Source organism: Mustelus asterias, chromosome 22 (assembly GCF_964213995.1).
Source record: "Mustelus asterias chromosome 22, sMusAst1.hap1.1, whole genome shotgun sequence".
In the NCBI taxonomy this organism is placed as follows: domain Eukaryota; kingdom Metazoa; phylum Chordata; class Chondrichthyes; order Carcharhiniformes; family Triakidae; genus Mustelus; species Mustelus asterias.
Genome location: NC_135822.1, coordinates 55,083,364 through 55,155,452, shown reverse-complemented (window position 1 = coordinate 55,155,452; position 72,089 = coordinate 55,083,364). Strand labels below are relative to the sequence as shown.

The 72,089-nt window shown below is 47.3% G+C and overlaps 2 protein-coding genes across 2 annotated transcripts; both read right to left on the bottom strand.

Annotated features, from left to right (window-relative positions):
• Positions 1–8,329: 8,329 nt before the first annotated feature.
• On the bottom strand, positions 8,330–19,299 carry rnf181 (ring finger protein 181). The gene is made up of 5 exons (XM_078239307.1): positions 19,113–19,299; positions 17,355–17,488; positions 14,940–15,055; positions 12,257–12,331; positions 8,330–9,354 (listed from the first exon to the last, which is right to left on the bottom strand). The coding sequence occupies exons 1-5, from the start codon at positions 19,196–19,198 to the stop codon at positions 9,295–9,297; spliced, it is 471 nt and encodes a 156-aa protein (XP_078095433.1). The 5' UTR covers positions 19,199–19,299; the 3' UTR covers positions 8,330–9,294.
• Positions 19,300–39,679: 20,380 nt separating this feature from the next.
• LOC144510074 (vesicle-associated membrane protein 5-like) lies at positions 39,680–69,911 on the bottom strand. The gene is made up of 3 exons (XM_078239311.1): positions 69,699–69,911; positions 47,950–48,096; positions 39,680–44,944 (listed from the first exon to the last, which is right to left on the bottom strand). The coding sequence occupies exons 1-3, from the start codon at positions 69,699–69,701 to the stop codon at positions 44,726–44,728; spliced, it is 369 nt and encodes a 122-aa protein (XP_078095437.1). The 5' UTR covers positions 69,702–69,911; the 3' UTR covers positions 39,680–44,725.
• Positions 69,912–72,089: the final 2,178 nt, after the last annotated feature.

Genomic DNA, 72,089 nt, shown 5'->3' with positions numbered 1-72,089 from the left:
GCAAGGTTTAAAGGAGATGTACAAGGCAAGTTTTTTACACAGAGGGTGATGGGTGACTGGAGCTCGTTGCCGGGGGAGGTAGTGGAAGCAGATACGGCAGTGACTTTTAAGGGGCGTCTGGACAAATACATGAATAGGATGGGAATAGAGGGATACGGTCCCCGGAAGGGTAGGGGGTTTTAGTTCAGTCGGGCAGCATGGTCGGTGCAGGCCTGGAGGGCTGAAGGGCCTGTTCCTGTGCTGTAATTTTCTTTGTTCTTTGTTCTGTAAGACTTTCCTCAGTTATCTGTATAGTGTGAGTTCAGATTCAATCACAGCCATCCAGACGAGGGAATATTCACGTTACAAATGTGGCTACACTTCACTCAAGAGCTTCATGTTTTTAGGTGTCCAGATCACCAACAACCTGTCCTGGTCCCCCCCATTCCAACACTATAGTAAGAAAGCCCACCAATGCCTCTACTTCCTCAGGAGGCTAAGGAAATTTGGTATGTCCGCTACGAATCTCACCAACTTTTACAGATGCGCCATAGAAAGCATCTTTTCCGAATGTATCACAGCTTGGTTTGACTTCTGCTCCAACCAAGACGGCAAGAAACTATAAAGGGTTGTGAACATAGCCCAGTCCACCATGCAAACCAGCCTCCCATCCATTGAGTCCGTCTACACTTCCCGCTGCTTCGGGAAAAGCAGCCAGCATAATCAAGGACCCCACTCACCCCGGACATTCTCTCTTCCACCCTCTTCCGTCAGGAAAAAGATACAAAAGTCTGAGGACACGTACCAACTGACTCAAGAACAGCTTCTTCCCTGCTGCTATCAGACTTTTGAATGGACCTACCTCGCACTAAGCTGATCTTTCTCTACACCCTGGCTATGACTGTAACACTACATTCTGCACCCTCCTTTCCGTCTCCCCTCTGTACTCTATGAACGGTATGCTTTGTCTGTATAGCAAGTAAGAAACAATACTTTTCACTGTATCCGAATACATGTGACAATAATAAATCAAACAATACTTTTCACTGTATCCCAATACATGTGACAATAATAAATCAAATCAAAATATATAATTCCATAAGCATTATTTACTCAAGCAGACCCTAAGTCCCATAGGGAGCCGATGGCCTAGTGGTATTATCACTAGACTGTTAATCCAGAAACTCAGCTAATGTTCTGGGGACCCGGGTTCGAATCTCGCCACAACACTTGATGGAATTTGAATTCAATAAAAAATGTCTGGAATTAAGAATCTACTGGTGACCATGAAACCATTGTCGATTGTCAGAAAAACCCATCTGGTTCACTAATGTCATTTAGGGAAGGAAATCTGCTGTCCTTACAAAGAAAATTACAGCACAGGAACAGGCTCTTCGGCCCTCCAAGCCTGCACCGACCATGCTGCCTGACTTAACTAAAACCTTCCGGGAACCATATCCCTCTATTCCCATCCTATTCATGTATTTGTCAAGACACCCCTTAAAAGTCACGACTGTATCCGCTTCCACTACCTCCCCCGGCAATGAGTTCCAAGCACCCACCTCCCTCTGTGTAAAATATCTGCCTCGTACATCTCCTTTAAACCTGTGCCCCCTAGTAATTGACTCTTCCACTCTGGGAAAAAGCTTCTGACTATCCACTCTGTCCAAGTGCAGCCTAACTAAGGTTCTATAAAGCAGCAACATTACTTGCCAATTTTTAAACTCAATACCCCGGCCGATGAAGGCAAGCATGCCGTATGCCTTCTTGACTACCTTCTCCACCTGCATTGCCACTTTCAGTGACCTTTGTACCTGTACACCCAGATCCCTTTGCCTATCAATAGTCTTAAGGGTTCTGCCATTTACTGTATATTTCCTATCTCTATTAGACCTTCCAAAATGCATTACCTCACATTTGTCCAGATTAAACTCCATCTGCCATCTCTCTCTGCCCAAGTCTGCAACTGACCTATATCCTGCTGTATCCTCTGATGGTCCTCATCGCTATCCACAAATCCACCAATCTTTATGTCGTCTGCAATCTTACTAATCAATCCAGTTACATTTTCGTCCAAATCATTTATATATATTACAAACAGCAAAGGTCCCAGCACTGACCCCTGAGGAACACCACTTGTCACAGCCCTCCATTCAGAAACGCACCCTTCCACTGCTACCCTCTGTCTTCTTTGACCGAGCCAGTTTTGTATCCACCTTGCTAGCTCACCTCTGATCCCATGCGACTTCACCTTCTGCATCAGTCTGCCATGAGGGACCTTGTCAAAGGCCTTACTGAAGTCCATGTCGACAACATCCACTGCCCTACCCTCATCAGTCATCTTCGTCACTTCCTCGAAAACCTCGATCAAGTTCGTGAGACACGACCTCCCCTTCACAAAACCAAAGTCGTGAGTCACAACAATGTGGTTGACTCTCAACTGCCCTCCAAGGGCAAATAGGGATGGGTAATAAATGCGGCCAGCCAGTGATGCCGGTTTTCCACGGTGAATAAAAACTGTCACTCAATTGATGTACCAGTTTACCAAGCTGTACCAAGCCTCACATCCCTCAAGAAACACTTATTCAACAGGATCCCAGTTCATAGAATCCTGACAGTGCAGAAGGAGGCCATTCAGCCCATCAAGCCTGCACCGACCACAATCCCACCCAGGCCCTATCCCCGTAACCCCACGTATTTACCCTGTGAATCCCCCTGAAACTAGGGTCAATTTAGCATGGCCAATCAACCTAACCTACACATCTTTGGTGTGGGAGGAAACCGGAGGAACCCCATGCAGACACAGGGAGAATGTGCAAACTCCACAGAGATAGTGACGCAGGGCCGGAATTGAACCCGGGTCCTTGGCGCCGTGTGGCAGCAGTACCGCTGTTCTGAGGGAAAGGCTATTTTTGATCTGAAACGTCAGCTCCATTTCCCTCAGTGTCCCTTCAGTGTCCCTTACCTTGAACCAGTTACAACAGCCGACCCGGAACAGAACGAAGAACAGTACAGCACAGGAACAGGCCCTTGGGCCCTCCAAGCCTGCACCGATCATGTTGTCCTATCTACACTAACCGCCTGTGTCCCTCTATTCCCCGCCTGTTCATGTGTCTATCCAGATAAGTCTTAAATGTCACTAACGTGTCTGCCTCAACCCCCTCACTTGGCAGTGCATTCCAGGCCCCACCACCCTCTGTGTAAAAAACTTCCTCCGCACATCTCCACTAAACCTTTCCCCCCTTATCCTGAACTTGTGGCCCCTTGTAGTTGTCATTTCTGCCCTGGGAAAAAGCTTCCAACTGTTCACCCTATCCACACCCCTCATAATTTTATAAACTTCTATCAGTTCGCCCCCTCAGCCTCCGTCTTTCCAGGGAGAACAATCCCAGTTTATTCAATCTCTCCTCATAGCTAATACCCTCCATACCAGGCAACATCCTGGTAAACCTTTTCTGTACTCCCTCCAAAGCCTCCACGTCCTTCTGGTAGTGCGGTGACCAGAATTGGACACAGTATTCCAAATGTGGCCTAAGCAACACTTTATAAAACTGTAACATAATTTGCCAACTGTTATACTCGATGCCCCATCCGATGAAGGCGAGCACGCCACATGCTTTCTTCACCACCTTTACCACCTGTGCTGCCACCTTTAAGGATCTGTGGGCCTGTATTCCCAGATCTCTCTGTGAGTCTCTGCTCCTGATGGTTCTGCCATTTATTTTATAGCTCCCACCTGAATTGGATCTACCAAAATGCATCACCTCACAATTATCCAGATTAAATTCCATCTGCCATTTCTCCACCCAATTTTCCAGCCGATCTCCTGCTGTCACTGACAATCTTCATCACTGTCCGCACTGTCCGATACGAAGCAAACTTAGTATCATCCGCAAATAGATCTGTAGTGCTGGTCCAGTTCCGGCAGCACAGTGGTTAGCACTGCTGCCTCACAGCGCCAGGGTTCGATTCCCGGCTCGGGTCACTGTCTGTGCGGAGTCTGCACGTTCTCCACGTGTCTGTGTGGGTTTCCTCCGGGTGCTCCAGTTTCCTCCCACAGTCTAAAAGACGTGCTGGTTAGGTGCTAGATTCTCCCTCAGTGTAACCTGAACAGGCGCCGGAGTGTGGCGACTAGGGGATTTTCACAGTAACTTCATTGCAGTGTTAATGTAAGCCTACTTGTGACACTAACTTTCCTCAACTCTTACAGAATCACTGAATCGTCTTTATTCATTGACAGCCAGTAGAAGTTACGCACAGATGTGATTTGATTTATTATTGTCACATGTATCAGTATGCAGTGAAAAGTATCGTTTCTTGTGCGCTATACAGAGAAAACATACCGTTCATAGAGAAGGAAACAACAGAGTGCAGAATGTAGTGTTACAGTCATAGCTAGAGTGTAGAGGAAGATCAACTTAATGCAAGGTAGGTCCATTCAAAAGTCTGACAGCAGCAGGGAAGAAGCTGTTCTTGAGTCGGTTGGTACGTGACCTCAGACATTTGTATCCTTTTCCCAATGGAAGAAGGTGGAAGAGAGAATGTCCGGGGTGAGTGGGGTCCTTGATTATGCTGGCTGCTTTTCCCGAGGCAGCGGGAAGTGTAGATAGAGTCAATGGATGGGAGGCTGGTTTGCGTGATGGACTGGGCTACGTTCACGACCCTTTATAGTTTCTTGTGGTCTTGGGCAGAGCAGGAGCCAAACCAAGCTGTGATACAACCAGAAAGGATGCCATGATCTTATTTAATGGCGGAGCAGGCTTGAGGGGCTAGATGGCCTACTCCTATTTCTTATGTTCTTATGTTTCTATGGTACATCTGTAAAAGTTGGTGAGAGTCATAGCGAACATGTCAAATTTCCTTAGTCTTCTGAGAAAGTAGAGGCATTAGTGGGCTTTCTTAACTATAGAGTTAGCGGGGGGGGGGGGGGGGGGGGGGGACCAGGACAGGTTGTTGGTGATCTGGACACCTAAAAACCTGAAGCTCTCAACCCTTTCTACTTCATCCCCGTTGATGTAGACAGGGACATGTCTTCAACTGCACTTCCTGAAGTCGATGACAATCTCCTTCGTTTTGTTGACATTGAGGGAGAGATTATTATCCCCCCAGTGTGAACAGCTGCTGCAGGGAGGAATACTATCTTCTAGAATTGGAAGCACATCTTTTAAAAAAATCAATGGAACTCCACCATCCAGGTTAATGTTTCTATTTGCAGTGAAGCTATTCAGCATCATACAACACTATCTCATCGGGTAAAGTAAAATTTCAGTGGAAACATAGTTTCTGCATCTCCTCACACATTTACCCGCTGCAGTGCTGGGTCCTTGTAGAATACAGGTCTCGCTGCCAGTGGGCATCTTCCAGTGCCTTGCCCGAGGTGGATGGGTCATCTTTCCTAACTGAACACCTTCATCTGTCACAGCTTACTCTCTGATTTTAGCTTCTCTGCTGTCTGGCCATTCACACCTTCTATTCTCTCTATGGGCTGCCATTAGCAGCCTCTTCCCTTGGTTTCTGTGGCTATGACTCATCTTTCATTCCCTCCCCCTGCAGAATAAATATCTCCCACTTTCTGTGCCTTTTAGCTTTGACAAAGAGTCATCTGGACTTGAAACATCAGCTCTTTTCTCTCCTTACAGATGCTGCCAGAACGGCTGAGATTTTCCAGCGTTTTTTCTTTTGGTTTCAGATTCCAGCATCCGCGGTAATTTGCTTTTTTCCTAACTGAACCTTGGCAAAGTGTGTATCGGCAGGACGAGAGACACAGACATTATAACCAAAGCCTGTCCCATTCTTTTAAAGTTTATTTATTAGTGCCACAAGTACAATAACACTGCAATGAAGTTACTGTGAAAATCCCCTAGTCGCCACACTCCGGCGCCTGTTCGGGTTACACTGAGGGAGAATTTAGCCCCTAACCAACACGTCTTTCGGACTGTGGGAGGAAACCGGAGCACCCAGAGGAAACTCACGCAGACACAGGGATAACGTGCAAACTCCACACAGTGACTCGAGCTGGGTGAGAGGAAACCGGAGCACCCGGAGGAAACCCACGCAGACACAGGGAGAATGTGCAGACTCCGCACAGACAGTGACCCGAGCCGGGAATCGAACCCGGATCCCTGGTGCTGTGAGGCAGCAGTGTTAACCACTGTGCCACCTGAAACCAGTGCCTGTACACTGTGGATGCAAAGATCTTTAGCCTGGACTTCCAAGGTTAGAAGACAACAGAGCAACTGCTGCCCTGCGCTGAAGAAAATCAGGTCAGTAAAACGGAGTGTGTAAGAGGTGACCCTAGTCACACAGAATAAATGACGCTTGGATGAAGTAGTGAGAGTTGAAGGTTGAGTAATCAAATTGGAGAAATGGAAGAAGTTGGGCCCCTTATAGTCAAATATCAAATGAGCTTCAGATTTGTTGAGCCCAATATTACCAGGCCCTTCCTGGTCTATGTTCTTGTACACTATGGTGACTACTTAATAGTCAAAGTTGGCATTTAATGTCTCCTTTCCCTTTTCCCACCCTCCCTTATTTGACTTGTTAAGAGCCTGTTACTTTGCTAACTTTTCCCCCATTCTAAGATGCCAAAACGTCGTTTCCGTTTCGTTCTCCGCAGATGCTGTCAGACCGGCTGAGTATTTCCAGCACTGTCTGCTTCTCCATCAGATGCCCAGTTTTGGCAGTTAAACTTTATTTATTAGTCACGCGTAGGCTTACATTCACGCTGCAATGAAGTTACTGTGAAAACCCCCTAGTCGCCACACTCCGGCGCCTGTTTGGGTTACACTGAGGGAGAATTTAGCACCGAAGCAGCACGTCTTTCGGACTGTGGGAGAAAACCGGAGCACCCGTAGGAAATCCATGCAGACACGGAGGGAGAGCGTGCAGACTCCGCACAGACAGTGACCCAGGCTGGGAATCGAACCCGAGTCCCTGGCGCTGTGAGGCAGCAGTGCTAACCACTGTGCCACTCCATGTAGGAGAGTCTAACTGTGAGACTCTATGTCCGTGTGTGTGAGGAACTGTGTGCATGTCAGTCTCTGTATGTGTGTGTCTGCACGCATGCATGTATATCAGTGTCATGGGAACATCTCTGACCAATACTACCCTGTTACTCCTTCATTCCTGGAGTTAATGTCCTTTCTTACAAGTCAGACATCCTTTCTAACTTACTTTACAGATGGAACTGGGGGTAGAGTGCTGAATAGTTCAGTTTAACTTTATTTATTAGATTCACGCTGCAATGAAGTTACTGTGAAAATCCCCCAGTCGCCACACTCCGGCGCCTGTTCAGGTTACACTGAGGGAGAATTTAGCCACGTCTTTCCGACCGTGGGAGGAAACCGGAGCATCCGGAGGAAACCCATGCAGACACGGGGAGAACAATGCAGACTCCACATAGACAGTGACCCGAACCGGGAATCGAACCCAGGTCCCTGGTGCCGTGAGGCAGCTGTGCTAAACACTGTGCCACCGGGGCTTTGATATGTCAGAGGAATGTTACCTCAGTCACAGAATCATAGCGTCATGGTGTGTAAACAGGTCCTTCGGCCCAACTTGTCCATGCCGCCCCTTTTTATAAACCACTAAACTAATCCCAATTGCCCGCATTTGGCCCATATCCCTCTATACCCATCTTACCCATGTAACTGTCTAAATGCTTTTTAAACGACAAAATTGTACCCACCTCTACTGCTACCTCTGGCAGCTCATTCCAGACACTCACCACCCTCTGTGTGTGAAAAAAATGCTCCTCTGGATCCTTTTGTATCTCTCCCCTCTCACCTTAAACCTCTAGTTTTAGACTCCCCTACCTTTGGGGAAAGATATTGACTATCTAGCTGATCTATGCCCCTCATTATTTTGTAGACCTCGATAAGATCACCCCTCAGCCTCTTACACTCCAGGGAATAAAGTCCCAGTCCATCCAGCCTCTCCTTATAACACAAACCATCTATCATAGAATCCCTAAAGTGCAGAAGGAGGCCATTCGGCCCATCAAGCCTGCATCGACACCGTTCCAAGTTACTGAAATGGTGTTCAGGGAATAATCTAACAGGGAATAATCTATCAGGGAATAATCTATCAGGGAATAATCTATCAGGGAATAATCTATCAGGGAATAATCTATCAGGGAATAATCTATCAGGGAATAATCTATCAGGGAATAATCTATCAGGGAATAATCTATCAGGGAATAATCTATCAGGGAATAATCTATCAGGGAATACAGCCAGCACTTTTCTCTGTATCCAATCCCAGCCCACACTACGACAGACCAACTTCCAGGAACAAATTTTTTTTTAAAAGTTAATTTCTTTCCCTACAAGATCCAAAGTCCAACACGCAGTTAAACAGAAAGTGTTTTATAACAGAGTGAAATTTCAGTGCAAGGTATTTCTGGTTCAGGTCCTGTTGTGAGTCACATTAAAACAGCACAAAGATTTCAAACTAACGCTTTTTGTTTGCATAGAGAAAATTATTTAAATTATTCTTGTAAAGGCGAGGATACCTTGAATGTGCTTTTAAGGATGCAATTCCTTTGGCGCTTTTCCAGCCACAATATTATAGAATAGAATCTCGACAATGCAGAAGGAGGCCATTCGGCCCATCGAGCCTGCACTGACCATAATCCCACCCAGGCCCTATTCCTGCAACCCCATATATTTACCCTAGTTAATCCCCCTGACACTAAGGGGCAATTTAGCATGGCCAATCCACCTAACCCGCACATCTTTGGACACTAAGGGGCAATTTAGCATAGCCAATCCACCTAACCTGCACATCTTTGGACTGTGGGAGGAAACCGGAGCACCCGGAGGAAATCCACACAGACACGGGGAGAAGGTGCAAACTCTACACAGACAGACAGTCACCCGAGGCCAGAATTGAACCCGCACCGTGAGGCAGCAGTGCTAACCACTGTGCCGTGCATTTCAATGGGCTGCTCTGGTACCTAATATAAATGTTTGCATTTAGCCCCTACAGATCATTGTCTATTGATAACCTTTCAAGTTAAAATGGAATGGAGTTGATAAAGAATGGGCGGTGGAAAATGAGGTGTCGTTTCAGACCAGCCAAACGACAGAATTAGTGTCAAGGGCAGCAGGTGGTGTGTTTTTTGCACAAAGGGGAACATGTGTCTGTGGGGGGTTTGTGAAGCGAACTGCACTGCAGTTACTTCTTTCAGATTCCTTCTGCTTTTGTTAACACAACGGAGAGGGGATACAGATAGAGTACAGTCAGCGAGGATCTCAGGGAGCCGAATTGGAAGATAGGAGTGTGCACAGCAATGCTCGGGACAGACACCGGTGGTCACGTGTACATGGCCTCGTGCAGATATTCCAGTCGCTGCTCCTTCTGCTTTCTTCTCTCCTGTGGCAACAATAAAATAAAGGTTACAGTTCCGAGCTGCACCAACCTACTTAGCAAAAGGTATCTCTGCACGTAGGTGTGGCTGGCTAGCCGTGGACACCCGAGTAGATTCCTCGACCATTCATTTACGGGCCAGCATTCATATCCTTAATTGCCCCTTGAGAAGGTGGTGGGTGAGCCGCCATCTTGAACCCGCTGTAGTCCATGTGGCGTAGGTACACCCACAGTGCTGTTAGGGAGGGAATTCTAGGATTGTTATTGGACAGTCAGTCAGTCCGTGTGGTGTAGGTACACCCACAGTGCTGTTAGGGATGGAGTTCCAGGATTGTTATTGGACGTCAGTCCGTGTGGTGTAGGTACACCCACAGTGCTGTTAGGGAGGGAGTTCCAGGATTGTTATTGGACAGTCAGTCAGTCCGTGTGGTGTAGGTACACCCACAGTGCTGTTAGGGAGGGAGTTCCAGGATTTTAACCCAGCGACAGTGAAGGAACGGCCGGTATATTCTGGTATTAAGAATCTACCATGAAACCACTGTTGGAAAAACCCATCTGGGTCACCAATGTTCTTTAGGGAAGGAAATCTGCCATCCTTACCCGGTCTGGCCTACATGTGACTCCAGAGCCACAGCAATGTGGTTGACTCTAAACTGCCCTCCAAGGGCAAAGTTGAAAGTTTATTTATTAGTGTCGTAAGTAGGCTTACATTAACACTGCAACGAAGTCACTGTGAAACTAGGGATGAACGATAAACACTGGGCAAGCCAGTGACACCCACTCCCCATCTGAGAATAGAATCCATAGAATTCCGACAATGCAGAAGGAGGCCATTTGGCCCATCGAATCTGCACCGACCACAGTCCCACCAGTGACCCGAGGCCGGAATCGAACCCGAGTCCCTGGCGCTGTGAGGCAGCTGTGCTAACCACCGCGCCACACACATAAATAAAAACAATTATTTCAAGTCAGGATGGTGGGTGACTTGGAAGTGAACCAATCAGACAGGGCTGCTTTGTCCTGGATGGTGTCGAGCTTCTGGAGTGTTGTTGGAGCCGCACCCATCCAGGCAAGTGGGGAGTATTCCATCACACTCCTGACTTGTGCCTTGTAGATGGTGGACAGGCTTTGGGGGAGTCAGGAGGACTCTCGGCAGGATTTCTTGATTGTTTGTGGATGGGGTGCCAATCATTCACTCCCTCCAGCACCGACGCTCAGTAGCAGCAGTGTGTACCATCTACAAGATGCACTGCAGCAACTCACCAAGGCCCATAGAATCACAGAATCCCTACAGTGCAGAAGGAGGCTACTTAGAACCATAGAAAATTACAGCTCAGAAACAGGCCTTTTGGCCCTTCTTGTCTGTGCCGAACCATTTTATGCCTTGGTTCCTTAAACAGCACCTTCCAAACCCACACCCTCTACCATCTAGAAGGACAAGGGCAGCAGACACATGGGGAACACCACCACCTGCAAGTTCCCCTCCGAGCCACTCACCATCCCGACTTGGAAATATATCGGCTGTTCCTTCACTGTGGCTGGGTCAAAATCCTGGAACTCCCTCCCTAACAGCACTGTGGGTGTACCTACACCACTGGGACAGCAGCGGGTTCAAGTTGGCGGCTCACCCACCACCTTCTCAAGGGGCAGTTAGGGATGGGCAATAAATGCTGGGATCTCCCACTCATCTGACGAAGGAGCAGTGCTCTGAAAGCTATTGGCGTTTGCTACCAAATAACCCTGTTGGACTTTAACCTGGTGTTGTTAGACTCCTTGCTGTGTTTACCCCAGTCCAACGCCGGCATCTCCACATCATGTCAGCCAGCAAGGCCCACACCCCACGGAGGAATATTGAAAAAACAGCTTGCTCTGGGGTTGGTCATCTACTTTCTTCCTCTTGGGCTACCTCGTAACATCGTAATTAACAGAGAGAGTCATAAAGTCCCATGCACCCAGTCTGTGGGATCCTTAACTAGAGAAGGATTGTTGCAACAAGGCATTGGTGAGGCTGCACCTGGAGTATTGTGCACAGTTTTGGTCCCCTTATTTGAGGAAAGGTGTCGTGGCATCGGAGGCAGTTCAGAGGAGGTTCACTAGATTGATTCCAGCGATGAGGGGTTTGTCGTGTGAAGAGAGATTGAACAGTTTAGGCCGATACTCTCTGGTATTTAGAAGAATGAGGGGAGATCAAATTGAGGTTTACAAGATGATAAAAGGTGTGGATAAAGTAGACGTGGAGCGGATGCTTCCTCTTGTGGGGCATTCTGGGACGGGAGGTCATAGTCTTAGGATAAGAGGCAGCAAATTTAAAACAGAGTTGAGGAGAAACTACTTCTCCCAAAGGGTTGTGAATCTGTGGAATTCGCTGCCCCAAAGTGCGGTGGGTGCTGGGACAGTGAGTACATTTGAGGAGTTAGACAGATTTTTAATGGGTTGAAGGGTTACGGGGAGAAGGCAGGAAAATGGGGATGAGGAGCATATCAGCCAAGGTCGAATGGCGGAGCGGACTCGATGGGCCGAATGGCCTAATTCTGCTCCTACATCTTATGAGCTTATGAAGGAGTCACGTCCCCGACTTCGCAGCCTGGAAATCTCAATGGTACAGCTCACGTGATATTTATCCATTGAATCTACACAGGGCTGCAATGCTTTCTAAGGCAGTTCAAAATCCTTCCACACGTCTCTCTGTTAATTACAGTGTTTCCGAGGTGGTCTAAAGGGGATACGCAGCCACCTTGTTTGTCTGAATGGATTTACAGTCACAGTGACTGGCTTCACACCACGCGAATGATCAGAAAAACCATCTTACCAGAACCGGGCACAAGGACATTTCAGGATACCCCAACAGCGGAATAAAGTACATCCTGAATTTAAGAGGAAAAGTTCTGGCATTGCTCCGTCATCTTACCTTGTCTTGTTTGTACTCCTCGTACTCCGCATTGTCAGTGGGTAGCTCGAGTCTGCACAGTGGGCAGGAATTTGTCTAGGGAAATAGAACAACACTGAATTGAGACTTTCTCTCCACTGAGCGATGCAGACCGCGAGCTGGTGTCACCGAGGGTGGCACGGTGGTTAGCACTGCTGCCTCACCGCACCAGGGACCCGGGTTCGATTCCCGACTCGGGTCACTGGCTGTGTGGAGTCTCCTCGTGTCTGCGTGGGTTTCCTCCAGCTGCTCTGGCTTCCTCCCACAGTGCTGGGGAGGTGGATTGGCTCTGCTAAATTGACCCTAGTGTCAGGGGATTAGCAGGGTAAACATGTGGGGTTATGGGAATAGGGCCTGGGTGAGATTGTGGTCAGTGCAGACTCGATGGGCCGAATGGCCTCCTTCTGCACTGTAGGGATTCTACATGGCAGGTCCATTCAAAAGTCTGATAGCAGCAGGGAAGGAGCTGTTCTCGAGTCGGTCGGTACGTGGCCTCAGACTTTTGTCTTTGTCCCGACGGAAGAAGGTGGAAGAGAGAATGTCCGGGGTGCGTGGGGTCCTTGATTATGCTGGCTGCTTTTCCCAAGGCAGCGGGAAGTGTAGATGGAGTCAATGGATGGGAGGCTGGTTTGTGTGATGGATTGGGCTACATTCATGATCCTTTGTAGTTCCTTGCGGTCTTGGGCAGAGCAGGAGCCATACCAAGCTGTGATACAACCAGAAAGAATGCTTTCTATGGTGCATCTGTAAAAGTTGGAGAGAGTCGTAGCGGACATGCCAAATTCCCTTCATCCCCTGAGAAAGTAGAGGGAGATGGAGGGTTTAACTAGAAGCCAAGAAAGGTGATGGTTTCTGAGCTAGGAGAACAAGTGGCCACTAAAATCAGTGGGGGTGGGGGAGGTGGGGATGGGGAGAGAGTTCAAGGTGATTAGTACTCTCAATGTCTGCAGAGAAAGGGCAAATTAGCAACTGGTAAATTAGCAACTGGTAAATTAGCAACTGGTAAATTAGCAACTGGTAAATTAGCAACTGGTAAGGCAAAGATGAGACCCTCATCATACTCTGGGGGCCACCACAAAGGGACAAGAGAGATTACTGCTAGCGTGACCACACTGCCTTTAAAAAATGTATTTTAATTAAATCTCTCTGCAGGATCTTTGTCGGCACCGTGTTGTCTGCAGCCGGTGTCCTGCATTGTTACTGAAGGCAGTATAATTGATATCATGATGATTTTAATCTGAACTAATGCAGTGTTCTGTGGATGTAATGTCCCCTGGGACTGGGGAGTACAGGAGAGCTTGATTTGGGGACAATTGACAGGTCAGGTCATATGACTGGGGACAGCTATTTTTCGACAGAACATTCCAGATTTTAGTTTTCAGAAGCAGCTCGAAGCTGAGAGGAGCAACTTAGGTGGTTTTTTTCCCCTCTCTGGAGTTGGAGTTTTTGGTTTTAACTATAGCTGTGTTAGAAACTGCCCGATATTAAGTTCATCTGTCTGACATTTGGCTGTTTCGAGGATGTATCCTCTGCAAACAGCCGACCTGGACCTCCGTCCATAGGTGTTAGAAACCTGAAACCCCGGAATCATGTGAGCATACTTGATTTGTGCCAAGTCGGAAGACGGGTGTATGTCTGTGGGATGGTGTTTAACTTGGAACAACAGAGATAGCTAGCTGTGAGAGTTATACTATGTCATGTTTAAGTCTTGTAATTGGTTAAAATTATGCTAATTCTTTTTGTTATATTTTAACTGTGTTCTTACATAAACTTTATTTGATAAAAGCTCCCGTGGGTCACTTGAGTTGTACCTGGAGTGAAACACTTTACGCTCACCAATGCCAAAATCCAATGTATAAGTTAGGATCTAGGCTAGCTTCATAAAATACCTTGAGGTTTCTGGCTCTGATACTAAAATAATGGTTAGAACATTATCATACTCTGGGGCCACCTCAAAGGGACAAGAGAGATTACTGCTAGAGGTCTGCTACTAAGAGTCGATGCCCTTGGAAAGGAAAGTTTCAGGGATCGAAAACTAATAAAGCTCTAAATGAATGGAGAAGTCTCAGGTTGCAAGACTGGCACACTGGGCAGCACAGTGGCTAGCATGCTGCTTCACAGCACCAGGGACCCGGGTTCGATTCCCGGCTTGGGTCACTCTGCATGTTCTCCCCAGTGTCTACGTGGGTTTCCTCTGGGTGCTCCGATTTCCTCCCACAGTCTAAAGATTTGCAGGTTAGGTGGATTGGCCATGCTAAATTGCCCCTTAGTGTCAGGGGGACTAGCTAGGGTAAATGCATGGGGTTATGGAGATAGGGCCTGGATAGAATTGTGGTCGATTGCAGACTCGATTAGCAACGGGTAAGGCATCTTTGCCTTACCAGTTGCTAATTTGCCCTTTCTCTGCAGACATTGAGAGTTCTAATCACCTTGAACTCTCTCCCCATCCCCACCTCCCCCACTGATTTAGTGGCCTCTTCCTTGTTCTCCTAGCTCACCTAAGTTGCTCCTCTCAGCTTTGAGCTGCTTCTGAAAACTGAAACTAAAATCTGGAATGTTCGGTCGAAAAATAGCTGTCCCCAGTCGTATGACCTGACCTGTCAATTGTCCCCAAATCAAGCTCTACTGTAGGGATTCTATGATTCTATGACTTGTGCCCACGTACCTTGCCCAACCAGGGCACGATGCACCCAGAGTGGAAGAAATGTTCGCATGGCATCTTCTTCACTTTCTCTTCTTCCTCAAATTCTAACAAGCACACCGGACACTTCAGGCCTCTGTCTGAAAGGGAAGCAAAACAGCTCTCGCTGTAACAAGGCGCAGAATGATTCTGTGACACCTCGACCGCGTGATTCACCCAGAACAGAAAACACTGGAAATACTCAGCAGGTCAGGGCAGCATCTGCGGGGAGAGAACCAGATTTGAGCTCAATGACCTTTTATCAGAATGGGCTATTTTTAAAATTTCATTCATGGTGATGTGGGCGTCGCTGACTAGAACAGCATTTGTTGCCCATGAAAGGGTAGCGAGTGATAATCCACCTTCCTGAGCCGCTGCAGTCCATGTGGCGCAGGTACGCCTACAGTATTTGGGAGGGGGTTCCGGGATTTTGACCCAGCGACAGTGAAGGAACGGAGATTTCGGTCCGAGTCAGGATGGTGTTGCAGGGGGACTTGGAGTGGAATGTGCAGGTGGTGGTGTTTCCATGTGCCTACTGCCCCTGTCCTTCCAGGTGGCAACGGTTTGGCAAGTGCTGTCAAAGGAGCCTTGGTGAGTTGCTGCAGTGTATCCTGAACACATGGGCAACAGAATGACATACCGACAAACAAAAGTAATTCCTTCTTTCTCTGCCGTTTTTTTATTCATTCATGGGACACGGGCGTCGCTGGCTGGGCCAGCATTTATTGCCCATCCCTAGTTGCCCGAGGGCTGTTTGAGAGTCAACCACATTGCTGTGGCTCTGGAGTCACATGTAGGCCAGACCGGGTAAGGACGGCAGATTTCCTTCCCTAAAGGGCATTAGTGAACCAATGGGTTTTTCCGACAATCAGCAATGGTTTCACGGTCATCAGTAGATTCGCAATTCCAGATTTTATTTTTAATTGAATTCAAATTCCACCATCTGCTGAGTTTCTGGATTAATAGTCTAGTGATAATACCACTCATCGAGGTCGCACCGACGACAATCCCACCCAGACCCTATCCCTGTAACCCCACATTTACCCTGCTAATCCCCTGACACTTGGGTCAATTTAGCCTGGCCAATCCATCTAACCCGCACATCTTTGGACTGTGGGAGGAAACTGGAGCACCCAGAGGAAACCCACGCAGACACGGGGAGAACGTGCAGACTTCACACAGACATATCCCGAGGCTGGAATTGAACCTAGGTCTCTGGAGCTGTGAGGCAGCAGTGCTAACCACTGCGCCAACGTGCGGTTTTTTGTGCTATAACCTTCTCTTGTTCATGCCTATCGATCTTTGAAGGTGACAGGACGTATCGAGAGAGTAGTTAGCAAAGCAAATTAAATCTTGGGCTTCACAAACAGAGGCAGGGAAGTTAAGCTGAACATTTATAAAGCTCTGATTAGGCCGCAACTAAAGTATAGTGTCCAGTTCTGGTTGCCACACTTTAGAAAGGATGTGGGGGTCCTCAAGAGAGTGCAGAGGGAGATTTACCAGAACTGTTCTAGGGTTGAGGGGGTTTTAGCTCCAAGGTGAGGTTGACGAGGCTGGAGTTGCTCTCCTTGAAGCGGCGAATACTGAGGGGAAGATTTGATCGAAGTGTAAGAGATTATGACAGATAAGGTGGAAAGAGAAAGGCTGACGGTACACAGATTGGAGATGCTTTGGATAAGGATGGAGGTGAGAGGAGGGATTATGAGTGGGAATGAGCTGGAATTCGCTGCCTACGAGAGTGGTGGAAGCAGAGAGGATGAGTGATCTCATGGGGTGGCGCAGTGGCGGGGCAACATGGTGGCACAGTGGTTAGCACTGCTGCCTCACAGCGTCAGGGACCCGGGTTCAATTCCCGGCCTCGGGTCACTGTCTTTGTGTGGAGTTTGCACATTCTCCCCGTGTCTTCGTGGGTTTCCTTTGGTTGCTCCGGTTTCCTCCCACACTCCAAAGATGTGCTGGTTAGGTGGATTGGCTAAATTGCCCCTTAGTGTCAGGGGGATTAGCTAGGGTAAATGCATGGCATTATGGGAATGGGGCCTGGGTGGGATTGTGGTCGGTGTGGACTTGGTGGGTCGACTGGCCTCCTTCTGCACTGTAGGATTCTATGATTCTATCTCAAAAGGAAATTGGACTGGATAAAGCTCTATGGAGATAGAGCAGGGGAATGGAACTGACTGGATTGACCTAAAGCGAGCTAGCATGGATTTGATGGGTTGAATGGCCTGCGTCTGTGATGTAATGACATTATGACTCTGAGGACTAAACCTGAAACCTTGGGATTAGCATTGCACATGGCGTTCAGGTAACCAATTTTACAATCCCGTACCCTGGTCCCGACAACACTCAATTGTCAGGCAAAGCTAATTACATCCCCATCGGTCCTGGACCTGAACCTCCTACCTGCCTGGGCTGGCGTCACAGCAAACGTCGGGAGATTCTGTACAATCTCCTTCTTGGCAGCGGGTGGCAATCGGTGATCCCAGTCAGAGAAATCCACCTGCCCAAGGTCCAGGTCCATTCCCGCCAACAAAGACCTGCAAAACCCACAGCACAAAACCGGAAGAAGCGTTATTGCTCAGGCATTTCACATCTTATCCTCGCTAATACGAAACATCACCCCATCTCCCATCCATTGACTCCGTCTACACTTCCCACTGCCTCGGCAAAGCAGCCAGCATAATTAAGGACTCCTCACACCCCGGACATTCTCTCTTCCAGCTTCTTCCATCAGGAAAAAGAAACAAAAAGTCTGGGGTCACATACCAACCGACTCAAGAACAGCTTCTTGCCATCAGACTTTTGAATGGACCTACCTCGCACTAAATTGATCTTTCTCTACACCCTAGCTATAACTGTAATCCTACATTCTGCACTCTTCTCTATGAACGGTATGCTTTGTCTGTATAGTGTGCAAGAAACAATACTTTTCACTGTATGTTAGAGATACAAGAAGAAGGTGAGAGGAGGGATTATGAGTGGGAATGAGCTGGAATTCGCTGCCTACGAGGGCGGTGGAAGCAGAGAGGATGAGTGATCTTGTGGGGCGGTGCAGTGGTGGGGCAGCACGGTGGGACAGTGGTTAGCACTGCTGCCTCACGACGCCAGGTACCCGGGTTCAATTCCCGGCTCGGGTCACTGTCTGTGTGGAGTCTGCACGTTCTCCCCCCCTCTGTGTCTGCGTGGGTTTCCTCCCCACAGTCCGAAAGACGTGTGGGTTAGGTGGATTGGCCATGCAAGAGAAGTCAAATTTCTGCTACCACTTCATGAATACTTTATCTTTTTTTAAATGGATATCTTACCCACTCGATTGAAGTCCCTTTCTAATGTAAGAACATGGCCTCTTCCGCACTGCAACATTCTACGATCCTTCCTCAGATAAGGAGACCAAAACTGCACACAATATTCTAGGTGTGGCCTCGCCAAGGCTGTGTCTAATTGCAACAACAACAATAATTTCCCTGCTCCTGTACTCGCAATGAAGGCCAACATACCATTTGCCTTCTGTAACCTGCATGCTTACCTTCAGCGACTGATGCATAAGGACACCCGGGTCCCTCTGCACATTCCCCTCTCCCAATTTACAGCCATTCAGGTAGTGATCCGCCGCCTTGTTTTTGCTTCCAAAGTGAATAACCTCACATTTATCCAAATTATACTGTATCTCCCATTGATTTGCCCACTCACCCAACCTTGATTAGCCCACTCACCCAACCTTGATTAGCCCACTCACCCAACCTTGATTAGCCCACTCACCCAACCTTGATTAGCCCACTCACTCAACCTTGATTAACCCACTCACCCAACCTTGATTTGCCCACTCACCCAACCTTGATTAGCCCACTCACCCAACCTTGATTAGCCCACTCACCCAACCTTGAATCGCCCACTCACCCAACCTTGATTTGCCCACTCACCCAACCTTGATTTGCCCACTCACCCAACCTTGATTAGCCCACTCACCCAACCTTGATTAGCCCACTCACCCAACCTTGATTTGCCCACTCACCCAACCTTGATTTGCCCACTCACCCAACCTTGATTTGCCCACTCACCCAACCTTGTCCAGGGCTCCTTCCCACTGAACGCCCCCCCTCCCAGATATCTACCCTCTCTCCCCCCCTGTCCTCTCCATGAGGGTGTCAGGGTGAAGCTCTGTACCTGGCCAGCTCCAGCAAGGCGTTCTGCCGGTACTGCTCCTCGGGGTTAGTCGGCTCACAGTCATGTTCATCGAAATAGGAGGCCATTTTGATGCTTCAGCCGCTCCCGCACCACCGCCCCGCCCCCTTCCTGTGGGGGGGGGGGAGTGCTGATTGACATCCGCATGGGCCAATCACCGTTCGAAGGGACGGCCGCCGACGGACCATAAGCCAATCGGCGGAGCGGGAAGGCGGGACCTCTCCCGCGTCTCCCCCGTGTACTGATTGACATCCAGTTTGACCAATCACCGTTGGAATACCCAGCCGTTGACGGGCGGTTAACCAATCGGTGGCGAGGGAAGGCGGGATCTCCCCCCGTATGTTGATTGACAGACAAATTAACCAATCGCCGTTCGATGCCTGGGTTGTGGACCAATCAGTGGAGAAGGGAGGCGGGACCACTCTCTCTCCCCGCCCCCTCTGTTGTGCTGATTGACATCTCGGTAAATTAATCACTTTTGGAATTGCCGCCCTTTGATAGGGGGATGAACCAATTGGTGGCGGGGAGAGGCGGGGTTTCCTGTCCGTGAGCAGATTGATTGACAGCCAGATTAGCCAACCACCATTCGCAGAACCGGCCCCGTTGACAGGCGAGGAGCCAATCGGCTGAAAGAAGAGGCGGGACTTATCCCCCCACCCCGCTGCAGGCGGGCGGGGGGCGGGCGCGTGCGGCTCGTCAGAGCGGCTTGGGCCGGTAACCAGGGTAACGGTTACCTTAGCAACTGAGCTCACCTGGCCTGCAGGTGTTGAAAGATGCTCTGTCCATTCCCCAGGTAGATGCTGAGGGAGCTTGACCAGGTAACCAGCTCCAGGTTACTAGCTCCAGGTAACCAGCTCCAGGTAACCAGCTCCAGGTTACTCGCCCTTCTTAAAAGTTTTAATTAACTAATATGAGTTATTCATTATTACCAATAATCAACCTTTCTGGTTTCTGCCATAAACAAAAATATATATTTTGCAATTTATGTTTTCTGTAACAATTTTTAGCAAAATATTTATATAGCAAATTATATTTTCTGTAATAAGTATAATAAAACATTTATATTTATTTAGCAATTTATATTTTAGTCATTTTTTTGTAAAACATTTATATTTGTTTAGGAATTTAACCAGGGTCGTGAATGAAGCCCAGTCCATCACGGAAACTAGACTCCCACTCTGTCTACACTTCCCGCTACCTCGGAAAAGAAGCCAGCATAATTAAGAATCTCATGCACCCCGGACATACAAAACTCTGAGGGCACATACCAACCGACTCAAGAACAGCTTCTTCCCTGCTGCCGTCAGACTTTTGAATGGACCTACCTCATATTAAGCTGGTCTTTCTCTAGCTGTGACTGTAACACTACATTCTGCACCCTCTCCTTTCCTTCTCCCCTAAGTACTCTATAGACAATATGCTTTGTCTGTATAGCGTGCAAGAAATAATATTTTTCACTCTACACTGATACATGTGTAGTATGGAAGCTGCAGTGCAGAAGGAGACTATTTGGCCTATCGAACCTGCACCGACAACAATCCCACCCAGGTCCCATTCCCGTAACCCCACATATTTAACTTCCTAATCCCCCTGACACTAAGGGGCAATTTATCATGGCCAATCACCCTAACACTCACATCTTTGGAATGTGAGAGCAAACCGGAGCACCCGGAGGAAACCCACGCAGACACGGGGAGAATGCAAACTGCACACAGTCACCTGAGGCTGGAATTGAACCTAGGTCCCTGGTGCTGCGAGGCAGCAGTGCTAATCACTGTGCCACCCCTTTGACGCTTTGACCATGCTAAATTCTCCCTCAGAGGTACCCGAACAGTTGCTGGAGTGTGATGACTAGGGGATTTTCCCAGTAACTTCACTGCAGTGTTAATGTAAGCATATTTGTGACACTAATCAATAAACTTTAAACTTTAAATAAATATTGCTTCTCGATTCATAGAATCCCTACAATGCAGAAGGAGGCCGTTTGGCCCATCGAGCCTGCACCGACCACAATCCCTATCACCGTATTTAACTTGCTCATCCCCTGACACTAAGAGACAATTTAGCATGGCTAATCAATCTAATCTGCACATCTTTTAAAAGGTTTTTACAGTTTATTTAGTATTGTCACAAGTAGGCTTACATTAACACTGCAATGAAGTTAATGTGAAAATCCCCTAGTCGCCACACTCCGGCGCCTGTTCGGGTGACACTGAGGGAGAATTTAGCACCCTAACCAGCACGTCTTTCAGACTGCGGGAGGAAACCGGAGCACCCGGAGGAAACCCACGCAGACACCGGGAGAATGTGCAAATTCCACACAGACAGTGACCCAAGCCGGGAATCGAAAATTCCCTAGTCGAACCAGGGTCCCTGGCGCTCTGAGGCAGCAGTGATAATCGTGCCATCATGCGGACCGTGGGAGCAAACCGGAGCACCCGGAGGAAACCCACGCAGACACCGGGAGAATGTGCAAATTCCACACAGACAGTGACCCAAACCGGGAATCGAACCAGGGTCCCTGGCGCTCTGAGGCAGCAGTGATAATCGTGCCATCATGCGGACTGTGGGAGCAAACTGGAGCACCCGGAGGAAACCCACGCAGACACAGGGAGAACGTTCAGACTCTGCACAGACAGTCACCGAAGCCGGGAGTTGAACACGGATCCCTGGCCCTGTGAGGCAGCAATGCTAACCCACACTGTGCCGTCCAATTTAAGGTAAGGTTGACGGCCTATCTGAAATTGATTGTCAGTGTAGCTATTAGTGCACTCAGAAGTGTTTATCAATCTCTGTTTCGCTATCAAACTTCTCTCTGCCTCTGCTCGGGAACAGTTTGGTATCATAACATTGCATAACTGCCAAATGCAGTTCAACATGCGGAAGGGTAAGGTCACACACTCTGAATGTAAGAGAAAGAAAAACAGAATAATGAAGGAGAAAGGAATTTTGGATCCATGTCCATAAAAGACTAAAAGCTCGGTACAAAATCAAGAAGGCTAAGGGGGACTCTTCGGGAGTTATCTCTGGAGTGAGGGTGTATAAAAATAGCAATGAGTTATAATTAACTTGTGCACAGCCTTAGTCACACAGATCATACAGAGTATTGTATTCAATCTGTGCAGGAAGGACGTGGATATAGAAAACCTGTTTCTCCTGGTGGGGCAGCCAGAACAAGAGGGAATGGATCAGATGAGACCATTGTGAGTGAAACCAGAAAGCCCTTCTTAATACAAAAGGTAGAACATGCTCCCCATAAAAGTTTAAAGTTTAGTATTAGTGTCACAAGTAGGCTTACATTATAGGATAGATTCCCTACAGTACAGAAGGAGGCCGTTTGACCCATCGTGCCTGCACTGACAACAGTTCCCCCCCCCCCCCCCATCCCTGTAACCCCACATATTTACCCTGCTAATCCCCATTAAACTAGGGTCAATTTAGCACGGCCTAACCTGCGCATCTTTGGACTGTGGGAGGATACCAGAGCACCTGGAGGAAACCCACGCAGACACGGGGAGAACGTGCAAACTCCACACAGCCAGTGACCCAAGCTGGGAATTGAACTGGGTCCCCGGCGCTGTGAGGCAGCAGTGCTAACCACTGCGCCACCCCTAAAATCACTACAATGAAGTTACTGTGAAAATTCCCTAGTCGCTACACTCTCCAGCGTCCATTCGGGTACAAAGAACAAAGAAAATTACAGCACAGGAACAGGCCCTTCAGCCCTCCAAGCCTGCACCGACCATGCTGCCCATCTGAGCTAAAGCCCCCTACCCTTCCGGGGACCATATCCCTCTATTCCCATCCTATTCTTGTATTTATCGAAACGTTCCTTAAAAGTCACTTTCGTAACTGCTTCCACGACCGCCCCGGTACACTGAGGGAGAACTTTGCATGGCCAATGCATGTCTTTCGGACTGTGGGAGGAAACCGGAGCACCCGGAGGAAACCCACGCAGACACGAGGAGAACGTGCAGGCTCTACACAGACAGTGACCCAAGCCGGGAATTGAATCCGGGTCCCTGACGCTGCGAAGCAGCAGTGCTAACCACTGTGCCACCGTGCGTTTGGGGTATTGGCTGGATTATGGGGCCAGGGTGAGTCGGGTCCATGGTCTAACTGAATGGCAGAAGGGGCTCAAGGGGCCACCTTCTGTTTTTTTCTCCCGATTCACAATAACAAGCTCACTGCTTCTGGTTTGTACTGAATTTGCTCTGAGTAGGTTTGCCACTAGGTGGAGTTTAAGAACCATTTCTCGGTTAAATGCACATTTCTGTTGCTTCATTTCAGCTTCTAGCCTCCAGGATCCTGAGCGGAAGTGGATTTGACGTCAGCAGCCGAACAATCATTAACCGAGAGCATTTCATTCACTGTGTCCCTTCCAACCACAGCTGTTGACATATCTCACTTCTGGGATCAGTAAACTCATTCTGACTGATTTACTGGACTGTATCATAAAACCGTCACTATAAACATCACCACAAAACTTATAAAAAACTAAATTAACCAGAATTAACATTCAATAGTTCAAAAAAGCCATTGTAAAAACTCGGGAAGCCCAACTGGAAAGTTTAACATTTATTTATTAGTGTCGCAAGTACATTAACACCGCAATGAAGTTACTGTGAAAATCCCCTAGTCGCCACACTCCGGCGCCTGTTCGGGTTACACTGAGGGAGAATTTAGCACCCTAACCAGCACGTCTTTCGGACTGTGGGAGGAAACAGGAGCACCCGGAGGAAACCCACGCAGACACGGTGGTAGTGGGGAGGGGGGGGGGAAATTGCAGACTCCACACAGACAGTGATCCGAGGCCGGGAATTGAACCCTGGTCCCGAGCACTGTGAGGCAGCAGTGCTAACCACTGTGCCACATGGTGGAAGCGGATACAGACTCCGTAAGTGCATACGGTTTTAGTTTAGTTAGGGCATCATGATCGGCGCAGGCTTGGAGGGCCGAAGGGCCTGTTCCTGTGCTGTACTGTTCTTTGAAACCGGAGCACCCGGAGGAAACCCACGCAGACACGGTGGTGGTGGGGAGGTGGGGGGAAATTGCAGACTCCACACAGACAGTGATCCGAGGCTGGGAATTGAACCCGGGTCCCCGGCACTGTGAGGCAGCAGTGCTAACCACTGTGCCACCGTGCCGCCAGTTGAGGAGCAGAATGAGGGAGGGAACAAAGTCCTGAGTTTGAACTATAAAAGGCATGGTTCGACGAAAAAATACTCGATAATCATCACCCGATTTGAGGTCAGTCATTCTGAGGGAGTGATCAGTGACAATATATCTCGGTTTAGCTCAAACACTCCTCCTTCGTGCAGTGCACAAGCCGAGCTTCATCATTAATAATATCTGAACTGTGTGAGGTTTGCTACTGTACATGTTCACACCACAGTAGCCACTGTCACCTTCCCCTTTCCTCGAATCGCTTGGTTCCTGATGGTTTTGAGACACTTTTGAATCTTTTTGTGGATTCGTAGAATCTTACTACACAGAAGCAGGCCATTGAGGCCTTCATGCATGTGCCGGCCCTTTGGTCAGGCTTTTCAATCAGTCCCACTTCTCAACCTTGACCCTCGCCTGGGGTGTGGTGATCCTCAGGTTAGATCACCACCAGTCAGCTCTCCCCCTCAAAGGGGAGAGCTGCCTCTGGTTATCTGGGCGACTATGGCAACTTTATCTTACCTTACTCTTGTCCCAAAGTCTTGTAATTATTTTTTTCCCTTTGAGTAATTATCCATAGAATCATAGAATCCCTACAGTGCAGAAGGAGGCCAGTCGGCCCATCGAGCTCGCATCAACAACTATCCCACCCAGACCCTATCCCTGTAACCCTATGTATTTACCCTGCCCCAAAGGGGCAATTTAGCATAGGGGAGCCGATGGCCTGGTGGTATAATCACTAGACTATTAGTCCAGAAACTCAGCTAATGTTCTGAGGAACCCGGGTTCGAATCCCACCACGGCAGATGGTGCAATTTGAATTCAATAATAAAAAAAAATCTGGAATTAAGAATCTACTGATGACCATGAAACCATTGTCGGAAAAACCCATCATTAATGTCCCTTTAGGGAAGGAAATCTGCCGTCCTTACCTGGTCTGGCCTACACGTGACTCCAGAGCCACAGCAATGATACACTAGGCGCTGGAGTGTGGCGATTAGGAGATTTTCGCAGTAACTTCATTGCAGTGTTAATGTAAGCAGACTTGTGACACTGATAAATAAACTTTACTTGACTGCAGTCCAACAAGAGTAGGATTGAGGAATCAGGGTATTTCCTGCATTGTCTAAGCACTTATTGATGCTGGTATTTATAGTTACTTTCCGACAGCCCTGCTGAGAATAAATTTCCACTGTGAATGTACTTGCACGCAGAAAATTGGCTCTGAAAGTTTTTTGTAATCCAGCCTGGCGTTGCCTGTCAGATAGGTCCTGATGCACTATCAATCAAGCAAAGACTAGTTTGTATGCAAGAACAAATAGGCTTTTATTCGCAAAAGACATGGAGCTCACCCATGCCGATGAACTGGTCCGGCGACTGAGGCAGGGGGGTGGGGAGCAGTCACCTTTATACCTGGACCAGGGGGGGGGAGGAGTCTCAGGCAGGGCCGGCAGGGGCATGCCCAGGCATGTCTCACACACACACACAGGCAATAAGCTTAACAGTGGTTTACCACAGGTCCTCATAGTAACAGTGCTTTTTGCAGGACTGCTGTAGTCACTGCGATTTTCTGTTTCACTCTTGTACTTGAAAGCTTGTAGCCTCACAGCTGGTCTAACTGTGTTACTCCCCCAAGCTATTGCTGGCATGTACCTGACTGTTAACAGACTGTTGAATGTTGGGAGCCATTCCGAGTTCAAAATGGCAGTGGGAGGCTGCAGGTGGAGAGAAGGACTTTAAATGAGCAAAACAATCATTCCAAAAATCATCTGAAAGGGCGTTATTTTAGCAGCATAGAAACTAGAAGCAGGAGGAGGCCATTCGGCCCTTCAAGCCTGCTCCGCCATTCCATGGCTGATCATCAAATTCAATATCCTGATTTCCTCCCTTTCCCCCCATATCCCTCGATCCCTTTAGCCCCAAGAGTTATTCCTTCTTGAAATCGCACTACTTTTCATCCTCAACTACTTTCTGTGGGAGTGAATTCCACACATTCACCACCCTCTGGGTGAAGAAATTTCTCCTCACCTCAGTCCTAAAAGGTTTCCCCCTTATCCTCAAACTATGACCCCTAGTTCTGGACTCCCCCACCATCGGGAACATTCTTTCTGAATCTACCCTGTCTAATCCTGTTAGAATTTTATAAGTTTCTATGAGATCCACTCTCACTCTTCTAAACTCCAGTGAATATAGGCTTACATTAACACTGCAATGAAGTTACTGTGAAAATCCCCTAGTCGCCACACTCCGGTGCCTGTTCGGGTACACTGAGGGAGAGTTTGGTATGGCCATTGCACCTAACTAAAACTTTGACAAAGGGTCATCTGGACTCGAAATGTCAGCTCTTTTCTCTCCTTACAGATGCTGCCAGACCCGCTGAGATTTTCCAGCATTTTTTCTTTTGGCCTCAGCTACTTTCTGTGGGAGTGAATTCCACACATTCACCACCCTCTGGGTGAAGAAATTTCTCCTCACCTCAGTCCTAAAAGGTTTACCCCTTATCCTCAAACTATGACCCCTAGTTCTGGACTCCCCCCACCATCGGGAACATTCTTTCTGAATCTACCCTGTCTAACCCTGTTAGAATTTTATACGTTTCTATGAGATCCCCTCTCACTCTTCTAAACTCCAGTGAATATAATCCTAACCCACTTAGTCTCTCCTCATATGACAGACCTGCCATCCCAGGAATCAGCCTGGGTAATCTTTCAATAGTAACTAAATGAACAATATGATTTGGTATATCTAAAACATCCTAGCAATCAGTGATGGTTCCAAAACATTCAAACAAAAGGGGATGCATTTGTTAGGGTTCCAGGTCTTAAATTCCAAGGTATATTGTGAAGTTAGCCTAAACCCCAGCTTTATTTGATTTTGGCATTATTCTGAGCATAAGGTCTTTCACTCCAGGTGTGATTCTATTGACCACTAGGAAGCTTTTATTAAAACAAACTTTATTTAACAATACAGTTAGAATATAACAAAAATAATTAGCATAACTTTTACCAATTGAAAACACGACCAGGAATAATTCTCAGCTGCTTTCTATCTCTGTAGTTCCAATGTAAGCAATATCCCCATAGGCATACAACCTTTTTCAGAACCAATTCGAACCAAAAATAGATATGGTCACGTGGATGCTAGGTTTTCCAGCCTTTTAACCCCTCTGGGCAGATACAGAAAGGCAACTGCCTTCTGACTCCCAGTCTCCAGAGGAAGATCTACCTTCAAGCAGCAGAACTTAAGAGAAAGAGACCTATTTTCCAGCAGATCCCACAGAGAGAGAGAGGTATTTCTTCTCTCTACCGACCCCAAACAGCAACTGAGCTGTGTTTCTCTCTGCGAGCCTAGCCCTGCCCAGTCAAATGATCTTTCGTGTCAAAACTCGAATCGAGCCCCATTTATCCAACAATCCCACTCAGACCTTATCCCCGTAACCCCCCATATTTACCCTGCTAATCCCCCTAACACTAAGGGGCAATTTAGCATGGCCAATCCACCCTAACCTGCACATAGAACATAGAAAAACTACAGCACAAACAGGCCCTTCGGCCCACAAGTTGTGCCGAACACATCCCTACCTTCTAGACCTACCTATAACCCTCCATCCTCTTAATTCCCATGTACTCATCCAGGAGTCTCTTAAAAGACCCTATTGAGTTCGCCTCCACCACCACTGACGGCAACCGATTCCACTCGCCCACCACCCTCTGTGTGAAAAACTTACCCCTAACATCTCCCCTGTACCTACCCCCCAGCACCTTAAACCTGTGTCCTCTCGTAGCAGACATTTCCAGCCTGGAAAAAAGCCTCTGAGAGTCCACCTGATCGATGCCTCTCAACATCTTATACACCTCTATTAGGTCTCCTCTCATCCTTCGTCTCTCCAAGGAGAAAAGACCGAGCTCTCTCAGCCTATCCTCATAAGGCATGCCACTCAATCCAGGCAACATCCTTGTAAATCTCCTCTGCACCCTTTCAATCTTTTCCACATCCTTCCTGTAATGAGGCGACCAGAACTGAGCACAGTACTCCAAGTGGGGTCTGACGAGGGTCTTATATAGCTGCATCATTATCCCCGGACTCCTAAACTCAATCCCTCGATTGATAAAGGCCAGCACACCATACATCTTTGGACTGTGGGAGGAACCCGGAGCTGCCGGAGAAAACCCAAGCAGACACGGGGAGAACGTGCAAACTCCGCACGGACCTGAGGCTGGAATCGAACCCAGGTCCCTGGCACTGTGAGGCATCAGTACTAACCACTGTGGCACTGTGCTGCCCTGGAAAATGTATGGGATTGGCTGAATAGCTCTTACAGAGAGTCAGCACATACACAATGGGCCGAATGGCTTCCTCTGGACACAACGCTTATTAAATGAGATTGACAGGTTTACCCGATGAACATAAATATCTGTCTCAATGCCATCACTGAGGAATGCACAGCCTTAATGACCCTATCCCTGTAACTTCCTCCCACTTACAGTCCTGCTTTTGCAAGTTCCAAAATAGCGAGGGAAACAGGATGACTGCATCATTGTTTTACCCTTCTGGGAAGAGTATCACACATGAGTAACTGTTCCTGAACTCTCAGAGACCGTCAAACAAATCGAGGATGAAAAATTGAAGGACAAAATTAACACTATTAACACGCTTCCTCGATTTGATTTATTTTTAGGTTTCCTTGTAGCTTCATATCCTCTTGCACCGGGTGGTACAGTGGTCAACACTGCTGCTGCCTCACAGCGCCAGGGACCCGGGTTCGATTCCCGGCTCGGGTCACTGTCTGTGCGGAGTCTGCACTTTCTCCCCGTGTCTGCGTGGGTTTCCTCCGGGTGCTCCGGTTTCCTCCCACAGTCTGAAAGACGTGCTGGTTAGGTGCTAAATTCTCCCTCAGTGTAACCCGAACAGGCGCCGGAGTGTGGCGACTAGGGGATTTTCACAGTAACTTCATTGCAGTGTTAATGTAAGCCGGCTTGTGACACGAATAAATAAACGTTAAACTTAAGCTCAATTATGACGGCCAATATAAAGCAACTCTGCCATTTCCTGAATTTCGAACAGTATTATCTACCTTTGAATTTAAGAGGTCCACATTACCCTTAATCATCCTCTTTCTCTAAATGCACCTGCAAAAACTGTTTTTTTGACTTATTTCACAATGTTTAAAAGCTTAAAGTTAATTTATTAGTGTCGCATTACATTAACACTGCAATGAAGTTACTGTGAAAATCCTCTAGTCGCCCACACTCTGACGCCTGTTCGGGTTACACTGAGGGAGAATTTAGCACCTAACCAGCACGTCTTTCAGACTGTGGGAGGAAAGCGGAGCACCCGGAGGAAACCCACGCAGAGAATGTGCAGACTCCACACAGACAGTGACCCAAGCCGGGAATCGAACCCGGGTCCCTGGCGCTGTGAGGTAGCAGTGCTAACCACTGTGCCATCATGTCGCTCCAGCCACCGCGTCTTCCCTTTGGAGTTTTAATGTCTTCCTTTGTCTCCCTCTGCTTGTCTTTGCGATGCACCGAGTCAACGGTTTCTGGCATCACTTTGTGTTAAATCAAATCACGACCTAAGTCATACTTTTCAGAGATTCTTCCATGTGATGTGTATCTCGCTGGCAAAGCCCAGCATTTGTTGCCCTTGTAATTCATTCTTTGGACTTCGACTACTTTCTTCCCTGATCGGTCAACGGGTAAAAAATGTATGAAGTGGACCGTGAGCAGACGCAATGACCCAGGACTGAATTTGCCCGGGAACAGTAGATCTCCAGCCAGTGTAACAGTTGGAAATGATTGAATCCAAAACCCTCTTGCCAAGACGGCTGAGAAATATGTCAGGTATTGTTTTTGTTCCTAATGGCGAGGCCAACCAGTTTCCCAGGCAACCAGCCAATTAAACATCTGCTGCCGGACCTGCCGTCCAATAAAGATTGGCAGCCCACTCCCAAGCACGGCCGGCCCAGTCAGAAAGCCGGGAGCTCAGCAGCGCCACCGCTGGCTACTGCTTGAGCTGTGCCTGGAGGAGGGGGACCCAGTGATTATAGAATCCCTACAGTGCAGGGGGAGGCCATTCGGCCCAGCGAGTCTGCACCGACAAGAATCCCACCCAGGCCCTATCCTCGTTTTTACCCTGCTAATCCCCCCTGACACTAAGAGGTAATTTATCATGGCCAATCCACCTAACTACACATCTTTGGACACTAAGGGACAATTTAGCATGGCCAATCCACTTAACACGCACATCCTTGGACATTGAGGGTCAATTTATCATGGCCAATCCACCTAACCTACACATCTTTGGAGACTAAGGGACAATTTAGCATGGCCAATCCACCTAACCTGCACATCTTTGGACACTAAGGGGCAATTTAGCATGGCCAATCCACCTAACCCACACTTCCTTCGAGTGTGGGAGGAAACTGGAGCACCCGGTGGAAACCCACGCAGACACGGGGAGAACGTGCAGACTCCACACAGACAGACAGTGACCCAAGCCAGGAATTGAACCCGGGTCCCTGACGCGGTGAGGCAGCAGGGCTAACCACTGTGCCACCGAGCTGCCTTTTAAGACCTATAATTTCCTGGTTTCTCTCCCCTACCCTTCTTGAATGAGAAAGCGACATTGGCAGCTTTGGAATCCAGGAGAGCAATTCCTTTTCGAACGACCATGACTTTTTAAAAATTCATTTGTGGGACATGGGCGTCGCTGGCTGGGCCAGCATTTATTGCCCATCCCTAGTTGCCCGAGGGCAGTTGAGAGTCAACCACATTGCTCAACTACTTCGAGTGATTGGAGTAAACCATTAGTTCCTAGAGGTGTGTCAACTCTCATTATTATCTCCACTTTCGATTTACATTGAGCAAGTTCCTCTATTTTGATTTATTTTTAGCTTTCCTTGTATCTTTATATCCTCTTCCCCTATTGTGATGATCAGTATAAAGCCACTTCTAGAATTTCGAATACAATGTGATCTACCTCTGAATTTAAGGGGGCCACATTACCCTTAGTCACCCTCTTTCTCTCAATACACCTGCAAAGTCTTCAGTGTTGTCTTTGAGACCCTCCACAGTGTATTCATTTTTAGAGTTTTAACAACTTTCTTTCTATCCCTCTGCTTGTCTCTGCGTTACTTCAGGTAAACTGCTTTTGACATTACTTTTTTGCTTCGGGTTAGATCAAGTAGATTCAGAAAGAATGTTCCCGATGGTGGGGGGATTCCAGAACTAGGGGGTCATAGTTTGAGGATAAGGGGGTAAACCTTTTAGGACCGAGGTGAAGAGAAATGTCTTCAACCAGAGGGTGGTGAATGTGTGGAATTCACTCCCACAGAAAGTAGTTGAGGCCAAAACGTTGTCTAATTTCAAGAAGAAATTAGATTTGGCTCTTGGGGCTAAAGGGATTGAGGGATATGGGGGGGAATCAGGATATTGAATTTGATGATCAGCCATGATCATGATGAATGGCGGAGCAGGCTCGAAGGGCCGAATGGCCTCCTCCTGCTTCTAGTTTCTAAGTCCTGACCAAAGTCATGCTTTAAAAACACCGTGTCATTTGATGTGTATCTTGCTGCCTGGGCCCAACATTTATTGCCCATCCCTAATTGCCCCTTGAGAAGGTGGTGGGTGAGCTGCCATCTTGAACCCGCTGTAGTCCCTGTGGTGTAGGTACACCCACAGTGCTGTTAGGGAGGGAGTTCCAGGATTGTTATTGGACATCAGTCAGTCCATGTGGTGTAGGTACACCCACAGTGCTGTTAGGGAAGGAGTTTCGGGATTGTTATTGGACATCAGTCAGTCCGTGCGGTGTAGGTACACCCACAGTGCTGTTAGGGAGGGAGTTCCAGGATTTTGACCCAGCGACAGTGAAGGAACAGCCGATATATTTCCAAGTCAGGATGGTGAGTGGCTCGGAGGGGAACTTGCAGGTGGTGGTGTTCCCCATGTGTCTGCTGCCCTTGTCCTTCTAGATGGTAGAGGTTGTGGGTTTGGAAGGTGCTGTCTAAGGATCTTTGGTGAGTTGCTGCAGTGCATCTTGTAGATGGTCCACACTGCTGCTACTGAGCGTCGGTGGTGGAGGGAGTGAGTGTTTGTGGATGGGGTGCCAATCAAGCGGGGCTGCTTTGTCCTGGATGGTGTCGAGCTTCTTGAGTGTTGTTGGAGCCGCACCCATCCAGGCAAGTGGGGAGTATTCCATCACACTCCTGACTTGTGCCTTGTAGATGGTGGACAGGCTTTGGGGGAAATCAGGAGGTGAGTTACTCTCCTCAGAATTCCCAGCTCTGACCTGCCCTGGGAGTCACAATATTTACATGGCTGGTCTAGTTAAATGTTAACCCCAGGGAATTGATGTTGGGGGATTCAAGGATGGTAATGCCAGGAACAGCTTGGCGAGGGCAACTCGAGGTATCGGGCAGGGCTTGGGCAACCTTTCAGAAGGTGGCAGAACCTGACAATATGATTCCCAAAAGGGGGCGTGGGGTGAAGGGTAGTGGTGCAAAGGTCACGGAGGTCAGGATGCAGATCGTGGTTGCCGTCTCTGAGGTTGAGAGTTACCTTGCTAGTTACATCGAAAATTGAAACTCGAAGCAGGAGTAGGCCCTTCGAGCCTGCTCTGCCATTCATTATGATCATGGCTGATCATCGAATTCAATATCCTGATTTCCCCACCCCTTTCCTCCCCATAGCCCTTAATCCCTTTAGCCCCATGAGCTAGTGTGATGACTTCAATCAGGCCACTGAGGTTGGCCTATTGGAATAGGAATGCCCTGATTAAGGATCCAATTGATGGGCCAGTCAGGGAGTCTTTGCCTTGTACTTAACCGGGCGTGTCAGTTCCTCTGGCGCCCCCGAGGGTAGACAGCTGATTGATAGCACTCTGTGTGCTGCTGTTAGAGTTGTAAATAAAGGGATATTGGTGAAGGGCCTTCTGCCTCCGAAGAATTATTACAGCTATATCGAATTTCTTCTTGAAATCACACAACGGGGGCGATTTTACCATTGCGTTGTGCCCGTTTTCAGGCGTGACACGGTGGTAAAGTGGGGTGAAAAGCGCTTAGCGCGATTACCGCCGGTTTTCCGGCATGGTCAACCTGTCGCTGAAAATGGGCGAGAGATAGGTTAATGTATTTAAATTTATTTTAATGCTGTTTTACATCTGCTGAGCGAGCCCAGCACTCGATCGTCCAGGCTCACCCCCGTTATGGCTTAGCCAGGAAAGGGCAATTTACCATGGCCAATCCCCCTAACCTACACATTTCTGGACACTAAGGGGCAATTTAGCATGGCCAATCCCCCTAACCTGCACATCTTTGGACACTAAGGGACAATTTAGCATGGCCAATCCACCTAACCTGCACATTTTTGGACACTAAGGGGCAATTTAGCATGGCCAATCCACCTAACCTGCACATCTTTGGACACTAAGGGGCAATTTAGCATGGCCAATCCCCCTAACCTGCACATCTTTGGACACCACGGAGATATTTAGCATGGCCAATCCACCTATACTACACATCTTTGGATACTAAGGGGCAATTTAGCATGGCCAATCCACCTAACCTGCACATCTTTGGACACTAAGGGTCAATTTAGCATGGCCAATCCACCTAACCTACACATCTTTGGACACTAAGCGGCAATTTAGCCTGGCCAATCCCCCTAACCTACACATCTTTGGACACTAAGGAGAAATTTAGCATGGCCAATCCACCTAACCTACACATCTTTGGATACTAAGGGGCAATTTAGCATGGCCAATCCATCTAACCTACACATCTTTGGACACTAAGGGGCAATTTAGCATGGCCAATCCACCTCACCTACACATCTTTGGACACTAAGGGACAATTTAGCATGGCCAATCCACCTCACCTACACATCTTTGGACACTAAGGGCAATTTAGCATGGCCAATCCACCTAACCTACACATCTTTCAGACTGTAGGAGGAAACCGGAGCACCCGGAGGAATCCCATGCAGACACGGGGAGAATGTGCAGACTCCACACAGACAGTGACCCGAGGCCGGAATCGACCCTTGGGACCTGGCTCAGTGAGTCAGTAGTGCTAACCCACTGTAGGAAGGGATGAGAAGTGGAATGAGATGAGAATTGGAGATTCTAGAGAACAACTGTGAGAGCAGGACACAATACAACAGTCATCATTTCAACACTGCGGGGATATTGTGTAGGAAGAAATGTGGGAAGCCAATGTATAATAAATAAAACAGATCATTTTCTGAATGAGGGGGAAAGATAGATTTTTATAATGGGTTGTCATTCTGAACACAATTTCCTTTTATTTTACCAGATTGTTGGGGATAAGAATCATTCGCTGCAGCGTATCTGATCTGGCAAAGAGCCTCACTACATAAATCCACACTCATTTTCACTTAAAATGTCTGATGAGAGATATTTTATTTACAAATTCTTTTGAATTCCCGAGGCACTTTGAGTGGCTTCCGGCCTTATCTTAGAATCATAGAATCCTACAGTTCAGAAAGAGTCTGCACCGACCACAATCCCACCAAGGCCCTATCCCCATAACCCCATGCATTTACCCAAGGGGCAATTTAGCATGGCCAATTCACCTAACCTGAACATCTTTGGACACTAAGGAGAATTTAGCATGGCCAATCCACCTAACCTGCACATCTTTGGACTGTGGGAGGAAACCGGAGCACCCAGAGGAAACCCACGCAGACACGGGGAGAACGTGCAGACTCCACACAGACAGTGACCCGAGGCCGGAATCGACGCCTTGGGACCTGGCTCAGTGAGTCAGTAGTGCTAACCCACTGTAGGAAGGGATGAGAAGTGGAATGAGATGAGAATTGGAGATTCTAGGGAACAACTGTGAGAGCAGGACACAATACAACAGTCATCATTTCAACACTGCGGGGATATTGTGTAGGAAGAAATGTGGGAAGTCAATGTATAATAAATAAAACAGATCATTTTCTGAATGAGGGGGAAAGATAGATTTTTATAATGGGCTGTAATTCTGAACACAATTTCCTTTTATTTTACCAGATTGTTGGGGATAAGAATCATTCGCTGCAGCGTATCTGATCTGGCAAAGAGCCTCACTACATAAATCCACACTCATTTTCACTTCAAAATGTCTGACGAGATGCATTTTATTTCCGAATTCTTTTGAATTCCCGAGGCACTTTGAGTGGCTTCCGGCCTTATCTTAGAATCATAGAATCCTACAGTTCAGAAAGAGTCTGCACCAACCACAATCCCACCAAGGCCCTATCCCCATAACCCCATGCATTTATGCAAGGGGCAATTTAGCATGGCCAATTCACCTAACCTGAACATCTTTGGACACTAAGGGACAATTTAGCATGGCCAATCCACCTAACCTGCACATCTTTGGACACTAAGGGACAATTTAGCATAGCCAATCCACCTAATCCACACACCTTTGGACACTAAAGGGCAATTTAGCATGGCCAATCCACCTAACCCGTTCATTTTGGACACAAAGAAGCAATTTAGCATGGCCAATCCACCTAACCTGCACACCTTGGGACACGAAGGAGCAATTTAGCATGGCCAATCCACCTAACCTGCACACCTTGGGACACGAAGGAGCAATTTAGCATGGCCAAGCTACCTACCCTGCACATCTTTGGACATTAAAGGTCAATTTAGCATGGTCGATCCACTTAACCTGCACATCTTTGGACTGTGGGAGGAAATTGGAGCACCCGGAGGAAACCCACGCAGACACAGGGAGAACATGCAGACTCTGCACAGAGAGTGACCCAAGCCAGGAATTAAATGCCTGGCGCTGTGAGGCAGCAGTGCTAACCACTGTGCCACCGTGCCGCCCTTCATAGAAATCATAGAAACCCTACAGTGCAGAAAGAGGCCATCTGGCCCATCGAGTCTGCACCGACCACAATCCCACCCAGGCCCTACCCCCATATCCCTACACATTTACCCGCTAATCCCTCTAACCTACACATCTCAGGACACTAAGGGGAAATTTTAGCTTGGCCAATCAACCTAACCCGCACATCTTTGGAGTGTGGGAGGAAACCGGAGCACCCGGAGGAAACCCACGCAGACACGAGGAGAATGTGCAAACTCCACACAGACAGTGACCAAAGCCGGGAATCGAACCCAGGTCCCTGGAGCTGTGAAGCAGCAGTGCTAACCACTGTGCCACCGTGCCGCCCTTGTTTCTCTTACTCCTTCAGTTTTCTCTCCTTCCGCTCCTGTGCGTCACTGAGCTGTGACACCCCTCAGCACTCCCGGGGCGGCCTCCACCTTTCATAAGTATGGCACTTAAGTGATACAATGGATAGGAGGCAAACCGGGAGGATGTTGCCCTTGTCAGAGTCAAGAACTCGGAGACACAATTGAAGAATAAACTGTTTCTCTCCTAAGGTGGAGATGAAGAGATATTTTTTCCCCCAGAGGGTCGTTAGTTTGTGGTATTCACCAAACAGCGGTGGAGGCTCGCTCATTGAATTTATTTTGTGGAGACTAGAAGCAGGAGGAGGCCATTCGGCCCTTCGAGCCTGCTCCGTCATTCATTTTGATCATGGCTGATCATCAAATTCAATATCCTGATCCCCCCCTTCCCCCCCATATCCCTCGATCCCTTTAGCCCCAAGAGCCAAATCTAATTTCTTCTTGAAATCACACAATGTTTTGGCCTACTACTTTCTGTGGGAGTGAATTCCACACATTCAACACCCTCTGGGTGAAGACATTTCTCCTCACCTCAGTCCTAAAAGGTTTGTCCCTTATCCTCAAACTGTTTCTATGAGGGTGTCACAGTGGTTAGCATTGCTGCCTCACAGCACCAGAGACGTCGGTTTGATTCCCGGTTTGGGTCACGGTTTGAGTCTGCACATTCTCCCCGTGTCTGCGTGGGTTTCCTCCGGGTGCTCCAGTTTCCTCCCACAGTCCGAAAGGCGTGCTGGTTAGGTGCTAAATTCTCCTTCAGTGTCACCCGAACAGGCACCGGAGTGTGGCGACTAGGGGATTTTCACAGTAACTTCATTGCAGTGTTAATGTAAGCCGACTTGTGACACTAATAAATAAACTTTAAGATCCCACCTCACTCTTCTAAACTCCAAAGAGTACAATCGTCCCACACTCCAAAGATGTGCAGGTTAGGTGGATTGACCATGGTAAATTTCCCCTTAGTGTCAGGGGGATTAGTGGGGTAAATGTGTGGTGTTACGGGGGTAGGGCCTGGGTGGGATTGTTGTTGGTGCAGACGTGATAGGCCAAATGGCCTCTTTCTGCACTGTAGGATTCTATATGTGTTGAGTTTGACATCCCCATCTACCTCCTAGAAACATTTTATTTGATTTATTATTGTCACATGTACTGGGATACAGTGAAAAGTATTGTTTGATTTATTATTGTCACATGTACTGGGATACAGTGAAAAGTATTGTTTGATTTATTATTGTCACATGTACTGGGATACAGTGAAAAGTATTGTTTGATTTATTATTGTCACATGTACTGGGATACAGTGAAAAGTATTGTTTGATTTATTATTGTCACATGTACTGGGATACAGTGAAAAGTATTGTTTGATTTATTATTGTCACATGTATTGGGATACAGTGAAAAGAGCTCGGCACAACATCGAGGGCCGAAGGGCCTGTACTATGCTGTACTGTTCTATGTTCTATGGTCACATGTATTGGGATACAGTGAAAAGTATTGTTTCTTGTGCACTATACAAAGCATACCGCTCATACAGTACATAGGGGAGAAGGAAAGGAGTGGGTAATCTTTAAACTTAATGCGGAAAAGTGTGGCAAATGGAGTTTAATGCGGAAAAGTGTGAGGTGATTCACTTTGGAAGGAGTAACAGGATTACAGAGTACTGGGCTAATGGTAAGATACTTGGTAGTGTGGATAAACAGAGGGATCTGGGTGTCCATGTGCATAGATCCCTGAAAGTTGGCACCCAGGTTGATAAGGTTGTTAAGAAGGCGTACGGTGTGTTAGCTTTTATTGGTAGAGGGATTGAGTTTCGGAGCCAGGAGGTCATGCTGCAACTGTACAAAACTCTGGTGCGGCCGCATTTGGAGTATTGCGTACAGTTCTGGTCGCCATATTATAGGAAAGATGTGGAAGTGTTGGAAAGGGTGCAGAGGAGATTTACCAGGATGTTGCCTGGTATGGTGGGAAAATCGTATGAGGAAAGGCTTGAGGTTGTTTTTGTTAGAGAGAAGAAGGTTAAGAGATGACTTAATAGAGGCATACAAGATGATCAGAGGATTAGATAGGGTGGATAGTGAGACCCTTTTTCCTCGGATGGTGTTGGCTAGCACGAGGGGACATAGCTTTAAATTGAGGGGTGAGAGATATAGGACAGATGTTAGAGGTAGGTTCTTTACTCAGAGAGTAGTAAGGGCGTGGAATGCCCTGCCTACAGCAGTAGTGGACTCGTCAACATTAAGAGCATTCAAATGGTTATTGGATAAACATATGGATGATATTGGAATAGTGTAGATTAGAGGCGCTTTAGATTGGTTCCACTGGTCGGCGTAACATCGAGGGCCGAAGGGCCTGTACTGCGCTGTAATGTTCTATGTTCTATTAACTCGAGTGAGCCAAACTTCACAGGTGTGAGACTGGTTAATAAGTGTTGGGTGGCAAATACCTCAGCCAAGACTCAATTCTTTCCCCCAAACGCCCTTTCCGACTGATTTGATTTGATTTATTGTTGTCACATGTATTATACAGTGAAAAGTATTGTTTCTTGCACGTTATATAGACAAAGCATACCGTTCATAGAGAAGGAAAGGAGAGAGTGCAGAATGTAGTGTTAGTCATAGCTAGGGTGAGAAAGGTCAACTTAATGCAAGGTAGGTCCATTCAAAAGTCTGATGGCAGCAGGGAAGAAGCTGTCCTTGTGTCGGTTGGTACGTGTCCTTAGACTTTTGTGTCTTTTGGTGGAAGAGGGAATGCCCTTGATTTCGCTGGCTGCTTTTCTGAGGCAGCAGGAAGTGTAGACAGTCAATGGATGGGAGGCTGGTTTGCGTGATGGACTGGGCTACATTCACGACATTTTGTAGTTCCTTGCGGTCTTGGGCAGAGTAGGAGCCATACCAAGCTGTGATACAACCAGAAAGGATGCTTTCTATGGTGCATCTGTAAAAGTTGGTGAGAGTTGTAGCTGACATGCCAAATTTCCTTAGTCTTATGAGAAAGTAGAGGTGTTGTTGGCATAGGGGGACCAGGACAGGTTGTTGGTGATCTGGACACCTAAAAACCTGAAGCTCTCGATCATTTCTACTTCGTCCCCTTTGTACTGAGCGGAGGCAGCAACAGGGAAATGTTTGTTCCTCCCTCTTCCTGCTCGGTTTAGGATGCCGAGGCTACTTTCAGCATGCTCTGTCACTAAATCAGAAGATACCTGTGATTGTACATGGATTCTTCTAGTCGCCAAAGCCCAAGTCTATTACATGAGAACTTGAAACAGAGACAAAACTCATGGACATTCTCATCGCCCAATACAGTTCATTCAAAGTTTATTCATTTATTTATTCGCGTCACAAGTAAGGCTTACATTAACACTGCAATGAAGTTACTGTGAAAATCCCCTCGACACCACACTCTGGCGCCTGTTCGGGTTACACTGAGGGAGAATTTAGCACCTAACCAGCACATCTTTCGGACTGTGGGAGGAAACCGGAGCACCCGGAGGAAACCCACGCAGGCATGGGGAGAACTTGCAGACTCCACACAGACAGTGACCCGAGTTGGGATTCGAACCCGGGTCCCTGGCGCTTTGAGGCAGCAGTGCTTACATTTTTATTTGATTTGATTTAGTATTGTCACATATATTGGGATGCAGTGAAAAATATTATTTCTTGTATGCTATACAAAGCATACCGTTCATAGAGTACATAGGGGAGAAGGCAAGGAGAGGGTGCAGAATGTAGTGTTACAGTCATAGCTAGGGTGTAGAGAAAGATCAAGGTTGTATTTTTTTTTATTCATTCACAGCATTTGGACAATGCTGGCAAGGCCAATTTATAGTTTGCCCCCGTTTGTTTCATGGGATGTTAAAATTCAACAATATATATTTTTATTCATTACTGGGATGTGTGTGTCATTATTTATTGCCCATCCTTAATTGCCCCTTGAGAAAGTGGTGGGTGAACCACGTTAAACTGCTGCAGTCCGTGTGGTGTAGGTACACCCACAGTGCTGTTAGGGAGTGTGTTCCAGGATTGTTATTGGACATCAGTCAGTCCGTGTGGTATAGGTACACCCACAGTGCTGTTAGGGAGGGAGTTTCTGGATTGTTATTGGACATCAGTCAGTCCATGTGGTGTAGGCACACCCACAGCACTGTTAGGGAGGGAATTCCAGGATTTTGACCCAGCGACAGTGAAGGAACGGCCGATATATTTCCAAGTCAGGATGGTGAGTGGCTCGGAGGGGAACTTGCAGGTGGTGGTGTTCCCCATGTGTCTGCTGCCCTTGTCCTAGATCAGTGGTTCCCAAACTTTTTTCACTGGCCGCACTTTCGGAATAAAACTTTGCTCGCGCCACACCGAATTTTCTATTGATAAGAAATACATTCAAAAACAAAAAGTAACAACTAGCAGTGCTTGATTCATAACATAGAACACAACTACTTTATAATATCATCATGGGACATCCAGAAAGTATAAAACAATGCAGCTACATAAAAACATGATTCATTCCCAAAATATACTTATCGACGAGCCTCTTCCATTTGTAACCTTAAGTAAGTATACAAACTTAATGAGAGGTGTGAGCTCATTTTTGTCGGGTAATCTCATTTATATTGGGTCTAATTTGAGACAAACAAACTCTCATCTCCTCATCAACACAAAGAAGCCTTTCTCTTTTCTGGTCTTTGATATTTGTCAGAGCTGAAAATCCCTGTTCACAACAATATGTCATGGAGAACTGTAGAAGAATAGCTAATGCTCTTGAAGAGATGCGTGGATACTGTTTCTGGTTGTATATCCAAAAAGAGTCCAGTGGCATACTCCCGTGTTTCATTTTCAAGGTGCGATCACTCGAAATGCAGGCCATTTCCTCCTCATCCAATGTCAGACCTGAACAGCTGGAATTCGCAAAGGGGGTCTCCAACCCAGTCGAATTTTTCTGTAGACAACGATGGGAAGTAATGATCAACCTTTTCTACCAGTGTTGCAAGATGTTTCTGTATGAGGCCGTACAATTCATTGCTCGTTTTAAAACTTTTTACCAGTGGGAACATTGAGGTTATGTTGCATCGCTCTTCCGAGCCATAGCTGAAGCTTTTTTTTGAATGCAGTTCGTTTGTCTGTAGTTGAGGATATTGTCATCGCGGCCTTGCACACTGGCATTGAGCACATTCAACCGGGAAAAGATATCGGCCAAATATGCCAGCTTTGCACACCAGTCCTTGTCATCCAGTTGGTGGTACAATGGGTTCCCTTCTTGTTCCAAAAATTCTCTTAATTCGTTCTTCAGTTCCAACACCCGATTTAAAACTTTTCCGCGGGACATCCAGCAAACCTCCGAGTGCAGAATTAGTCATTGATGTTTTGATTCCATGTCTTTGCAGAGTTGAGCAAATAACCGCGCCTTTAGTGGTTTTGCTTTGATGAAGTTCACAATGCGCACAGTCTGATCCAGAACCAACTTCAAATCAGCTACAAGGGTCTTGGTGATTAATGCCTCTGTAAAAAAGTGAGTTGATATTACATCTGGATTTTTCTGTTTGATGAGTGCCGCCAAGCCTCTCACATTCCCCATCATACATGGCGCTCCATCCGTACAAATTCCAATACAAGAATCCCATGAAATCTCAACTTTTTCCAAATACTCAGACAAGGTTTGGAAAATATCTTGTCCTCTGGTATGTTTTTCAAGTTCCTTGCAAAATAGAAACTGTGAGATTATTTCGTCATTGTGAATGAATCTGATAGGCAAGCAACTGTGCTTTTCCACTAATGTCAGGCCATTCATCAACTTGAATGGCAAATTTAGAATTCTTCATACTTTCGGAACACCTTCTCAATATTAGCTGACATATCAACTACTCTTCTGCGAATTGTATTATCAGACAAAGGAATTCCCATAACTTCTCGCTCAGCATCATCACCAAAGTTTTCACAATCAAGCTGCAGGCAGGCTGAATCAATTTTTCAGCTATTGTATGCGGTTTTGTCTGTTGAGCAATCAGCCACTTGGTAAAATACAATCTGCATCTTATCTGAGACTGCCATTCGTTTTTCGAAATATGATCATTGGCATTTCTGCTGTTCCAAAAGCCTTTCAAAATATTGAACATCCTTGTTTGCCAGATTTCCATGTTTTGACAACAGACGTCTTTTCATCGTGCTTGGGACCATATTGGAATTGGAAAGCTTCTCACCACAGATCAAACACATAGGCCGAGGTACGTTTTAATCTCCAGTCCATGTGAAACCGAGACTCAGATAGCTAGAGTATAGAACAGTACAGCACAGAACAGGCCCTTCGGCCCATGATGTTGTGCCGAGCTTTATCTACCCCTACAGCTATCCATATATTGTTGACAAACTTTCTTTTTTGGAGGTTTGCTTGGGCCTGCTAGTGGTGTAGAATTAAATGACTCTTCTTCGGCACTCTGTTCGGACAGCGATTCTGGATCACAACGTGGACTCGGATCGTCCTCAGCATCACTTGATGCTCTTGCTCTCACTTTGGAAAAATATCTATCCGTGTTTAAATGTTTCTTTGATTGTCCTTGAATCTTCCCGCCACCCTCTCTCGCCGCACCAGTGTGGCGCGCCGCACCCTTTGGGAACCACTGTTCTAGATAGAAGAAGTTGCAGGTTTGGAAGATGCTGCCTAAAAGGCGGGCCTGCTTTGCCCTGGATGGTGTGGAGCTTCTAGTGTTGTTGGAGCCGCACCCATCCAGGCAAGGGACTGTGGGCATCACTGGCAAGGCCAGCATTTATCACCCATCCTTAAGTGCCCTGCTCAGCCATTTCAGAGGGCACTTAAGAGACATTATTGCTATCTGGAGGCCAGACCAGGTAAGGCAGATTTCCTTCCCTAAATGACATTAATAAACCATGGAATAGAATCCCTACAGTGCAGAAAGAGGCCATTCGGCCCATTGAGCCTGACCCTTCAACAATCCCATCCGGGTCTATCCCCGTAACCCGATGTATTTACCCTGCTAATCCCTGACATTTAGGGGCAATTTAGCATGGCCAACCCACCTAACCTGCACATCTTTGAACCAGACGAGTTTTTTTTAATGACAATCGACAATGGTTTCATGGTCATCATTAGACTTTTAATTCCATATATTTTTTATCGAATTCAAATTCTACCATCTGCCGTGGTGAGGTTCGAACCCGGGTCCCCAGAACATTACCCGGGTCTTTGGATTACTAGTCCAGTGGCAATGCCAGTACGCCACCGCCTTCCCATATTCCATCACACTCTTGACTTGTGCCTTGTGGACAGGCTTTGTGGGGGAGAGCCAGGAGAGTGGGAGGTGGCCAATTAGGGGAAAATCATAGAATCCCTACAGATCCGTGAAGGAGGCCATTCGACCCATTGAGTCTGTACCGACCACAATCCCACCCAGGCCCTATTCCCGTAAACCTCATTTACCCTGCTAATCCCCCTCACTAAGGGGCAATTTACCATGGCCAATCAACCTAACCCACACAACTTTGGAATGTGGGAGGAAGCCGACACGGGGAGAAAGTGCAGACTCCACACAGACAGTGACCCAAACCGGGAATCGAACCTGGGTTCCTGGCGCTGTGAGGCAGCAGTGCTAACCACTGTGTCACCGATTCTCTTAGCGGAGTAGTTGGACTTTCCCCACAATTCAATTCCTCGAACAATCATTTTCTTCAATGCCGCAACTACCCAGCTTTGTCGAATTCTAATGTGACGATGACGGAGCTCTGATTAATTCAGTACCATAACTTATAAAGCAATCTCCAATATCCCAATTCTACCCATTGGAATGGTGTTAAGGAGATAGAGGTGAGTTCTAATCACACTGTTTGAGTGACAGACTCAGGAAAACCGAAGACTCTAACAGGCCCTTCGCGATGACTTTGAGGTTGGCTTGTTGGAATATGAACTCCTTGATTAAGGAGTCAGTTGATGGGAATCTTTTCCTTGTATTTAACCGGGCGTGTCAGTTCCTCTGGCGCCCTCAAAGATAGACTGCTGACGGATAGCACTCTGTACTGCTGTTGGAATAGTAAATAAAGGGATTTTGGTGAAGGGATTTCTGCCTCCGAAGACTTATTAGTCCTATGTAGTAACGAAATTAAGTTGCTTTGATTTTTTTCCCCCAATACGGTTAGACAACAAGATTGCAATAAAAATGTGTTAAGTGTCAATGGCTGCTCCTCACGCCTCTAACTTCTAAGTACCATAGTAAGTGTCTTGGCTCAGCAAGTTGTATCTTGATTTGAAACACACAATGGCTTCGCCGTCGAAGAAGCAGGAAATGGTTCCACTGTTCTAGAAGACGGAATGGTGCAGATAATCACAATGATGATGATGAGGATCACCAGGCCGACTGTCACTCCCAGAATAATTTTCCATTTCCGGTTCGCAAACCTCTCTTGCTTCTCCACCTCTTTGGCCGTCTTCTGAAACACTTTACCCTACGAAGGTCAACACACACCATTAGCATGCGCCAAAATCCTCAAACAGTGTCCTTTTATTCCATTCATTCATGGGACCTGGGCATCCCTGGCTGGGCCCAGCATTCATTGCCCATCCCTAGTTGCCCTGTCAACTGAGTGGCTCGCTAGGCCATTTCAGAGGGCAGTTGAGAATCAACCACATTGCTGTGGCTGTGGAGTCACATGTAGGCCAGACCGGGTAAGAATGGCAGATCTCCTTCCCTAAAGGACATTAGTGAACCAGATGGTAGTGGATTCAAAATTGGCTTAGTTGTAGGAGACAGAGGGTGATGACAGAAGGCTGTTTTACTGAGGGGAAGCCAGTGTCCAGTGGCGTATCACAGGGATCTGTGTTGGGCTTCCTATTATTCATAGAATCCCTACAGTGCAGAAGGAAACCATTTGGCCCATCGAGTCTGCACCAACAACAATCCCACCCAGGCCCTATTTCCCTAACCCCATGCATTTACCCTGCTAATCCCCCAGACACTAAGGGGCAATTTAGCACGGCCAATCCATCTAACCTGCACATCTTTGGACTGTGGGAGGAAACCGGAGCACCCGAAGAAACCCAAGCAGACAGTGGGAGAATGTGCAAACTCCACGCAGACAGTGATCCAAGGCCAGAATTGAACTGGGGTCCCTGGCGCTGTGAGGCAGCAGTGCCAACCACTGTGCCACCGCGCCACCCTATTATTTGGCATTTTTATAAATGACATTTATGACTATGTGGGGGGGATTAGTAAGTTTGCAGATGACACAAAGATTGGCCGGGTGGTTAACAATGAGGCAGAGTGTCTTGGGCGACAAGAAGCTATAGACAGAATGGTCAAATGGGCAGATGGAATTTAATCCTGAAAAGTGTGAGGTGACGCACTTTGGAAAGAGTAATTTGACAAGGAAGTAATCAATGAACGATATGATACTTGAAAGTTCTGTGGAATAAAGGGACCATGGCGAGTTTTTCCACAGATCTCTGAAGGCGGAAAAGCAGGCTAGTAAGGTGGTGAAAAAGGCATATGGCGCACTCGCTTTTATCAACCGAGGTGTAGATTACAAAAGCAGAGAAGTCATGTTGGAGTTGTATAGAACTTTGGTGAGATTACAGCTGGAGCACTGTGTGCAGTTCTGGTCGCCACATTTTTATTTTAGCTTATAGAATCCTAGAGTGCAGAAGGAGGCCATTCGGCCCATCGAGTCTGCACCAACCACAATCACACCCAGGCCCTATCCCCATAACCCCATGTATTTACCCTAACTAGTCCCCATGATGCTAAGGGGCAATTTAGCACGGCCAATCCACCTAACCCGCACATCTTTCGGACTGAGAGGAAACTGGAGCACCCGGAGGAAACCCACACAGACACGGGGAGAATGTAAAATTAAACGTCTCCCTGATGGGGGGATTGAACCCTGGTCTCCCGCATGACACGAGGAGTTTGCACATTCTCCTCGTGTCTGCGTGGGTTTCCTCTAGGTGCTCCGGTTTCCTCCCACAGTCCAAAGATGTGCGGGTTAGGTTGATTGGCCATGCTAAATTGCCCCTTAGTGTCCTGGGATGCGTAGGTTAGAGGGATTAGTGGGTAAATATATGGGGGTAGGGCCTGGGTGGGATTGTGGTCGGTGCAGACTCGATGGGCCGAATGGCCTCTTTCTGTGCTGTAGGGTTTCTAAGATTTCTAAGAAATGAGGATACTAACCACTATACTAACAAGGAATGTGTTATTATAGGAAGGATGTGATTGCACTGGAGGGGGTGCAGAGGAGATTCACCAGGACGCTGCCTGGGATGGAACATTTATGAAGGAGGTTGGATAGGCTTGGGTTGTTCTCTCTGGAGCAGAGAAGACTGAGGGGCGACCTGATCGAGGTGAACAAGATTATGAGGGGCATGGACAGAGTGGATAAGGAGCAGCTGTTCCCCTCAGTTGAAGGGTCAGTCAGGAGGGGACAGAGGTTCAAGGTGAGGGGGGCGGGGAGGTTTAGGAGGGAAAACCTTTTTACCCAGAGGGTGGTAAGGGTCTGGAATGCGCTGGGAGGGTGGTGGAGGTGGGATGCCTCACATCCTTTAAAAAGTACCTGGATGAGGACTCGGCACATCATAAAGTTGGCTATGGGCCCAGTGCTGGCAGATGGGATTAGATGGGGGTTCAGGTGTTTCTAATGTGTCAGTGTGGACTCAATGGGCCGAACGGCATGTATGATTCTATACCACTCCCATTGCCTCCCCTACATTGGCCATGCTCAATTTCCCCTTAGTGTCCAAAGATGTGCAGGTTAGGTGGATTGGCCATGCTAAATTGCCCCTTAGTGACCAAAGATGTGCAGGTTAGGTGGATTGGCCATGCTAAATTGCCCCTTAGTGACCAAAGATGTGCAGGTTAGGTGGATTGGCCATGCTAAATTGCCCCTTAGTGTCCAAAGATGTGTAGGTTAGGTGGATTGGCCATGCTAAATTGCCCCTTAGTGACCAAAGATGTGCAGGTTAGGTGGATTGGCCATGCTAAATTGCCCCTTAGTGTCCAAAGATGTGTAGGTTAGGTGGATTGGCCATGCTAAATTGCCCCTTAGTGTGTGAGTGTGCGAGAGTGCGTGAGTGTGTGCGAATGCGTGTGCCGTGCCGTGTGGTTGATTGGTGTCGCGTCCTGTATGTATTCAGCCTAATTCAGTGCCTGTTGGAAGAGGTTGCGAATTCTCACAAGCACTGAACTGGAGTAAGTGGATAGTGAGAGCGACATGGAGAATTTATAGTGTCTCTTCTTGTTCTTCCCACATAGGATTTAAAAAAGGCCGACTCAATCACTTTGGTAAAAAGGAGGTCGGTCTGAAGCGATGTTGACTGCAGTTGTACAGATAATCCTCAAACTCACTCTTGAGAATGGATTGCATTATTCCGCAGCTCAGTTATGTAGCCGTTTCCACCAGACTGAATCTGAATGACGTCTGTGCAAGTAACTATTCAGACATAGGTAGAGTTTACTTACAGCTTCCATCAACTGTTCTGCTCTGTCACCCAGAACCTCCAGGTTCTCGCCTCGCTCCTTGACCTTCTCCGTATTAGCGAGCATCACCTCCAAGACTTCGTCCGCATCATCCTGGATCTTTTTAATGATATCGGACTTTCTCGTACCCTGCAATGAACAAGACCACAGTAAGAGCGCGAGAAGGGGCGGCACGGTAGCACAGTGGTTAGCACTGCTGCTTCACAGCTCCAGGGTCCCGGGTTCGATTCCCGGCTCGGGTCACTGTCTGGGTGGAGTTTGCACATTCTCCTCGTGTCTGCGTGGCTTTCCTCCGGGTGCTCCGGTTTCCTTCCACAGTCCAAAGATGTGCGGGTTAGGTTGATTGGCCAGGTTAAAAAAATTGCCCCTTAGAGTCCTGGGATGCGTAGGTTAGAGGGATTAGTGGGTAAATATGTGGAGGTAGGGCCTGGGTGGGATTGTGGTCGGTGCAGACTCGATGGGCCGAATGGCCTCCTTCTGCACTGTAGGGTTTCTATGATTTCTATGAAGGAACCTCGGCAGTCCATGGTACAGGATTCGTAAATAACCTTCATCCTCTCCCTCTTAAAAGTCTACAAGATTTATAAGAGGCATGGACAGAGTGGATAGTCAGAAGCTTTTTCCCAGGGTGAAAGAGTCAACTACTAGGGGGCACAGGTTTAAGGTGTGAGGTTTAAAGGAGATGTACGAGGCAAGTTGTTTTTACACAGAGAGTAGTGGGTGCCTGGAACTCGCTGCCAAGGGAGTTAGAGGAAGCAGATACGATAGTGTGTTTTAAGGGACGTCTTGACAAATACATGAATGGGATGGGAATAGAGGGATATGGTCCCTAGAAGGGCAAGGGTTTTAATTTAGATGGTCGGTGCAGGCTTGGAGGGCCAAAGGGCCTGTTCCTGTGCTGTAATTTTCTTTGTTCTCCCACCCAATCATCGGGTGGGATTTTCCAGCCGCACTCACCCCAAAGTCAGAAAATCCCGCCCGAGGTCAACTGATCCTCTGCATGGTCCGTGTCCCGCCCACTAAGATACCTGCGGCAGACAGGACAGGAAAATTCCGCCTATACAGCGCAGAGGGTGAGGCGATGGCCTCGTGGTATTATCGCTAGACTATTAATCCAGAAACTCAGCTAATGTTCTGGGGACCCGGGTTCGAATCCCGCCACGGCAGATGGTGGAATTTGAATCCAATAAAAAAAAATCTGGAATTAAGAATCTACTGATGACCATGAAACCATTGTCGGAAAAACTCATTTCCTGCACTTGTCCCATATGTCCTTGAATGTTCTATTTTGAGTGCTCATCCAAATATTATTTGAAAGGTTCTAAAGGCATTCCAGATTCCCACTACCCTCTAAGTTTAAAGGTTTTTTTCTCAAATCTCCTCTGACTCTCCTGCCCCTAACCCCAAAACTCTGCCCCCTTGTGATTGGCCCCTCAACCAAGGGGTACAGCCTACTCACCCTGTCCACATCCCTTATAATCTTATACACCTCAATCATGTCCCCCCTCAGCCTTCTCTGCTCTAAAGAAAACAGGGGAGGCGATGGCCCAGTGGGATTATCGCTAGACTATTAATCCAGAAACTCAGCTAATGTTCTGGGGACCCGGGTTCGAATCCCACCACGGCAGATGGTGGAATTTGAATCCAATAAAAAAAATCTGGAATTAAGAATCTACTGATGACCATGAAACCATTGTCGATTGTCGGAAAAACCCATCTGGTTCCCTAATGTCCCTTTAGGGAAGGAAATCTGCCATCCTTACCCGGTCTGGCCTACATGTGACTCCAGAGCCACAGCAATGTGGTTGACTTTCAACTGCTCTCAGGCAACTAGGGATGGGCAATAAATGCTGGGCCCAGCCAGCGACACCCATGTCCCACGAGTGAATTTTAAAAAAACGAAGTCTCTTCTTATAGCTCAAATGCTCCATCCCAGGCAGCATCCTGGTGAACCTCCTCTGTACCCCCTCCACTGCAATCCTTCCTATAGTGAGGTGACCAGAACAATGCTGTGGCCTAACCAATGCTCTGTACAACTCCAACTCCTTGCACTTATACTCTATACCATGACTGACAAGATTTTTATATATTATATATATATTTATGGGTTTGATTAGTAAGTCATTGATCCACTGGAGCAAGCTGAGAGGGGTGATTGAAGGCAGCAGTGCTGGTGAGAGATTAATTGGATTAATTGAATTGTTTATTTATTTAATTAGTCAGCTAGTGTGTGTATTTTTTTGGCCTTTACTTTAACAGCAGTTTTTCAAGTTTAAAGTGAAAACTAGAAGTGGGCAGCAAAGGAGTCTGGGAAGGGTTTTTTAAGCGCGTGAAGTATAAAAGGTAGGCTGCAGTATACAGCGGGCAGCGTCGGGAGCGGGCAGCGTAGTGTGTGGGAAGCAGAGTGTGAGCTATAAGACTTTGGCTCACAGGGCTTAGGCTGAAAGGGTGAGCAGGGGTGAGTTGAATTCATTTTTGCACTTTCTACCTGGTACTGGCAAGGTATCTAGAGGGGATGGGTGTGCAGGCAGTGCAATGTTCCTCTTGCACTATGTTTGAGGTGAGGGACGACGACAGTGTCCCTACTGATTACACCTGTGGGAAGTGCACCCATCTGCAGCTCCTCCAAAACCGTGTTAGGGAACTGGAGCTGGAGTTGGATGAACTTAGGATCATCAGGGACGCAGAGATGGCCATAGACACAAGCTTTAGGAATACAGTTACTCCGAGGATTGAAAACAGATGGGTGACGGTGAGAGGGGCTGGGAGGAAGCAGTCCGTGCAGGGATCCCCGGTGGTCGTTCCCCTTAGCAACAAGTATTCCGCTTTGGATACGGTTGAGGGGGATGACATACCAGTGGGGAGCCGCAGTGAGAGGATCTCCAGCACTGTGTCCGTCTCTGTGGCTCGGGAGGGAAAGGGGGAGAGCGGGAGGGCGATAGTTATTGGGGACTCGTTAGTTAGAGGGATAGATAGGAGGTTCTGTGGCAGCAAAAGAGACTCACGGATGGTATGTTGCCTACCGGATGCCAAGGTCCGTGATGTCTCAGACCGTGTTTTCCAGATTCTGAAGGGGGAGGGGAAACAGTCACAAGTCGTGGTGCACATTGGTACCAATGACATAGCTAAGGGAAGGGACGGGGATTTAAAGCAGGAATTTCTGGAGCTGGGCTGGAAGCTGAGAGCCAAGACGAAACATGTGGTCATCTCTGGTACGTTGCCGGTACCACGTGATAGCGAGTTGAGGAACAGGGAGAGAGTGCAGTTAAACATGTGGTTGCAGGGATGGTGTAGGAGGGAGGGTTTCAGATAGGTGGATAATTGGAACACGTTCTGGGGAAGGTGGGACCTGTACAAACAGGACGGGGTGCACCTGAACCAGAGGGGCACCAATATCCTCGGAGGGAAATTTGTTACGGCTCTTCAGAGGGGTTTAAACTAATTTGTCAGGGGAGTGGGAAAGGGAGTTGTAGTCCAGAAGTCAGTGAGGGTGGTGAGGTATTGGGGAAGGTACCAGGGTCAAGGGTGGGTACTGGTAGACAGGAAGGTGGGTTGAAGTGTGTCTACTTCAATGCAAGGAGCATCCGGAACAAGGTAGATGAACTTGGGGCGTGGATTGGTACTTGGGACTACGATGTTGTGGCCATTACGGAGACAAAGAACAAACAAAGAACAAAGAACAATACAGCACAGGAACAGGCCCTTCGGCCCTCCAAGCCCGCGCCGCTCCCCGGTCCAGGATTGAATCCTGAATCCAGGATCCCCGCCCTATTTTCCAGCCTATCTACATACCAATATCCTATCCACCGAGCTGTCCATCACAGCTACGATGCTTTGTTCATTACAACCTATTAACTCACCTCCACCCCCCATTCCAGACCATGTGATCTCCAGGGAGAGGCGAAAACCCAGAGCTCCTATCCACCGAGCTGTCCATCACAGCTACGATGCTTTGTTCATTACAACCTATTAACTCACCTCCACCCCCCATTCCAGACCATGTGATCTCCAGGGAGAGGCGAAAACCCAGAGTGAAAAAACCCCAGGGCCAATATGGGAAAAAAAAATCTGGGAAATTCCTCTCCGACTCCCTGAGGCGATCGAAACGAGTCCAGGAGATCACAATGGCCCTGATCGGAAAATGCTTCCCAACCCTAGTCATTTCCACTTCCACGAACACCATATGAATTCCCTGCCCCCGAGACAGGTTCCCAACTATCCGCAGTCTCACTCTGTACTGGCACCAGCAAGATGATCATAGAATGAAGCCTTGAAACGAGAAACCAGGAACAATTAGCCCGCGCCGCTCCCTGGTCCAAACTAGACCACTCTTTTGTATCCCTCCATTCCCACTCCGTTCATATAGCTGTCTAGATAAGTCTTAAACGTTCCCAGTGTGTCCGCCTCCACCACCTTGCCCGGCAACACATTCCAGGCCCCCACGACCCTCTGTGTGAAATATGTCCTTCTGATATCTGTGTTAAACCTCCCCCCCTTCACCTTGAACCTATGACCCCTCGTGAACGTCACCACCGACCCGGGGAAAAGCTTCCCACCGTTCACCCTATCTATGCCTTTCATAATTTTATACACCTCTATTAAGTCTCCCCTCATCCTCCGTCTTTCCAAGGAGAACAACCCCAGTTTCCCCAATCTCTCCTCATAACCAAGCCCCTCCATACCAGGCAATATCCTGGTAAACCTCCTCTGTACTCTCTCCAAAGCCTCCACGTCCTTCTGGTAGTGTGGCGACCAGAACTGGACGCAGTATTCCAAATGCGGCCGAACCAACGTTCTATACATCTGCAACATCAGACCCCAACTTTTATACTCTATGCCCCGTCCTATAAAGGCAAGCATGCCATATGCCTTCTTCACCACCTTCTCCACCTGTGACGTCACCTTCAAAGATCTGTGGACTTGCACACCCAGGTCCCTCTGCGTCTCTACACCCTTTATGGTTCTTCCATTTATCGTGTAGCTCCTCCCTACATTATTCCCACCAAAATGCATCACTTCGCATTTATCAGGATTGAACTCCATCTGCCATTTCCTTGCCCAAATTACCAGCCTATCTATATCCTTCTGTAGCCTCTGACAATGTTCCTCACTATCTGCAAGTCCTGCCAGTTTTGTGTCGTCCGCAAACTTACTGATCACCCCAGTTACTCCTTCTTCCAGATCATTTATATAAATCACAAACAGCAGAGGTCCCAATACAGAGCCCTGCGGTACACCACTAGTCACAGGCCTCCAGCCGGAAAAAGACCCTTCCACTACCACCCTCTGTCTTCTATGACCAAGCCAGTTCTCCACCCATCTAGCCACCTCCCCCTTTATCCCATGGGATCCAACCTTTTTCACTAGCCTACCATGAGGGACTTTGTCAAATGCTTTACTAAAGTCCATATAGACAACATCCACGGCCCTTCCTTCGTCAACCATTTTGGTCACTTCTTCAAAAAACACCACCAGGTTAGTGAGGCATGACCTCCCTCTCACAAAACCATGTTGACTATCGTTAATGAGTTTATTCCTTTCTAAATGCGCATACATCCTATCTTTAAGAATCTTCTCCAACAACTTCCCCACCACGGACGTCAAGCTCACCGGCCTATAATTACCCGGGTTATCCTTCCTACCCTTCTTAAATAACGGGACCACATTGGCTATCCTCCAATCCTCTGGGACCTCACCTGTGTCCAGTGACGAGACAAAGATTTGCGTCAGAGGCCCAACGATTTCACCTCTCGTCTCCCTGAGCAGCCTTGGATAGATTCCATCAGGCCCTGGGGATTTGTCAGTCTTTATATTCTCTAACAAACCTAACACTTCCTCCCTTGTAATGGAGATTTTCTCCAACGGTTCAACACTCCCCTCCGAGACACTCCCAGTCAACACATCCCTCTCCTTAGTGAATACCGTCGCAAAGTATTCATTTAGGATCTCCCCTACCTCTTTGGGCTCCAAGCATAAGTCCCCACTTTTGTCCCTGAGAGGTCCGATTTTTTCCCTAACAACCCTTTTGTTCCTAACGTATGAATAAAATGCCTTGGGATTCTCCTTAATCCTGTCTGCCAAGAACATTTCGTGACCCCTTTTTGCTCTTCTAATTCCCCGTTTGAGTATTTTCCTACTTTCATTATACTCCTCCAGAGCTCCCTCCGTTTTTAGCTGCTTGGACCTAACATACGCCTCTCTTTTCCTTTTGACCAGTCCCTCAATTTCCCTGGTTATCCACGGTTCTCTAATCCTACCCTTCCTATCCTTCTTTTTTACAGGCACATGCTTGTCCTGTAGCCCTAACAACCGTTCCTTAAAAGACTGCCACATACCAGATGTGGATTTACCCTCAAGCAGCCTCTCCCAATCAAGAGCTGCCAATTTCTGCCTGATCCCAATAAAGTTAGCCTTCCCCCAATCCAACACCTTACCCTTGGGACACCACTCATCCTTTTCCATCACTATCCTAAAGCTAACAGAATTGTGGTCACTATTTGCCACATGTTCCCCAACCAAAACTTTGAAGACCTGACCGGGCTCATTCCCCAGTACCAGGTCCAGTATAGCCCCCTCTCTAGTTGGGCTGTCCACATATTGTTCCAACGAACCCTCCTGTACACATTTTACAAATTCCTCCCCATCCAGAGTCCCTGCCCTCAGCGATTTCCAGTCTATACCAGGGAAATTGAAGTCTCCCACTACAACAACCCTATATTTCCTGCACCTATCCAGTGCTTCCACATAAGCTTCCCTCTTCCTTTTCACAAGACATTCCACCTCTTTTGTGAACCATGGTTCCCTCACTCGGCCATTTCCTCCCTGCCTGACAGGAACATACCTATCAAGGACATCCAGTATTTGTTCCTTGAAAAAGTTCCACTTTTCATTAGTTCCTTTCTCTGACAGTTTCTGTTCCCAACTTATGCCCCCTAATTCTTGCCTAATCGCATCATAATTACCCCTCCCCCAATTGTAAACCAATTGTATGATAGACGTGGGTAGAACAAGGACAGGAATGGTTGTTGGACGTTCCGGGGTATAGATGTTTCACTAAGTGTAGGGAAGCTGGTAAAAGAGGTGGAGGAGTGGCATTGTTAATCAAGGATAGTTTAACGGCTGCGGAAAGGCACTTCGTGGGGGATCTGCACACTGAGGTAATATGGGCTGAAGTTAGAAATAGGAAAGGAGCGGTCACATTGCTAGGAGTTTACTATAGGCCCCCAAATAGTAATAGAGATGTGGAGGAAGAAATTGCTAAGCAGATTATGGATATGTGTGGGGGTCACAGGGTAGTTGTCATGGGGGACTTTAACTTTCCAAATATTGATTGGAACCTTTGTAGGTCAAATAGTTTGGATGGGGCAGTTTTTGTGCAGTGTGTGCGGGAGGGTTTCCTGACACAATATGTGGATGGGCCGACTAGAGGTGAGGCCACATTGGATTTGGTACTGGGAAATGAACCGGGCCAAGTGTTAGATTTGGTTGTGGGAGAGCAATTTGGAGATAGTGACCACAATTCGGTGTCTTTTGTTATTGCAATGGAGAGGGATAGGGCCGTACGGCAGGGCAAGGTTTAAAATTGGGGGAGGGGTAATTATGATGCGATTAGGCAAGAATTAGGGGGCATAAGTTGGGAACAGAAACTGTCAGAGAAAGGAACTAATGAAAAGTGGAACTTTTTCAAGGAACAAATACTGGATGTCCTTGATAGGTATGTTCCTGTCAGGCAGGGAGGAAATGGCCGAGTGAGGGAACCATGGTTCACAAAAGAGGTGGAATGTCTTGTGAAAAGGAAGAGGGAAGCTTATGTAGGGATGAGGAAACAAAGTTCAGATGGCTCGATTGAGGGTTACAAGTTAGCAAGGAATGAGCTGAAAAAGGGGCTTAGGAGAGCTAGGAGGGGACATGAGAAGTCCTTGGCGGGTCGGATCAAGGAAAACCCCAAGGCTTTTTACTCTTATGTGAGGAATAAAAGAATGACCAGGGTGAGGTTAGGGCCGGTCAAGGACAGTAGTGGGAACTTGTGTATGGAGTCAGTAGAGATAGGCGAGGTGATGAATGAATACTTTTCTTCAGTGTTCACCAAGGAGAGGGGCCATGTTTTTGAGGAAGAGAAGGTGTTACAGGCTAATAGGCTGGAGGAAATAGATGTTCGGAGGGAGGATGTCTTGGCAGTTTTGAATAAACGGAAGGTCGATAAGTCCCCTGGGCCTGATGAAATGTATCCTAGGATTCTGTGGGAGGCAAGGGATGAGATTGCAGAGCCTTTGGCGTTGATCTTTGGGTCCTCGCTGTCGACGGGGATGGTGCCAGAGGACTGGAGAATGGCGAATGTTGTTCCTCTGTTTAAGAAAGGGAATAGAAATGACCCTGGTAATTATAGACCGGTTAGTCTTACTTCGGTGGTTGGTAAATTGATGGAAAGGGTCCTTAGGGATGGGATTTACGACCATTTAGAAAGATGCGGATTAATCCGAGATAGTCAGCACGGATTCGTGAAGGGCAAGTCGTGCCTCACAAATTTGATAGAATTTTTTGAGGAGGTAACTAAGTGTGTTGATGAAGGTAGGGCAGTTGATGTCATATACATGGATTTTAGTAAGGCGTTTGATAAGGTCCCCCATGGTCGGCTTATGATGAAAGTGAGGAGGTGTGGGATAGAGGGAAAGTTGGCCGATTGGATAGGTAACTGGCCGTCTGACCGAAGACAGAGGGTGGTGGTCGATGGAAAATTTTCGGATTGGAGGCAGGTTGCTAGCGGTGTGCCGCAGGGATCAGTGCTTGGTCCTCTGCTCTTTGTCATTTTTATTAATGACTTAGAGGAGGGGGCTGAAGGGTGGATCAGTAAATTTGCTGATGACACCAAGATTGGTGGAGTAGTGGATGAGGTGGAGGGCTGTTGTAGGCTGCAAAGAGACATAGATAGGATGCAAAGCTGGGCTGAAAAATGGCAAATGGAGTTTAACCCTGATAAATGTGAGGTGATTCATTTTGGTAGGACTAATTTAAATGTGGATTACAGGGTCAAAGGTAGGGTTCTGAAGACTGTGGAGGAACAGAGAGATCTTGGGGTCCATATCCACAGATCTCTAAAGGTTGCCAGTCAAGTGGATAGAGCTGTGAAGAAGGCCTATAGTGTGTTAGCTTTTATTAACAGGGGGTTGGAGTTTAAGAGCCGTGGGGTTATGCTGCAACTGTACAGGACCTTGGTGAGACCACATTTGGAATATTGTGTGCAGTTCTGGTCACCTCACTATAAGAAGGATGTGGAAGCGCTGGAAAGAGTGCAGAGGAGATTTACCAGGATGCTGCCTGGTTTGGAGGGTAGGTCATATGAGGAAAGGTTGAGGGAGCTAGGGCTGTTCTCTCTGGAGCGGAGGAGGCTGAGGGGAGACTTAATAGAGGTGTATAAAATGATGAAGGGGATAGATAGAGTGAACGTTCAAAGACTATTTCCTCGGGTGGATGGAGCTATTACAAGGGGGCATAACTATAGGGTTCGTGGTGGGAGATACAGGACGGATATCAGAGGTAGGTTCTTTACGCAGAGAGTGGTTGGGGTGTGGAATGGACTGCCTGCAGTGATAGTGGAGTCAGACACTTTAGAAACATTTAAGCGGTTATTGGATAGGCACATGGAGCACACCAGGATGATAGGGAGTGGGATAGCTTGATCTTGGTTTCAGATAAAGCTCGGCACAACATCGTGGGCCGAAGGGCCTGTTCTGTGCTGTACTGTTCTATGTTCTATGTTCTATGTTTGTGGATGACACAAAGGTTGGTGGATTTGCGGATAGCGATGAGGACCATCAGAGGACACAGCAGGATATGGATCAGTTGGAGACTTTGGCGGAGAGATGGCAGATGGAGTTTAACCCGGAAAAATGTGACGTAATGCATTTTGGAAGGTCTTATAAAGATAGGAAATATACAGTAGATGGCAGAACCCTTAGGAGTATTGATAGGCAAAGGGATCTGGGTGTACAGGTTCACAGGTCACTGAAAGTGGCAATGCAGGTGGAGAAGGTAGTCAAGAAGGCATACGGCATGCTTGCCTTCATCAGCCGGGGCATTGAGTTTAAAAATTGGCAAGTCATATTGCAGCTTTATAGAACCTTAGTTAGGCCGCACTTGGAATATAGTGTTCAATTCTGGTCGCCACACTACCAGAAGGATGCGGAGGCTTTGGAGAGGGTACAGAAAAGATTTACCAGGATGTTGCCTGTTATGGAGGGGCATTAGCTATGAGGAGAGGTTGGAGAAACTTGGTTTGTTCTCACTGGAACGACGGAGGTTGAGGGGCGACCTGATAGAAGTCTACAAGATTATGAGGGGCATGGACAGAGTGGATAGTCAGAAGCTTTTTCCCAGGGTGGAAGAATCAATTACTAGGGGGCACAGGTTTAAGGTGCGAGGGGCAAGGTTTAAAGGAGATGTACGAGGCAGTTTTTTTTACACAGAGGGTGGTGGGTGCCTGGAACTTGCTGCTGGGGGAGGTGGTGGAAGCAGATACGATAGTGACTTTTAAGGGGCGTCTGGACAACTATATGGATAGGATGGGAATAGAGGGATATGGTTCCCGGAAGGGTAGGGGGTTTTAGTTCAGTCGGGCAGCATGGTCGGTGCAGGCTTGGAGGGCCGAAGGGCCTGTTCCTGTGCTGTAATTTTCTTTGTTTTTTGTTCTTTCAGGAAACAATGCATCAGGAAAGGATGGATGGGCTGGGTCCCTTTCCTGTTGAAAAAAGACGGCTGGTGAGGTGACCTAATCGAGAACTTAAAATTTGGAAATGTTTTTGACGGAGTGGATAGAGAGAGAATGTTTCCTCTTGTGGGCGAAGAGCAGAACTAAAGGCCATCGATATAAGATCGACACCGAGAACTCCAATAGGGAATTCAGAAAAACCTCTTCAGCCAGAGAGTGGGAGAATGTGGAACTCGCTGCCACGGGTCGAAGGGAATAACGCAGATGTATTTTTCAGGGAAGTGGGATAAACATACGAGGGAGAAGGGAACAGATGGTTACAATGGGAGATTTAGATGAGGAAAGATGGGAGGAAGCTTGCATGGAGAAAAAATTCTGAAGGAGAGCATCTATCTCCACTTAGAGAGGCAAGGCTTGATCAGGGATCGTCAGCGTGGCTTCGTCAGAGGGACGCCGTGCCTAACAAATTTGATTGAATATTTTGAGGAGCTGACAAGGTGTGTAGATGAGGGTTGTGCGGTTGATGTAGTTTATATGGATTTCAGCAAAGCCTTTGACAAGGTCTCACATGGGAGACTTGTAAAGAAGGTAAATACACATGGGATACAGGATAATTTGATAAAGTGGATTCAAAATTGGCTCAGTTGTAGGAGACAGAGGGTGATGACAGAAGGCTGCTTTGGTGACTGGAAGCCAGTGTCCAGTGGCGTACCACAGGGATCTGTGTGGGTCCCCTATTATTTGTCATTCATATAATTCTCATAGATGACTATGTTGGGGTGGGGGGGGGGGGGGTAAGTAAGAGCAATAAGTTTGCGGATGACACAAAGATTGGACGGGTGGTTAACAGTGAGGTGGAGTGTCTTGGGTTACAGGAAGATATAGATGGAATGGTCAAATGGGCTGATAAGTGGCCGATAGAATTTAACCCTGAAACGTGAGAGGTGATACGCTTTGGAAGGAGTAATTTGACAAGGAAGTAATCAGTGAACAGCATGATACTTGGAAGTTCTGTGGAACCATGGCGTGTTTGTCCACAGATCATTGTTTGAGGATAAGGGGTAAACCTTTTAGATCTGAGGTGAGGAGAAATTTCTTCACCCAGAGGGTGGTGAATGTGTGGAATTCACTCCCACAGAAAGTAGTTGAGGCCAAAACATTGTCTGGTTTCAAGAAGAAATTAGATACAGCTCTAGGGGCTAAAGGGATCGAAGGATATGGAGGGAAGGGGGAATCAGGATATTGAATTCGATGATCAGCCATGATCAAATGAATGGTGGAGCAGGCTCGAAGGGCCGAATGGCCTCCTCCTGCTTCTCGTTTCTATGTTTATGAAGCCCAGATGTGTGGCCGGGTGACCAACAACAAAACTATATCAACAGTGACAACAAGAGTCAAGCATGCTGGGAATTTTGATCAAGTTATAATTAAACACAGATATGTAGGTCGTAAAGGCTGCTGCGAGTCATGACCTATCATGAGAGATGTGACCTGACACTTCCTGTGTTGACCAAATAAGAATAGTTGTGTGGACTATGCTCGACACCCCAGAGCTATTGTTACCATATACGGTGAGGCTACGTGATCTACATGCAGTTTGGTATAAACAGTTAGGAGTTGTCTACGAGTAACTCTATTGGCTTTAATCGAACATTGTGATCAGTGTCTGGTGATATCATTGCCAGAGTGCCAGAGAACTTTCTGGAAGAATGTGAGAAGTTTAGGGTAAAGAGATGTGAGTCTTTATCTCTCGCGACAACTGGAGACTCACTTTCACAAAGTATGCCCTGGAGAACAGATTGAGAGAGATAACGATGAGGGAAGATCTACATTGGAGAGCAGCCCTGGCCAGTTCACTCAAAACCGGGTAGTATTGGTTTTCAGTTAAAATTTAAAGTTCGGGTTAAGAGCGTTAATGAGTTAACGTGTTATAACTGTTGTGAGTTTGTATGAAATATTGAATAAAGTGTTGAATAAAGAAAAACATGAGGTGAATTTGAGTTGACTCCTGACCTTTGGTTTGTCATGCTAAGTATTTCATTCACTAGTGTCATAAGTAGGGTTACATTAACACTGCAATGAAAATCCCATAGTCGCTACACTCCGGCGCTTGTTCGGGTACACTGAGGGGGAACTTAACACAGCCAATCCACCTAATTAGCATGTCTTCTGGATTGTGGGAGAAAACCGAAACACCCGGAGGAAACCCACGCAGACATGGGGAGAACGTGCAGAATCCGCACAGACAGTCACCCAAGCCGGGAATCGAACCATGTCCCTGATGCCTGGGAATTACTTGGGAAGAGGGTTAGGTTTACAGTCGGATGGGTCAAAGGGCCTGTTTCTGAGGCTGTACGTTTGGGGAATTGCAAGAATCATAGAATCCCGACAGTGCAGAAGGAGGCCATTTGGCCCATCGAGTCTGCACCGACCACAATCCCACCCAGGCCCTATCCCCATAACCCCATGCATTTACCATAGCTAGTCCCTGTGTCACTAAGGGTCAATTTAGCACGGCCAATCCACCTAACCTGCACATCTTTGGGCTGTGGGAGGAAACCCACGCAGACACGGGGAGAATGTGCAGACTCCACACAGGCAGTGACCCAAGGCCGGAATCAAACCCGGGTCCCTGGCGCTGTGAGGCAGCAGTGCTCACCACTGTGCCACCTGTAAGACCATAAAATATAGGAGTAGAATGAGACCATTCAGCCCATCGTGCCTGCTCCGCCATTCGATCACGGCTGATACGTTGTTTCTCAACCCCATTCTCCCGCCTTTTCTCTGTAACCTTTGACCCCCTTACTAAATCAAGAACCTATCTATCTCTGTCTTAAATACACTCAATGACCCGGCCTCCACAGCCTTCTGTGGCAAAGAATTCCATAGAAATTCCATAAAACATGCAACTCAACAGGGAAGAGGGGGAATTGTTGAAGTGAACCAAAAGGGAGCTTTCAAAATAATGGTGGATTTGAACATAATTTCTTCAAGGATGTTATGTTTTGGGTCTTTTTTCTCCACGTGTGGTTTCTGCATTTCAAATCACTCAAATTTTAGACTTTCCAACTATGAAATTCTGCCCTTGAAAATGATTTTCCAACCTCCACCTCTCCATAGGCGCGCCCCACCTCAAATTCATCTTCTTTCGGGCATTCCCTCAAGTCCAGGTTGCAGTCTGTGACTCCACAGTGGGGAGTCCACTCCAGTTCACCTGGATCCCGATTCCAATGGCTGCCAGTGATCCTCGTGCCAACCTGGAACTAACTGCCTCGCTTGTCCTAATGGGAGGGCAAAGGGTGACATGATGGCACAGCGCCAGGGACCCGGTTTCAATTCCGGCCTTGGGTCACTCTCCGTGCGGAGTTTGCACGTTCTGTGTCTGCGTGGGGTTCCTCCGGGTGCTCCGGTTTCCTCCCATAGTCCAAAAATGTGTGGGTTAGGTGGATTGGCCATACTAAATTGTCCTTTAGTGTCTAAAGATGTGCTGGTTAGGTGGATTGGCCATGCTAAATTGCCCCTTAGTGTCCAAAGATGTGCGGGTTGGTGGAATTAATGGGAGAAATGTGTGGGGTTACAGCGATAGGGCAGGGGAACAGGTCTAGGTAAGATGCTGTGCTCTGAGTTGGTGCGGACTCAATGGGGCTGAATGGCCTCCTTCTGCACTGCAGGGATTCTATGGAGGGGGATGGACAAAAGGGGCTGCTAAATGTGAGAGTAGGAAGAGGATTTGAGAAGGGGAGCTTTGCACGTGGGGGTGGCTGGTGGCAGGGGGATTGGGAAGAGTGCAGGTGAGTGGCGTGTGTGCGTGAGCGAGCGCATGTGTGTATATGTGGGGGGGGGGAGAGGGGTGGGAGAGGGGAGCTTCTCTGAGTCTTCTGCCAGGATATGAAGAACCTGGCTGAAACCCATAATTGAATTGAACCGAATTGATTATATTGCCACATGTACTGGGATACAGTGAAAAGTATTGTTTGATTTATTATTGTCACGTGTACTGGGATACAGTGAAAAGTATTGTTTGATTTATTATTGTCACATGTACTGGGATACAGTGAAAAGTATTGTTTGATTTATTATTGTCACATGTACTGGGATACAGTGAAAAGTATTGTTTGATTTATTGTCACATGTACTGGGACACAGTGAAAAGTATTGTTTGATTTATTATTGTCACATGTACTGGGATACAGTGAAAAGTATTGTTTGATTTATTATTGTCACGTGTACTGGGATACAGTGAAAAGTATTGTTTGATTTATTGTCACATGTACTGGGATACAGTGAAAAGTATTGTTTGATTTATTATTGTCACGTGTACTGGGATACAGTGAAAAGTATTGTTTGATTTATTATTGTCACGTGTACTGGGATACAGTGAAAAGTATTGTTTGATTTATTATTGTCACGTGTACTGGGATACAGTGAAAAGTATTGTTTGATTTATTATTGTCACGTGTACTGGGATACAGTGAAAAGTATTGTTTGATTTATTATTGTCACGTGTACTGGGATACAGTGAAAAGTATTGTTTGATTTATTGTCACATGTACTGGGATACAGTGAAAAGTATTGTTTGATTTATTATTGTCACATGTACTGGGACACAGTGAAAAGTATTGTTTGATTTATTATTGTCACATGTATTGGGACACAGTGAAAAGTATTGTTTGATTTATTATTGTCACATGTACTGGGATACAGTGAAAAGTATTGTTTGATTTATTATTGTCACATGTACTGGGATACAGTGAAAAGTATTGTTTGATTTATTATTGTCACATGTACTGGGATACAGTGAAAAGTATTGTTTGATTTATTATTGTCACATGTACTGGGATACAGTGAAAAGTATTGTTTGATTTATTATTGTCACATGTACTGGGATACAGTGAAAAGTATTGTTTGATTTATTATTGTCACATGTACTGGGATACAGTGAAAAGTATTGTTTGATTTATTATTGTCACGTGTACTGGGATACAGTGAAAAGTATTGTTTGATTTATTATTGTCACGTGTACTGGGATACAGTGAAAAGTATTGTTTGATTTATTATTGTCACGTGTATTGGGATACAGTGAAAAGTATTGTTTGATTTATTATTGTCACATGTACTGGGATACAGTGAAAAGTATTGTTTCTAGCGCGCTGTACGAAGCATAACGTACATACAGGAGAAGGAAAGGTGTGTGCGCAGAACGTAGTGTTACAGTCTCAGATAGGGCGAGGAGTGAGATTAGCTTAAAATGCCCTTGAGAAGATAGTGGGGGTTAGAATGGGGAAATCAGCTGACAAAGTGGAGTCCTTTGCTGTGCTCGGCAAGTAAATAATCCGGCAAGGTGTGGACTTTCTCCTGTGGCTGGGGATTTACTGGGCCTGCCCACTGCCGCTGGGAAATTGCCACGGCGGTAGATTTGGCAGTGTGCCCAGGATTGCAAGTTCTTTCAATTGGCTTCCGAGACTGTGTTCTCTTCAGACGAGGATGTGGCCTTCTGGGCCTCTACCTGAAGGGGAGAAAATGGCAGCACAACCTCCCATTTAGGGCTTTAACTCCACCCGCTGGTGTTGGGAAGTGCAGCAGGCATTGGCGCCCATCGCTGTGCCGGGTAAACAGAGGGAGGCCAGCGGCAGGAAGGCCGGACTGAAGTTCCAACAATCTGTTGTAAGCCTCACCCCCAATGGTGTTACCCAGCTTGCCGAATGCATTGGCCTATGGGCGGCACAGTGGTTGGCACTGCTGCCTCATGGCGCCAGGGATCCAGGTTCGATTCCTGGCTGGGGTCACTGCCTGTGTGGGATGTGCACATTCTCCCTGTGTCTGCGTGGGTTTCCTCCCACTGTCCAAAGATGTGCAGGTTAGGTGGATTGGCCATGCTAAATTGCCCCTTAGTGTCCAAAGATGGAAGAAGAAACATAGAAAAACTACAGCACAAACAGGCCCTTCGGCCCACAAGTTGTGCCGAACATATCCCTACCTTCTAGACCTACCTATAACGCTCCATCCTATTAAGCTCCATGTACTCATCCAGGAGTCTCTTAAAAGACCCTATTGAGTTCGCCTCCACCATCCCTGACGGCAGCCGATTCCACTCGCCCACCACCCTGTGTGTGAAAAACTTACCCCTAACATCTCCCCTGTACCTACCCCCCAGCACCTTAAACCTGTGTCCTCACGTAGCAGACATTTCCACCCTGGGAAATGTGCAAGTTAGGTGGATTGGCATGGCTAAATTGCCCTTTAGAGTCAGGGGAATTAGCAGGGTAAATACATGGGGTTACGGGGATAGGGTGGGATTGTTGTCAGTGCAGGCTTGATGGGCTGAATGGCCTCCTTCAGCACTGTAGGTATTCTATTCTATAATCTTAAAATTCACAGTTAGTATTTTGGTTTCAATTTCTGGTGTTTTATTTCAGTTTTTCTCCTGAGATAATGTCGCTCATTATAAAGCCTCCTCCGAGTGTTGGCAGCCTTTTGGAATTTCCCTCTTTTGTGCCCCACCCAAAACACCTGGCCACATTTGCAGAGAGCAATGTTTTGGTTTTCCACAAGATCCCAGCGCCTACGCCTTTTTTATTCATTCGTGGGAAATGGGTGTCGCTGGCTGGGCCTAGCATTAATTGCCCATCCCTGGTTGCCCTTTGAACTGAGTGGCTCGCTAGGCCATTTCAGAGGGCAGTTGAGAGTCAACCACATTGCTGTGGCTCTGGAGTCACATGTAGGCCAGACCAGGGTAAGGACAGCAGATTTCCTTCCCTAAAAGGACATTAGTGAACCAGATGGGTTTTTCTGACAATGGTTTCATGGTTTTCAGTAGATTGCTAATTCCGGATATTTTTATTTTACTGAATTCAAATTCCACCGTCTGCCGTGGCAGGATTCGAACCCAGAGTTCCCAGAATATTAGCTGAGTTTCTGGGATTAATAGTCTAGTGTTAATGCCACTAGGCCATCACCTCCCCTCTTTCCGCAGGTACTGTTAATAGAGGAGTGAATGGCAAGGGCACTGGGAGCGACCATTTTAACTCGAGCAGAAGTCTGACTGCTTCCAAACTGAGTGCAGTTGCCCCAGCTGGGGTCGGACCAGAGAATGATAGAATCCCTACAGTGCAGAATGAGGCTATTCAGCCCATCGAGCCAACAATCCCACCTAGGCCCTATTTCTGTAACCCCACATATACACCCAGCTAGTCCCCATGACACTAAGGGGCAATTTAGCATGCGGTGGCAATGGCCTAGTGGTATTATCGCTAGTGCCCTCGGATCCTAGTCTCTCCGACTAATGGGAACGTCTTCCCCACGTCCACTCTATCCAGGCCTTTCAGTGTTCTATAAGTTTCAATGAGATTCCCCCCTCATCCTTCTAAACTCCATCGAGTACAGACCCAGAGTCCTCAAATGTTCCTCATACGTCAAGCCTTTCATTCCCAGGATCATTCTCGTGAATCTCCTCTCGACCCCCTCCAAGGCCAGTACACCCTTCCTTAGATACGGGACCCAAAATTGTTCACAATACTCCAAGTTTGCTCTGGCCAGAGCCTTATGAAGCCTCAGCAGTACATCCAGCACCACGGTGTCACAGTGGTTAGCACTGTTGCCTCACAGCTCCAGGGACTCGGGTTCGATTCCCAGCGTGTGTGGAGTTTGCACGTTCTCCCCGTGTCTGTGTGGGTTTCCTCCAGGTGCTCCGATTTCCTCCCACAGTTCCAAGATGTGCCAGTTAGGTGGATTGGCCTTGCTAAATTGCCACTTAGTGTCCCGGATGCATAGATTTGGGGGGGATTGGTGGTGTGGATATGTGGGAGTGGGGCCTGGGTGGGATTGTGGTCGGTGCAGACTCAATGGGCTGAATGGCCTCCTTCTGCACTGTAGGGATTCTATGATCCCTGCTTTTGTATTCTAGTCCTCTCGAAATGAATGCTAACATTACATTTTCCTTACTAACGACCAACTCATCCTGCAAGTTAACCTTAAGAGAATCCTGAACTGGGCAATTCTCCTGGTTTTAAATATTAACCGTCAATACACCACAAAGAAAATTCTACTTAAGATAACATCCTGCAATGCTGTGCAATATATTCCCCCTAAATTTAACTCCTAGTCTCTCCTACTAATGGGAACATCTTCCCCACGTCCACTCTATCTAAGGAAGGATCTACTGGCCTTGGAGAGGGTCCAGAGGAGATTCATCAGAATGATCCCAGGAATGAAAAGTTTGACGCATGAGGAACATTTGAGGACTCTGAGTCTGTACTCGATGGAGTTTAGAAGGATGAGGGAGGAATCTCATTGAAACTCATAGAACACTGAAAGGCCTGAGAGTGGATTTAACTCCTCCTGCTCCATGAAATCTGTCCCTGTCAATTCTCCGCCCCAGAGTTACTCAGCTCAAATCGAATCAAAGGTGTAGCACACTCAACCTTGCTCTGAAAGTAGGTGCACAGCCAATGAAGGCGGCGAATGATATGTTGGCCTCCATAGCGAGAGGATTTGAGTATAGGGATAGGGATGTCAGAATATTGAATACAGGAGTTGGGACGTCTTGTTGAAGTTGTACAAGACATTGGTAAGGCCACACTTGGAATACTGTGTACAGTTCTGGTCACCCTATTATAGAAAGGATATTATTAAACTAGAATGAGTGCAGAAAAGATTTACTAGGATGCTACCGGGACTTGAGGGATTGAGTTATAAGGAGAGGCAGGATAGACTGGGACTTTTTCTCTGGAGCGTAGAAGGCTGAGGGGTGATTTTATAGAGGTCGATAAAATGATGAAGAGCACAGATCAGCTAGATAGTCAATATCTTTTCCCAAAGGTTGGGGAGTCTAAAACTAGTTTAAGATGAGATGGGGAGAGACACAAAAGGGTCCAGAGGGCCAATTTGTTTCACAGAGGGTGGTGAGTGTCTGGAACGAGCTGCCAGAGGTAGTAGTAGAGGTGGGTACAATTTTGTCTTTTAAAAAACATTTAGACAGTTACATGGGCAAGATGCGTATAGAGGGATATGGGCCAAATATGGGCAGTTGGGACTAGCTTAGTGGTAAAAACTGGACAGGATGGACAAGTTGGGTCGAAGGGTCTGTTTCCATGCTATAAACCTCTGTTTTACTGCAATTGTACAGGGCGTTGGTGAGGCCACACCTGGAGTATTGTGTGCAGTTTTGGTGTTCTTATCTGAGGAAGGATATCCTTGCTATAGAGGGAGTGCAGCGAAGGTTTACCAGGCTGATTCCTGGGATGGCAGGTCTGTCATATGAGGAGAGATTAAGTCGGTTAGGATTATATTCACTGGAGTTTAGAAGAGTGAGAGGGGATCTCATAGAAACTTATAAAATTCTAACAGGGTCAGACAGGGTAGATTCAGAAAGAATGTTCCCGATGGTGGGGGGAGTCCAGAACTAGGGGGTCATAGTTTGAGGATAAGGGGTAAACCTTTTAACTGTCCAGTCTGGCTCACACACAGCTTGGTATGGTCGCTGTTCTGACCAAGACCGCAAGAAACTACAAAGGGTTGTGAATGTAACCCAGTCCACCACGCAAACCTCCCATCCATTGACTCTGTCTACACTTCCCGCTGCCTCGGGAAAAGCAGCCAGCATAATCAAGGACCCCACACACCTGGACATTCTCTCTTCAACCTTCTTCCATCGGGAAAAAGATACAAAAGTCTGAGGTCACGTACCAACCGACTCAAGAACAGCTTCTTCCCTGTCATCAGATTTTTGAATGAACCTACCCTGCATTAAGTTGATTTTTCTCTACACCTTAGCTATAATTGTAACACTACATTCTGCACTCTCTCCTTTCCTTCTCCCCTATGTACTCCATGAACAGTATGCCTTACAGCGCACAAGAAACAATACTTTTCACTGTGTCCCAATACATGTGACATGATGGCACAGTGGTTAGCACTGCTGCCTCAGTGCCAGGGACCCAGGTTCAATTCCTGCCTTGGGACACTGTCTGTGCGGAGTCTGCACGTTCTCCCCGTGTCTGTGTGGGTTTCCTCCGGGTACTCAGGTTTCCCCCCCCACAGTCCGAAAGATATGCTGGTTAGGTGCATTGGCCATGCTAAATTCTCCCTCAGCGTACCCAAACAGGTGCTGGAGTGTGGTGACTAGGGGATTTTCACAGTAACTTCATTGCAGTGTTAATGTACCACAACACCAGTTTAAAGTCCAAAAAGGTTTATTTGGAATCACGAGCTTTCGGAGCGCTGCCCCTTCGTCAGGTGAGTGATGCAGGGCTCCGAAAGCTCGTGATTCCAAACAAACCTGTTGGACTTTAACCTGGTGTTGTGAGACTTCTTACTGTGCTTACCCCAGTCCAACGCCGCATCTCCACACCAGTGTTAATGTAAGACTACTTGTGACACTAATAAATCAAATCAAACAATACTTTTCACCGTATCCCAATACATGTGACAATAATAAGTCAAACAATACTTTTCACTGTATCCCAATGTTGGACAATAATAAATCAAATAAAAAAAACAATCTCTCAGACAGCACAGGATTAATGGTTTGAAAGCAAAACACTGATGCTAGAATCTGAAGCCAAAACAAAAAATGCTGGAAAATCCCAGCAGGTCTGACAGCAACCGTGGAGAGAGAATAGAGCGAACGTTTCAAGTCTGGATGATCCTTGGCCAGAGCTGAAGGTCTAGGGATAATGAAACTGAGCATGCAACATTGGGGCAGTTCATATGAGACCAAGGAACCAGCCATTTCACCTCCTCTGCCAATACTCACCCCACTTTACGGACATGGTGCTTTAATTTAGCTTTGCATCCTGTTGGGGGAGGGGGTGGGTTTGATCAGACTGATTTAGAGAGAGAGATATGCACCGTGGTTGCAAATCTGTCTGGGACTATTTTCAAATCCAAACTCGATCGTCCTTTTAACCCGATCCCTCTTCACCGACTTGCCATTCCAATTGCAATTTCAGTTTTCCTTCCGACAAGCTCTCAATGAGAGCCGAAGGACACACACACACTCTACATAAAAGCTTGAAACTTTACTCACCATTACTGCTGCTCTCTCTCCCCTGTCTCTCTGACTCTGTTTGTCACTTCGCTATTTCAGTCCTGGATTTCCCCTCTGCGTCTTTTCCTGCAAACAGTTGGCTTCCGGGTACTGGCACCCTATATACCTTTCTTGCTGTGTGCTCTCCAGAGCTGTTTATCAAATCGACTTAGCTAATGTTTACCACTATAATTTAGGGTCATTTTTTTTCTGCTCTCCTGATCCTGTTGCTCACCGCTCTTTAAGCAAAAAGACCCCAGTGGAGATTTACCAGGGGATTTTAGCTTTCCAAGGCTGGCACAGTGCTTAGCACTGCTGCCTCACAGTAAGAAGTCTGACAACACCAGGTTAAAGTCCAACAGGTTTATTTGGTAGCAAAAGCCACACTAGCTTTCGGAACAGGCTGTCCCTTCGTCAGGTGGGTGGGAGTTCTGATCACAAACAGGGCACAAAGACACAAACTCAATTTACATGAATAATGCTTGGAATGTGAGTCTTTCCAGCTAATCAAGTCTTAAAGGTACAGACAATGTGAGTGGAGGGAGCATTAAGCACAGGTTAAAGAGATGTGTATTGTCTCCAGACAGGACAGCCAGTGAGACTCTGCAAGTCCAGGCAAGCTGTGTGGGTTACAGATAGTGTGACATGAACCCAATATCCCGGTTGAGGCCGTCCTCATGTGTGCGGAACCTGGCTATCAGTCTCTGCTCAGCGACTCTGCGCTGTCGTGCACCGTGAAGGCCGCCTTGGAGAACGCTTACCCGGAGATCAGAGGCTGAATGCCCGTGTTAGCCAGGTTCCGCACACATGAGGACGGCCTCAACCGGGATATTGGGTTCATGTCACACTATCTGTAACCCACACAACTTGCCTGGATGTGTAAAATCTCACTGGCTGTCCTGTCTGGAGACAATACACATCTCTTTAACCTGTGCTTAATGCTCCCTCCACTCACATTGTCTGTACCTTTAAGACTTGATTAGCTGGAAAGACTCACATTCCAATCATTATTCATGTAAATTGAGTTTGTGTCTTTGTGTTCTGTTTGTGATCAGAACTCCCACCCACCTGACGAAGGGATAGCCTGTTCCGAAAGCTAGTGGCTTTTGCTACCAAATAAACCTATTGGACTTTAACCTGGTGTTGTTAGACTTCTTACTGTGTTTACCCCAGTCCAACGCCGGCATCCCCACATCATGCCCCACACTGCCAGAGATCTGGGTTTGATTCCGGCTTTGGGTCACTGTGTGGAGTTTGCACCTTCTCCCCCGTGTCTGTGTGAGTTTCCTCCAGGTGCTCCAGTTTCCTCCCACAGTCCAAAGATAGATATATTTTTTATTAGTGTCACAAGTCCCTTACATTAACACTGCAATGAAGTTATTGTGAAAATCCCCCAGTCGCCACACTCTGGCGCCTGTTCGGGTTACACTGAGGGAGAACTTAGCACCCTAACCAGCACGTCTTTTGGACTGTGGGAGGAAACCGGAGCACCCGGAGGAAACCCACGCAGACACGGGGAGAATGTGCAGACTCCGCACAGACAGTGACCCGAGGCCGGGAATCGAACCCGGGTCCCTGGCGCCGTGAGGCAGCTGTGCTAACCACTCTGCCAACGTGCAACAATAAAACAAACGCTTACAATTCAAACAGTCAACAATTCAAAATGTTGGCTCCAATATTTGCGGCTTAATTCATGTTACCCCAGCATTCACATGTTAGCACAAGGTGCGGTCCCGTTGGTGGGCTTGGGCACAGCAGAGTGGCATCATTGGTTGTCCACTCATGCGTGGGCCAAGGACTTTGCGCAGTACATTAGTGGCCATCTTGTGCAGCCATCTTGCACCGGGCAGGAGGAACAGTGGGGAAACAAACTTGAAGGGATATAGCAGGAGGGGGGAATCGGACTAACATATTGGTCAATCCACGGCACGGTGGCACAGTGGTTAGCACTGCTGCCTCACAGCGCCAGGGACTTGCGTTCGATTCCAGCCTCAGGTTAACGTCTCTGTGGATTTACACATTCTCCCCGTGTCTGCATGGGTTTCCTCCGGGTGCTCCGGTTTCCTCCCACACTCCAAAGATGTGCAGGTTAGGATGGATTGGCCATGCTAAATTGCCCCTTAGTGTCCAAAGATGTGCGGGTTAGGGGGATTGGCCATGATAAATTGCCCCTTAGTGTCCAAAGATGTGTGGGTTAGGGGGATTGGCCATGCTAAATTGCCCCTTCGTATCCAAAGATGTGTAGGTTAGGTGGATTGGCCATGCTAAATTGCCCCTTCGTATCCAAAGATGTGTAGGTTAGGGGGATTGGCCATGCTAAATTGCCCCTTAGTGTCCAAAGATGTGCAGGTTGGGGGATTGGCCATGATAAATTGCCCCTTAGTGTCCAAA

What these genes read in the sequence shown, in the direction of transcription:
- LOC144510074 (XM_078239311.1), bottom strand. An exon ending in CAGAACAGTTGATGGAAGCT is followed by an intron (nt 44,945 to 47,949) that starts GTAAGTAAACTC and finishes TGACCTTCGTAG; the next exon opens with GGTAAAGTGTTTCAGAAGAC.
- rnf181 (XM_078239307.1), bottom strand. Translation starts at nt 19,198, where the DNA reads ATGGCCTCCTATTTCGATGAACATGACTGTGAGCCGACTAACCCCGAG. An exon ending in GCCTTGCTGGAGCTGGCCAG is followed by an intron (nt 17,489 to 19,112) that starts GTACAGAGCTTC and finishes TGGGTTTTGCAG; the next exon opens with GTCTTTGTTGGCGGGAATGG. An exon ending in AGGAGTACAAACAAGACAAG is followed by an intron (nt 9,355 to 12,256) that starts GTAAGATGACGG and finishes TTGTTGCCACAG; the next exon opens with GAGAGAAGAAAGCAGAAGGA.